The sequence below is a fragment of the Myxine glutinosa genome, chromosome 13, assembly GCF_964187855.1.
Source record: "Myxine glutinosa chromosome 13, kmMyxGlut1.1, whole genome shotgun sequence".
Taxonomy (NCBI): domain Eukaryota; kingdom Metazoa; phylum Chordata; class Myxini; order Myxiniformes; family Myxinidae; genus Myxine; species Myxine glutinosa.
In genome coordinates this window covers 30,904,706-30,976,794 of record NC_136273.1, presented here as the reverse complement: position 1 = coordinate 30,976,794, position 72,089 = coordinate 30,904,706, and the positions used below count along the sequence as shown (strand labels likewise).

The window sequence follows — 72,089 nt, the reverse complement described above, 5'->3', positions numbered from 1 at the left end:
GAGCAATGGGTGCGTGGTGCTTGGCAACCGCTGGCGTTCTTCAGCCGGCAGCTTCGCCCGCCCGAACCCCGCTATAGTACCTTCGACCGCGAGTTGCTCGGTCTTCACCTGGCGGTCAGGCGCTTCCGCCATCTGCTCGAGGGCCGTGCGTTCACGGCCTTCGTCGACCACAAGCCACTGGTCTTCGCAATGGGCAAGGTCGCCGAGTCGTGGTCGGCCCGGCAGCAGCGTTACCTCTCGGCCATGTCCGAATATACAACGGACATCCGGCACATCGCGGGGAAGGACAACCCGGTGGCGGATTGCCTTTCCCGGTCCGTCGCCCACGCAGTCCACCTTGGCATCGACTATGCCCAGATGGCGGCGGACCAGGCCGCCGACCCCGGCGTCCAGGCCTTGCGGACCGCCGTCATGGGCCTCCGCGTCACCGAGGTGCCATTCGACGGCGTGGCCCTCTTGTGCGACGTCTCCCTCGGGCGGCCTCGCCCCATCGTGCCCGCGGGCTGGCAGTGCCAGGTTTTTGACGCCATCCACGGCCTGTCCCACCCGGGCACGAAGGCCTCCCAGAGGTTGGTCGCCGACAAGTTTGTCTGGCATGGCCTCAGGAAGGCCGTCCGCGGGGCAGGACGTGCCTCGCGTGCCAGCGCGCGAAGGTGCACCGGCACACCCAGGCCCCATTGGCCCCGTTCACGGTGCCGGAACGAAGGTTCGACCATGTACACGTGGACCTGGTGGGACCTCTGCCCCCCTCGCGGGATTTCACCCATGTCCTGACAATGGTGGACCGCACCACCCGGTGGCCGGAGGCCGTGCCTTTGGCGGCGACGCCGGCGGCGGACGTCGCACAGGCGTTCATCGCCACCTGGGTTGCCCGGTTCGGCGCCCCCTCGGACATCTCGTCCGACCGCGGCCCCCAGTTCACCTCGGAGCTCTGGGGGGCGGTCACACGGGGGCTCGGGGTCCAGCTGCACCGAACCACGGCCTACCACCCCCAGGCCAACGGCCTGTGCGAGCGGTTCCACCGCTCGTTGAAGGCCGCGCTCCGGGCCACCCTCCGCGACGGCGGCTGGGTCGACAGGCTCCCCTGGGTCCTGCTGGGCCTCCGGACGGCGCGCAAGGACGACCTGCGCGCATCTGCGGCGGAGTTGGTCTTCGGACAACCACTGCGGGTGCCGGGCGAGTTCCTCCCCGACCCCATGGCACCATGGTCCGCGGCGCAGGAGCGCTCCACGCTGCAGGAGACAGCCCGGAGGTTCGACCCGGTGCCGATGGCGCACCACGGGCACCCGCCTACGCACGTCGCCCCGGAGCTTCGCACCGCGGAGTACGTCTTCGTCCGGCACGATGCCCACCGGACACCACTGCGGCCCCCGTACGACGGGCCTTTCCGTGTGCTGGAGACCGGGGCGAAGCACTTCACCTTGGACATCGGCGGTACTCCCGACCGCGTCTCGGTGGATCGCCTCAAGCCGGCCCATCTCGAGGTGGACCACCCACCGCCGGTGTCTCGGCCCCCGCGTCGGGGCCGCCCCCCTGCGGGCGGACCCCCGGCACCGCCCAGTACCGCCGGCACGCCGCCCCCCGGTCCTGCACCCATCACGGGTGCAGCCGGAGGCATCCCAGCTGGCATCCCTGCACCCCAGACGCCGCCGGTTGCCAGAGGGCGCTTCGGCCGGATCATCCGTTTGCCCCGCAAACTGGCCCTCCAGGTGCGTGGGAATTCTGGGGGGGCGCGTGTGGCGAACACGAAAGCTCACTGGCGTGAGGGCATCATTCCACGCACCAAGTGGGCGGCGGCCACGCCCAAGGGGTAGGCGTGGCCGCGGGATATACACTGGGCGCGCAGCCTGGAGCCCGCCAGTGCTACAGCGAGCTCTTTTAATAAAGACACTTAAACTTACCTGTGTAGCGGTTACCGCTGGATGCACACAATCGCCTTGCACCGGCCAGAACACGGCCAGACGCGCCTCTCCCGGGCATGCCCGGACTCACTGTTCCCGGGCACGCCCGAACCTCCCGGGCACGCCCGGTCTCGTCTTTCCCGGGCATGCCCGCTCTCGCCTTTCCAGGGCTCGCCCAGAGTGTCCGTGCATGCCAGCTATCACCTTTCCAGGGCTCGCCCAGAGCGTCCGGGCATGCCCGCTATCGCCTTTCCAGGGCTCGCCCAGAGCGTCCGGGCATGCCCGCTATCGCCTTTCCAGGGCTCGCCCAGAGCGTCCGGGCATGCCCGCTCTCGCCTTTCCAGTGCTCTTCCAGAGCGCCCGGGCACGCCCAGCCTCGACTTGCCAGGCCGCAGCCAAACACGCCCGGGCAGGTCCAGACTCGCCTTTCCAAGGCTCGCCCTTGACACCCGGGCATGCCCGGTATAGCTTTTGCCGGGCAAACTTCCCGACATAAATGTGTATATATATATGGCTGCCCGATAAACGGGCTTTTGGTCAGAATACCTGAGCTGTTTTGTTTCAATAAAGCAACTCGGACGAATTCCGTCTTTGGTCGCGTCAATTCTTTCGACTCGCGTTGGAGCGCAGCTCCTTCACTGGTGACCTACCGACATGGATACGGCAGTGACTCTTAAACTGCCTACCTTCTGGGAGGCTCACGCGGCTGTTTGGTTCGCCTAGGCGGACTCCCAGTTCGCCCTGCGAGGCATCACCGCGGACGACACCCGCTTCTACCACGTCGTGGCAGCGCTCGGTTCCGCCACCGCGGCCTGCGCCCTGAGCCTCCTCGAGCACCCACCGGCTGCCGACAAGTATGACGCGCTGAAGACGCTCCTCCTCGACGCTTTCGCCCTCTCACCGGCGGCACGCGCACGGCGCCTGTTCGACCTGCCCGAGCTCGGCGACACGCGCCCGTCCGAGCGTATGGACTATATGCTCTCGTTGCTCGGTGAGCACTCTCCGGATTTTCTGTTCCGCGAGTTGTTCCTTCGCCAGCTGCCTCACCCGGTACGCCTCGCCCTGGCTGGCACGTCGATCACCGATCCCCGCGGCCTCGCCAGGGAAGCCGATAAGATCTCCTCGGCGGGCCAACACATCGGCGCGGCTACCTGGAGCCTGCCGCCGTCCGAGGTGACGCCCACGATGCCCGAGCGCCCTGCGCGGTTGGAGGCCGAACTGCCGGTGAAACTGGCGGCTGCCACGCCGCACCGACCGCTTCCGACACGACGGCCGGGGCCTCCACCTGACCAGGCGTGGTGTTATTACCACGCCAGGTTCGGACACAAGGCTCGGACGTGCCGACCCCCGTGCACTTTCGGCAAGTCGGGAAACGGCCGGGCCGGCGTTCATTCCCAGCCATGAGCGCCGGCCACTCGGGCAACTTGCTTTTTATTCGGGACAAAGCGTCCGGGCGGCGTTTCCTTTGTGACACCGGCGCCCAACTGAGCGTCATACCCGCCTCCGAGCAGGACAGGCGGGACGCCGTTTGCGGCCCCTCTTTGGTCGCTGCTAATGGCTCGGCCATACGCACTTTCGGCCCGCGCAACGTCACCCTCTGCTTCGGCAGCCAGCGCTTTCAGTGGACCTTTGTGACCGCCTGCGTCCCCATGGCTTTGCTGGGCGCCGACTTCCTCTGCGCGCACGGGCTGCTGGTCGACGTCAAACGTCGTCGCCTTGTCAACGCCGAGACCTTCAGCTCCCTGGCGTGCACGATGAGCAGCTCCGCGCCGACCGAACTGGCGTGCGCCCTCCCGACGGCGAACGAGTTCGCTCGCCTGCTCGCGGAATTCCCGGCCCTCACACGGCCGACGTTTTCGGCCGTCGCAGTGCGGCATGGGATCGAGCACCACATACCCACTATGGGCCCGCCGGTCTACGCCAGGGCCCGCCGCCTCGACCCGGCCAAGCTCGCCATGGCAAAGGCCGAGTTCGACGCGTTGGAGCACCTCGGCATCGTGCGGCGCTCCAATAGCGCGTGGGCTTCACCACTGCACATCGTGCCAAAGCCGGGGGGTGGATGGCGCCCGTGTGGCGACTACCGCCGCCTCAACGACGCTACCACCCCCGACAGGTACCCGATCCCGCACATCCAGGACTTTTCCGCCCGTTTGGCGGGACGGGTCATATTTTCCAAAATTGACCTGATACGGGGATACCACCAGGTACCTGTCCGGGCGGCCGACGTCCCGAAGACGGCCGTCATCACGCCGTTCGGCCTGTTCGAATTTTTGAGGATGCCGTTTGGCCTCAAGAACGCGGCCCAGGCGTTCCAGCGCTTAATGGACGGCGTGCTGCGCGACCTGCCATTTCTTTTCGTCTATCTGGATGACATCCTCGTCGCCAGCACGTCCCGCGCCGAGCACCTCCTCCACCTCCGAACACTGTTCGGTCGCCTCAGCGAGCACGGCTTAATTGTCAACCCGGCCAAATGCCACTTCGGCACGACGACCGTTGACTTTTTGGGCCACCGCATCACCAAGACCGGGGCCGTGCCGCTGCCGACCAAGGTCGAGGCCATCACCACGTTCCCGCGTCCCCGTTCCATCAAGGCCCTACAAGAGTTCCTCGGCATGGTGAATTTTTATCACCGATTCGTGCCCCGCGCTGCTCAGCTCATGCGGCCCCTTTACGAGGCCCTCCGGGGCAAGCCGGCCAAGCATGACATCGTTTGGTCCGCGGCCATGGAAGCAGCCTTCGCGAGCGCAAAACGGGCCCTCGCCGACGCAACGCTGCTGGCTCACCCGGTGCTCAACGCGCCCATCGCCCTCACTACGGACGCCTCCAACTACGCGGTGGGCGCCGTCCATGAACAATGGGTGGACGGGGTTTGGCAGCCACTCGCTTTTTTCAGCCGGCAGCTCCGGCCGAACGAGTTAAAATACAGCACGTTCGACCGCGAGCTGCTCGGTCTATTCCTGGCCGTTCGCCATTTCCGACACCTCCTGGAGGGCCGCCCGTTCACGGCTTTCGTCGACCACAAGCCGTTGGTCTACGCAATGGCCAAAGTCACGGAGCCGTGGTCGGCCCGCCAGCAGCGCCACCTCTCCGCCGTGTCGGAATTCACCACGGACATCCGGCACGTCGCCGGCAAAGACAACGCTGTGGCCGACTGTCTTTCTCGGGCCAGCGCGAACGCGGTCCACCTCGGCGTGGACTTCGCACTCATGGCGGCCGACCAGACCACCGACACCTCGGTGCAGGCCCTCCGGGCGGCGGACACGGGCCTCCGCCTGGCCGACATCCCCTTCGCGGGCACCGTCCTGCTCTGCGACGTCTCCCAGGGCCAGCCTCGCCCCATCGTGCCCGTTTCCTGGCAGCGCCGCATCTTCGCCTCCATCCACGGCCTTTCTCACCCGGGCCGGAAAGCTTCTCAGAAGCTGGTGTCGGCGCGTTTCGTCTGGCACGGCCTTCGACGGAACGTCCGCGACTGGGCAACGCCTGCACGGCCTGCCAGCGGGCCAAGGTCCACCGCTACACCCAGGCCCCGCTGGCACCTTTCACCGTGCCTGCACGGCGTTTCGACCACGTCCACGTGGACCTGGTGGGTCCCCTGCCCCCATCGCGGGGGTTCACCCACCTGCTCACCATGGTGGACAGGACCACCAGGTGGCCGGAGGCCGTGCCCCTCACCTCCACCACCACCGCCGACGTGGCGCAGGCGTTCATCGCCACCTGGGTCGCGCGCTTCGGCGCACCGGCGGACATCTCGTCCGACCGCGGCCCACAGTTCACGTCCGAACTTTGGGGCGCGGTCGCCCGCTCGTTGGGGGTCACGCTGCACCGCACCACGGCCTACCACCCCCAAGCCAACAGGTTGTGCGAGCGGTTTCACCGCTCCATGAAGGCCGCACTCATGGCCGGCCTTCAGGACGACAGTTGGACCGACCGGCTGCCGTGGGTCCTTTTGGGCCTCCGCACGGCCCCCAAGGAGGACCTCCGGGCGTCCGCCGCCGAGCTCGTCTACGGCCAGCCGCTCCGCGTCCCGGGCGAGTTCGTGCCCGACGCTACCAGTCCCTGGTCCACCGCACACCAGCGCTCGGACCTCCAGGAGGCCGCCCACCGATTTGGCCCCGTGCCAACGTCCTGCCACGGTGGCCCCCAGTCCTACGTCCCCCCGGCGCTTCGCACTGCGGAGTACGTCTTTGTGCGTCATGACGCGCACCGGGGGCCACTCCGGCCGCCGTACGACGGGCCCTTCCGGGTCCTGCGACGGGGCGACAAGTCCTTTGTCGTTGACGTTGGCGGCCGGTCGGACCGGATCTCTGTGGACCGCCTCAAACCGGCGCACATGGACGTCGACCGACCACCACGGTTGGCCCTTCTTCCGCGGCGAGGCCGCCCCCCGTCCACAGTTCCCCCCGCTCGACCACCCACCACCACGTCGGACCCCTCCCCACGACCCTCCAGGGGTCGCTTCGGCCGGGTCATCCGGACCCCCCTTAAATTGACCCTGCCGGTGCAGGTCGATTCTGGAGGGGCGTGTGTAGCGGTTACCGCTGGATGCACACAATCGCCTTGCACCGGCCAGAACACGGCCAGACGCGCCTCTCCCGGGCATGCCCGGACTCACTGTTCCCGGGCACGCCCGAACCTCCCGGGCATGCCCGCTATCGCCTTTCCAGGGCTCGCCCAGAGCGTCCGGGCATGGCCGCTATCGCCTTTCCAGGGCTCGCCCAGAGCGTCCGGGCATGCCCGCTCTCGCCTTTCCAGTGCTCGTCCAGAGCGCCCGCCGCCCGGGCACGCCCAGCCTCGACTTGCCAGGCCGCAGCCAAACACGCCCGGGCAGGTCCAGACTCGCCTTTCCAAGGCTCGCCCTTGACACCCGGGCATGCCCGGTATAGCTTTTGCCGGGCAAACTTCCCGACATAAATGTGTATATATATGGCTGCCCGATAAACGGGCTTTTGGTCAGAATACCTGAGCTGTTTTGTTTCAATAAAGCAACTCGGCCGAATTCCGTCTTTGGTCGCGTCAATTCTTTCGACTCGCGTTGGAGCGCAGCTCCTTCACCGCGTTGTCCGCTTCCTTCTAGTTGGTCAAGTAAGCACCGCGGTAGCACCGCACTTCATTTTGACTATTAATGCCCTTAGATTAGTTGGGATGGACATTGGAATGCTACCTATGAAATGACTTGCTGTCCAAAAATAAGACCGACAAGTCAGGAGACGACGATGGTTCACGAGCGAGCGGTATTCAATGACAAAGGACGGACTATAACCGAAACAGGCCCGGAAATGTCAAAACGAAGGTTACTGAACCTTGAAATGAGATAGAAAATAATGTATAATCAGTTATGAGGTTAGTTAGCTACACAATACCGAAAATTAGGTGAAAAATGAAATGGGAAATTTTTTTTTTGAAAAAAAAAAAAAAAAACGAGCTCCGTGGGGCTAGACACATGACATTGGCCTAACCAAATATCGAAACCCCTGTCAGATTCCACCAAACCCCTCGGAGAAGATGTAGCTTGAAATCGATTACCCCCTAAAAAGACATCTTTTTCGGGCGTGGCTCCGCCCACAATTGGCGCAATATGCCCACTCTAGACAGGACACAACTAGATCATGATATCAACCTCCCACCCAAGTTTCATCAAGATCGGATGATATCATCGGGTAGTTATGCTGCAGACAGACAGACGCACACACATGACGAATATAGTGGTCACTTGATAGCTCGTGAACCAATAGTTTTAACAATGGGCCTGGATCTGCTGAGTGGATGATTTGCTGTCCCCCGGTCATGTGACCGGATACTCAGTTCTGATTGGTGGACGTCTATGAGGGACATACATACATATACACATACACACAAGATGGCGGCGAAGAAGCCGGCACGTAATCTCCTCGTCACACCATCTCACTTGGACTCGCAGCCATGAACCTGGCGACAGTTGAGAGTAGATGAGCTGGTGGTGTGAATCGGACGGAGAGACTCATTTGGGAGTGGAGACGAGGCCCAAGACCCTCCCCGACATGAGGGAGACACCGGTGACATGGCGGGGAGGGAAAAGGTCTCTCCGACGGATGTAACGGGCTTGGAGACCTGCAACCCTGAACGACCCCTCGCGGCTGATCACGTGTCGGACGTGCTGCGAGCAGCCTCAAACATTTGTAATTCCCGACGGGAAGAATCTCGCCTGATGAACAGGGTTGCCAACTAAAATATCCCTAAGGCCAAAAGACGCCCACTGTTTTTAATTGTTCAGAATCGCCTGAGGGCGCTTTTCATAAAAAAACCAGATAATTTTGGGGTTTGGCAAATATAGAACAAGGTTCTCATACGTTAAGGTATGCTCTTCAACATTGATCGATTGTTTCGCGCATTATTGTTTATACACCACCCAAAGTGTGTTTCGCTCATTCTTGTTTATACACCACCCAAAGTGTGTTTTGCTCATTCTTGTTTATACACCACCCAAAGTGTGTTTCGCTCATTCTTGTTTATACACCACCCAAAGTGTTTCGCTCATTCTTGTTTATACACCACCCAAAGTGTGTTTCGCTCATTCTTGCTTATACACCACCCAAAGTGTGTTTCGCTCATTCTTGTTTATACACCACCCAAAGTGTGTTTTGCTCATTCTTGTTTATACACCACCCAAAGTGTGTTTCGCTCGTTCTTGTTTATACACCACCCAAAGTGTGTTTCGCTCGTTCGTTTTTATACACCACCCAAAGTGTGTTTCGCTCGTTCTTTTTTATACACCACCCAAAGTGTGTTTTGCTCGTTCTTGTTTATACACTACCCAAAGTGTGTTTCGCTCGTTCTTGTTTATACACCACCCAAAGTGTGTTTCGCTCGTTCTTTTTTATACACCACCCAAAGTGTTTCGCTCGTTCTTTTTTATACACCACCCAAAGTGTTTCGCTCGTTCTTGTTTACACACCACCCAAAGTGTGTTTCACTCGTTCTTGCTTATACACCACCCAAAGTGTGTTTCGCTCATTCTTGTTTATACACCACCCAAAGTGTGTTTTGCTCGTTCTTGTTTATACACCACCCAAAGTGTGTTTCGCTCGTTCTTTTTTATACACCACCCAAAGTGTGTTTCACTCGTTCTTGTTTGTACACCACCCAAAGTGTGTTTCGCTTGTTCTTGTTTATACACCACCCAAAGTGTGTTTCGCTCGTTCTTGTTTATACACCACCCAAAGTGTGTTTCGCTCGTTCTTTTTTATACACCACCCAAAGTGTGTTTCGCTCGTTCTTTTTTATACACCACCCAAAGTGTGTTTTGCTCGTTCTTGTTTATACACCACCCAAAGTGTGTTTCGCTCGTTCTTGTTTATACACCACCCAAAGTGTGTTTCGCTCGTTACTGTTTATACACCGCCCAAAGTGTTTCGCTCGTTCTTGTTTATACACCACTCAAAATGTGTTTCGCTCGTTCTTGTTTATACACCACCCACAGTATGTTTCGCTCGTTCTTGTTTATACACCACCCAAAGTGTGTTTCGCTCATTCTTGTTTATACACCACCCTAAGTGTGTTTCACTCATTCTTGTTTATACACCACCCAAAGTGTGTTTCGCTCGTTCTTGTTTATACACCACCCAACGTGTTTCGCTCGTTCTTGTTTATACACCACCCAAATTGTTTCGCTCGTTCTTGTTTATACACCACCCAAAGTGTTTCGCTCGTTCTTGTTTATACACCACCCAAAGTGTTTCGCTCGTTCTTGTTTATACACCACCCAAAGTGTTTCGCTCGTTCTTGTTTATACACCACCCAAAGTGTTTCGCTCATTAATGTTTATACACCACCCAAAGTGTGTTTCGCTCGTTCGCTCTCCTGAGCTGCGAAAAGCATTGATCATTTCGTCATTTTGATCATTTCTCTGAGTTACCAATCATTTTGATCGTTTGTCAGACATAGCCCTGTTCTTCAGACACCTCTTTACCTCTTCAGCCAATTCATCCCCCATTGTCTAACCAATCCCCCCCATTCCTCTACCTGTTGCCGCATTGTGGCATCCACACAGGCCCGTAAGCCTTCCAGAGTTCCAGGTCCTCATTGACTTTATCGATTCTCTTATTTGTTGCACCAATTTTATCGTCCAAATTCTCCCCCATTCGGACAGCCTGGGTTTTACCCTCCTCTATTTTTAACACCATTTCCTCCTGTTTAAGCTCAAATTCTATCCCCATTGCTTTCTCCATTTCCCCGAATTTAGTCTCAAATTCCCCCAGTCTGTCCTTGATTTGACTATCCATTCTCCCCTCTATTTCATCAATTCGTTCTCCCAATTCTTGTGTTATTTCCCCGATTTTTCCTTCTAATTGTTCATTAATCTCCCTTATTTCATTCCCTTGTTCCCTCATTCATGCGTTCATTCCCTCTATCTTTTCCTCCAATCCAGCAATTTTGTCTTCCAGTCGTTCATTTATTCCCTCAATTTTTCCCTCCAATTGATCACTCATTCCCCTCATATATACCCTCCATCCCATCAATTTTGTCACTCTGGGCATTAATTTTGTTTTCCAATCGTTCACCAATTCCGTTCATTTGTTCTTTTATTCCCCTTATTTCACCCATAAAATTTATTATCATGGCCTGGAAGTCCCCCGGCCCGCTGCCGTGTCCCTCAGAGCCCTCCATCTGCTCGGCCATGTCGTTCACGCCCGACCTATGTGCTGGCCGGTAGTTCCCGCGTGCGCGTAATTTACCTCAGAAAAAAAAAAAGTAAATTTAGCGACGCGCTGCCTTGCGCTCTTATCGACACCAATCGACTACAAAATTTGGACACCCTGGTCACTACGATCACGTCCCCCTCAATGAGAGAAAGACAACCGTTAAAATTTTTGAGTCCAAATGCTGAGTGCAATCTGCTCTCAGCGGGTGTCGAACTCGCAATCCTCGGACACCGAGTGTCCGCCGGGTTTGAATCACACTACCTGACACCAGTTTTTTGTTATTTTGGAGGGTTCGAATCCCACTCCTCGACAACAGTTGTCGTGTCCACCCTGTAGTGAAGACCTCTGGGTGACAGATGGCCGACCGTCGACCGAGCTTTAACTCCGAGGCATATACCCAACTATGGCCGTATCTTTTACACGCGCGGGGGATGGAGGGTAGCAAGGACTTACCTGCACGGCCGGACTCGACTGGGGTTATCCGATCCCCACAGACAAATAAACACATAAGACAAGGAATTGAAAATGTAACAAATAATGGGTTTAATGAAAATAAATGCAATATGGTACAATAAAAAGGTAGAACTAAATTCCTAAATGAGGGACCCTCCACTCAGACTCGATTCCACGACACAGGGAGAAATAAACGAATGTAAAAATAAATGTGTAGTGTGGTGCGTTGGCTGATACTCCGCCTGGTGTCCTTGACCGGACTTGGAACCACCGCGCGGGAACCGCACAAGATGGCGCGCAGTCGCGCCCAGAGCAGCCACCGACACGCTGAGCGACGGTCAAACTCCCTCCTCCTCCGATTGTCCCACGCGCCCAAAGCTCCAATGTTCCTCTGAAGCGCACATGGCACGAAGCGCAGCCGTCACGAAGCCAACACCAAAGAGAGGAAAAATAGGCGGCCGCTTCCACCAGCCAGGAACAGTGAGAGGGAAATGTGTCTGCTCGCGACGAAGCCAAGAGAGAGAATGCAAATGCGTCCGCCTGCAACCAAAGCCAGGACCAATAGAGAGAGAAAATGGCGCAACTTTTCGTTTTTACTCCTCGGTCTCGAACGTTCTCTCTGACATCACACTTGCTCCAATCACCGAGCGCCACCCACTCACCTCATCGTTCTTTAACCAATCAGTCTTCGGAGCGTGACCTCACAGCCACTCTTGGCGCCCATCGCGATGATTTGGCTAGGTGGTGTAATCGCGTCTGGGTATCGTTGGTGCTTGTGTTATTTGCAATTACGTGCCGATCGCATGGCTGGCCGAGTGCGCTTTATAATAACGAAGGGAAAAATCACAAGGGCAATTTACACACTGGGAATTTTATCCATATGCCCTAACTAATTAGCATAGCTCCACCTCCCGCATGGAGACACATAACGCTTACCCGGACATCCGATCCCGACTTAGATACATGAAGTTGGCTCCACGGCATACGGTGCACGCTAATCTATACAATCCTATCGAGACTAAGGTATCTCATTGCCTACCCCCATACACTTAACAATACATACATACATATACATACATACATACAGTCGTGGCCAAAAATATTGGCACCGTTGCACTTTTTTCAAATAATGCGCCATTTCTTCCAGAAAATTGTTGAAATTAAAAAGATATTTTGGTATCCACATATGTATTTCTTTGGTTTGCAGTGGAACAAAACAAAAAAAGCTGAAAAAATAACTAAATCTTATCTTATTCCACACAGAAATCCTAAAATGGCCCAGACAATATTATTGGCACCTTTTAGAAGTTGTTAGAAATAATTAGATTTCAAGCAGGTGATTCTCCTTTACTTTGGAATTGAACTCACATGTGGTGAGTTGCAGGTGCCTGAAATATAAAAATCACTCATTCAACCAGTTTGAATCAAGAAAAGAAGTCAGTCTGCTGTTTTGTGTCACTGTGTGTATCACAATGAGCATACAGAAAAGAAAGAAAACCAGAGAATTGTCTGAGGATGTCAGACACAAGATTATAGGCAAGCGTGGACAATCTCCATCTCCAGAGACCTTGATGTTCCTGTGTCCAACAACACAACAACAACATGCATTTTAAGGCCATTTTCCCTGCTAGAGCGGGGGTTAGCCTTGCGGTCCCCGATGTTCCTGTGTCCACCGTACATAATGTTATCAGGAAGTTTAAGGCCCATGGCACTGTAGCCAACCTCCCTGGACATGGCCGCAAGAGAAAACTTGATCGAAGACTGCAGCGAAGGCTTGTTCGAATGGTGTAGAAAGCACCTCGATCAACTGCCAAACAGATTCAAGCTGACCTTCAGACACAAGGTACGACAGTCTCAACTCACACCATCCGACACCAACTCAATGAAAGGGGGTTCTATAGTAGGAGACCCAGGAGGACCGCACTGCTGAGAGACATAAGAAAGCCCGACTGGAGTTTGCCAAAACACACCTGAACAAGCCAAAATCCTTCTGAGAGAATGTCCTGTGGATAGATGAGACCAAATTAGAGCTTTGCAGTAAAACACATCATCTCTATGTTTACAGAACACAAAATGAACCCTACAAAGAAAAGAACACCTTCTCTACAATCAAACATGGAGGAGGTTTGGTGATGTTTTGGGGTTGTTGTGGTGCCTCTGGCACTGGGTGCCTTGAATGTGTGCATGGCATCATGAAATCAGGAGATCTCCAAGGCATTTTGGAGCGCAATGTTCAACCCAGTGTCAGAAACCTGGGTCTTCATCGAAGGTCATTGGTCTTGCAGCAGGACAATGACCACAAACACGCTTCAAAAAGCACCCAGAAATGGTTCAAGAAAAAACGCTGGACTGTTCTGAAGTGGCCAGCAATGAGTCCAGATCTAAATCCCATTGAACACCTGTGGGGAGATCTGAAAGCAGCAGTTGGGAGAAGGCACCCTTCAAATCTGGGGGAACTGGAGTAGTTTGCATAAGAAGAGTGGGCCAAACTGCAGGTAGAGAGGTGAAGGAAGCTCATTCAAGGCCATAGGAAGGTCTTGACTGCAGTTATTTTGTCCAAAGGACGTGCTGCCAAATATTACGTCCAGGGTGTAGCGGCTACCGCTGGGTTTTCACAATCGCCTTGCACCTATCAAGGACGCGGAGCGATCACCATGCCGGGCTCGTCCAGGACGCCCGGGCAGGCCCGCGCTCAACTTGCCAGGCCTCGGTCGGGACGCTGGGCCACGCCCCCTCTCGCCTTTCCTGGGCAAACGCTCCGGGATAATATGTATATATATTGCTGCCCGATAAACGGGCTTTTCAGAGTGCCTGAGTGTTTGGTTTGATTAAAGCAACTCGGATGAATTCCAGCTTTTTGTCGCGTCCATTCTTCCGATCGACGTGGGAGCCCCAGCTCCTTCATTGGTGACCTACCGACATGGACACGGCAGTCGCCCTTAAACTGCCTACCTTCTGGGAGGCTCACGCGGCGGTTTGGTTCGCACAGGCGGATTCCCTGTTCGCCCTGCGAGGCATCACGGCCGACGACACCCGCTTCCACCATGTGGTAACAGCGCTCGGTTCGGCCACCGCGGCCCGCGCCCTGAGCCTCCTCGAGAGCCCGCCAGCCGCTGACAAATATGGCGCGATTAAGAAGCTTCTCCTCGACGCTTTCGCCCTCCCATCGGCGGAACGCGCACGGCGCCTGCTCGACCTGCCCGAGCTCGGCGACACGCGCCCTTCCGAGCGAATGGACTACATGCTTTCACTGCTCGGCGAGCACTCTCCGGCATTCCTGTTCCGGGAGCTGTTCCTCCGTCAGCTGCCTAACCCGGTACGCCTCGCCCTGGCAAGCACGACGATCACAGATCCCCGGGCCCTTGCCAGAGAAGCCGGCAAGATCTCCGCCGCAGGACAGCGCATCGCAGCGGCGACATGGGACCCACCGCCGTCCGACGCAACACCCATGGCGCCCGAGCACCCGGCACGGTCGACGACCGAACTGCCGACGCAATTGGCGGCCGCTACACCGAGCCGACCACCTCCAGCACGACGACCGGGGCCTCCACCTGACCAAGCGTGGTGTTACTATCATGCCAGGTTCGGACAGAAGGCCCGGACATGCCGACCCCTGTGCACCTTCGGCAGGCTGGGAAACGGCCGGGCCGGCGTTCATTACCAGCCATGAGCGCCGGCCACACGGGCAACTTACTGTTCATCACGGATAAAGTGTCCGGACGGCGCTTCCTGTGCGACACCGGCGCCCAACTGAGCGTCATACCCGCCTCTGACCAGGACAGGCAATCCGCGGTTTGCGGCCCCTCCTTGGTTGCGGCCAACGGATCGACCATCCGCACCTTCGGCCCGCGCAACGTCACCCTCTGCTTCGGCGGCCAACGCTTTGCTTGGACGTTTGTAACCGCAAACGTGCCCATGGCTCTGCTAGGCGCCGACTTCCTCTGCGCACACGGACTGCTGGTGGACGTCCAACGGCGTCGCTTAATCAACGCCGAAACCTTCAGCTCCCTGGTATGCACATTGAGCAGCTCCGCGCCGACCGAGCTGGCATGCGCCGTCCCGGCGGCGAACGAGTTTGCTCGCCTGCTCACGGAGTTCCCGGCCCTCACGCGGCCGACGTTTTCGGCCGTCGCAGTACGGCATGGGATCGAGCACCACATACCAACCACGGGCCCGCCGGTCTATGCCAGGGCCCGCCGCCTCGACCCAGCCAAGCTCGCCGTGGCGAAGGCCGAATTCGACGCGTTGGAGCACCTCGGCATCGTGCGGCGCTCCGATAGCGCGTGGGCCTCGCCACTGCACATCGTGCCAAAGCCGGGGGGTCGATGGCGCCCGTGTGGCGACTACCGCCGTCTCAATGACGCTACCACCCCCGACAGGTACCCGATCCCGCATATCCAAGATTTCTCCGCCCGTCTGTCGGGACGGGTCATTTTTTCGAAAATTGATCTCATACGGGGATATCACCAGGTACCTGTCAGGGCGGCCGACGACCCTAAAATGGCAGTCATCACGCCGTTCGGCTTATTCGAATTCTTGCGGATGCCGTTTGGTCTCAAGAACGCGGCTCAGGCGTTCCAGCGCTTGATGGACGGCGTGCTGCGTGACCTGCCGTTCCTTTTCGTTTACCTGGACGACATCCTCGTCGCCAGCACGTCCCGGGCTGAGCACCTCCTCCACCTCCGAACACTGTTCGGGCGCCTCAGCGAGCACGGCCTCATCGTCAACCCGGCCAAATGCCACTTCGGCACGACGGCCGTTGATTTTTTGGGCCACCACATCACCAAGAACGGGGCCGTGCCGCTGCCAACCAAGGTCGAGGCCATCACCACGTTCCCGCGTCCCCGCACCATAAAGGCCCTGCAGGAATTCCTGGGAATGGTGAATTTTTATCACCGCTTCGTGCTCCGCGCTGCTCAACTCATGCGGCCCCTCTACGAAGCCCTCCGGGGCAAGCCGGCCAAGCACGACATCGCCTGGTCCGCAGCAATGGATGCGGCCTTCCAAAGCTCAAAGCGGGCCCTCGCCGACGCAACACTGCTCGCTCACCCGGTGCTCAACGCTCCCATCGCCCTCACCACGGATGCCTCCGACTACGCGGTGGGCGCCGTACATGAGCAATGGGTGAACGGGGTTTGGCAGCCACTCGCTTTTTTCAGCCGGCAGCTCTGGCCGAACGAGCTCAAATACAGCACGTTTGACCGGGAGCTCCTCGGTCTACACCTGGCCATCCGCCATTTCCGCCACCTCCTGGAGAGCCGACCTTTCACGGCGTTCGTCGACCACAAGCCGTTGGTTTACGCCATGGCCAAGGTCACGGAGCCGTGGTCGGCCCGCCAACAGCGCCACCTCTCCGCCGTGTCGGAGTTTACCACGGACATCCGGCACGTCGCCGGCAAAAACAACGCCGTGGCCGACTGTCTTTCCCGGGCCAGCGCGAACGCGGTCCACCTGGGCATGGACTTTGCGCTTATGGCGGCGGCCCAAACCACCGACACCACGGTGCAAGCCCTCCGGGTGGCGGACACGGGCCTCCGCCTGGCCGACATCCCCTTCGCGGACACTGTCCTGCTCTGCGACGTCTCCCAAGGCCAGCCTCGCCCCATCGTGCCCGTCACCTGGCAACGCCGCATCTTCGCCTCCCTCCACGGCCTTTCCCACCCGGGCCGGAAAGTTTCCCAGAAGCTGGTGTCGGCGCGATTCGTCTGGCACGGCCTTCGTCGGGACGTCCGCGATTGGACCAGCACCTGCACGGCCTGCCAACGGGCCAAGGTCCACCGACACACCCAGGCCCCGCTGGCACCTTTCACCGTGCCCGAACGACGTTTCGACCATGTCAACGTGGATCTGGTGGGCCCCCTCCCCCCGTCACGGGGGTTCACACACCTGCTCACCATGGTGGACAGGACCACCAGGTGGCCGGAGGCCGTTCCCCTCGTCTCCACCACCACCGCCGACGTGGCGCAGGCTTTCATCGCCACCTGGGTCGCCCGCTTCGGCGCACCGGCGGACATCTCGTCAGACCGCGGACCACAGTTCACCTCCGAGCTGTGGGGCGCGGTCGCCCGCAACCTGGGGGTCAAGCTCCACCGTACTACGGCCTACCACCCCCAAGCAAACGGGTTGTGCGAGCGATTCCACCGCTCCATGAAGGCCGCGCTCATGGCCGGCCTTCAAGACGGCGGTTGGGCCGACCGGCTGCCGTGGGTCCTTTTGGGCCTCCGCACGGCCCCCAAGGAGGACCTCCAGGCATCCACCGCCGAGCTTGTCTATGGCCAGGCGCTACACGTCCCGGGCGAATTCGTGCCCGACGCTACCAGTCCCTGGTCCGCAGCTCACCAGCGCTCGGACCTCCAGGAGGCCGCCCGACGGTTTGCCCCTGTGCCAACATCCCACCACGGTGACCCCCAGACCTACGTCCCCCCAGCACTTCGCACAGCGGAGTATGTTTTTGTGCGTCACAACGCACATCGGGGGCCACTCCGGCCGCCGTACGACGGGCCCTTCCGGGTGCTGCGACGGGACGACAAGTCGTTCGTCATCGACATCGGCGGCAGGTCGGACCGGATTGCGGTGGACCGCCTCAAGCCGGCGCACGTGGACGTCGACCACCCACCACGGGTGGCCCTTCCGCCGCGGCGAGGCCGCCCCCCGTCCACGGTGCCCCCCACTCGACCGCCCACCACCACACCGGACCCCCTCCCACGACCCGCCAGGGGTCGCTTCGGCCGGGTCATCAGGACCCCCCTCAAATTGACCCTGCCGGTGCAAGTCGATTCTGGGGGGACGTGTGTAGCGGCTACCGCTGGGTTTTCACAATCGCCTTGCACCTATCAAGGACGCGGAGCGATCACCATGCCGGGCTCGTCCAGGACGCCCGGGCAGGCCCGCGCTCAACTTGCCAGGCCGCAGCCAGGACGCTGGGCCACGCCCCCTCTCGCCTTTCCTGGGCAAACGCTCCGGGATAATATGTATATATATTGCTGCCCGATAAACGGGCTTTTCAGAGTGCCTGAGTGTTTGGTTTGATTAAAGCAACTCGGTTGAATTCCAGCTTTTTGTCGCGTCCATTCTTCCGATCGACGTGGGAGCCCCAGCTCCTTCAAGGGTATCAATAATTTTGTCAATGCCATTTCTTTTTATTTTCTGATTGAAAAGGATAATTATATTATAAGTTCTGAATCAAAAACAAATGTTCTGTAATATTAACAGTGAAAGAAAGAATTGTGGAGACCAAATACTTTTTGTCAATTTCAACTTATTTTTAGAGAAAATTGTGAGTTATTTGAAAAAAGTACAAGGGTGCCAATATTTTTGGCCACGATTATATGTACATACATACATATATACATACATATACACATACATACACCGGACGGGCAGCCAAACGCTGTTGTGGACGGCATTTCCCTACGGGCTGCGCCGTAAAAACCATTAATCAATATTTGGTAGTAAGTTGAGAACGCAGTGATCGAACAATCTCAGTTGCATTCATTCTGTCATGGAGTCTTGTTGAAGACGAGGAATCCAAAACGGTCTGACCCTGTGATGAGAGGCACCGTGACGTTGCTTCAGCCAGAACTTCGTCAAAGAGTACAGACATCATAATTATGACGGGGTCTTCAGCCTGGTGTTTCACGGGCGGGGTGATTCAGATCGACGTGTGTGTGATGTTCCTCTGATGGACGTTAAGCCGGCCGTCCCGTGTGCCAGCATTCGTTGGTGGACGTTAAAGACCCCCACGGTGTCCTTCGCGAAGAGTAGGCGAGTTATCTCCAGCAGCCTCGACAAATTACAAAAGCACGAGTTCCCTCACGATGATCTTCCACACATTCGATGTAGCGGGAATGCCCTTGTTTCATTGGCCACTCCGGGGCAGTTGCAGCGGTTATAGACCAGGGGATGATGATTCGAACGTGGGTCGCGAAGCACACAGGGAACTTGGAATTTGTACAAACAATTTACATTTATTTTATATCAAAAAGATACCAATGTACTTATGACGGACACATTAATGAGTTATTTTTGAATTCCGTCATACAATTGTGAGGTAAGATGGCGGCTTTGGTGTAATATGTTGTATTACGAAGATGGCAACTTCCCGCGCAGTGATGCATTCATTGAACATATTTCATGGGCTCTTCCATTGACTATGATTGATGTATACCAACTACCATACGCTGTTACGGAGCGCCGGTGATCCCGAAGCTGTTTCTAGCAGAGGACTACGCTGGGTGGTTTGCAATTTCCTTCTCAGCAGGAGTTGGTGTAGGAATTTGCAATTTGTTCAGGATGCCGGCGATAGCTCGCCCACTCTTCGCCATAAAGGACACCGTGAGATGTTTAACGTCGACCAACTAATGCCGATAGCGGGGCGCCCAGTTTGACAGCACACGCACTGATGAATCTCCCTACCTGTTGAACAGTTTATAGCTGGATAGGGCGGGATTCGAACCCTGGCTAGATAGCTTAGAGTCGAGTGTGCGTACGTATAAACCATCCTCATTCTGTCAGCCCTTTGTGAAACACACACACGCATACACACATACATACATATATACATACAGACACACACACACACACACACACACACACACACACACACACACACACACACACACACACACACACGCATACATACATATATACATACACACACACACACACACACACACACACACACACACACACACACACACACACGCATACATACATGTATACATACACACACACACACGCACACACACACACACACACACACACACACACACACACACACGCACACATACACACACACACACACACACACACACACACACACACACACACACACACACACACACACACATATACACACATACATACACACACACACACACACACATACATACACACACACACACACACACACACACACACACACACACACACAAAAGTTTATTAATCGTGGTGCAGGCATTAATTCCATCGTACTATAGTCCGGGTAATAAGAATCTACAAAGAGAAACTCCTGCCACAGCATTGCAACGATACGTACAAGCATTTTGGACATGTACATATAAACTTTTCCACGTGTAGTACGTATGCACGTACACATATTGCTCATTTTAAGCGTACACTTAAATCAGGGACTCTGAATCACGTGCCACCCAACGGCGCCATACGATTGGTGGAGAGGAGCAAAGCAAACTCGGTTAGACGCGACAAGAGAGAGACGTGGGGGTGCTCGCATTGCTGCAATAGGCTGAGGCCCTCTAGGCCCCTATTGTTGCCGGTTGTTGAGAGATAGAGAGAGAGAGGGAGAGTGAGGGAGAGAGGGATTGAGAGGAATAGGATTTCGGCCGCCGGGGGCGCTTTGTTCGGCAGCACCGCGGGTCAATCCGGCTCCTGTCGGCGCCGGCTCCGTGCTCCCGGCCCCCTCGGCGAGCCCGGGCCGCCTGAGGGCGGGATGGCCCGGGCTATGGGGAGCCGGGTTGGCTCGGGGAGCTAAGAAGCTCCCAGGGCGGGATACGATCTTAGGCCTTGGCCTAGGGACACTTACAGGCCTCTCTGTCTCTGCTTCTCTCCCTCCCTTTCCCCCCATTTCTCTCACTAGATATATCTGCTCAGCTCCCTCTCTCTTTGGGAGATCTTTCTTTATTATTCTCTCTCGTATCCACCTGTCTGTTTCCCTCGCGCTGTCCGTACCGCTTGCTTTCCTCTTTCTCCTCATCCGTCTCATTCTCTCTCAGCTATCTGCATCACCATGGCTAAGGTCGTCCGATCGGGAGATCCCCGCCAGAACCGGGCCTTCTTGCAGGAACTCCGGCAGTTTCACCAGAGCCGCGGGTGAGACCCACATTACGGGCAACGCTTCCGATCGGTACCCGGGACCTCATGGAGTGTGTGTACGCGCCGCGGGGTCTCCCTCCACTCGTGCTTTACAGATACTTGGCATTATCAACGTGGTCTTGTACCGTGAACGTGTGTGTGTGTGTGTGTGTGTGTGTGTGTGTGTGTGTGTGTGTGTGTGTGTGTGTGTGTGTGTGTGTGTGTGTGTGTGTGTGTGTGTGTGAGAGAGTGTTCTGCAGTTGCTTGGTAGTTGATGTTTAGGGTATACGTTTACGATACCAAACTATGATGGGAATTTCGATTTTGTTTCGGGGAAACGAAAGTTTGCCCACCCCATACCCCTTACCCTCTACCCCTTACCCTCTACCCCTTACCGTATACCCCTTACCGTATACCCCTTACCGTATACCCCTTACCGTATACCCCTTACCGTATACCCCTTACCGTATACCCCTTACCGTATACCCCTTACCGTATACCCCTTACCATATACCCCTTACCGTATACCCCTTACCCCTTACCCCTTACCATATACCCCTTACCATATACCCCTTTCCCCTTTCCCCTTACCCCTTACCCCTTACCATATACCCCTTACCATATGCCCCTTTCCCCTTTCCCCTTACCCTTTACCCCTTACCCTATACCCCAAAACCACTTCTATCCCCACCTCTTCTCTTTTTTCCACGCTGCCTCTTTTAGAAGTTCTCATGGTCCTGTATTTTAACACAAGATTAGTAGTAGTAGCAGCAGTACTAGTAGTTGTAGTAGTAGCAGCGGTAATGGCAATAGTATCAGCTGTAGTCATAGCAGTAGTAGTAGTAGCAGCAGCTGTAGTAGTAGCAGCGGTAATGGTAATAGTAGCAGCTGTAGTAGTAGTAGCAGCAACTGTAGTAGTAGCAGCGGTAATGGTAATAGTAGCAGTAGTAGTAGTAGCAGCAGCTGTAGTAGTAGCAGCGGTAATGGTAATAGTAGCAGCTGTAGTAGTAGTAGTAGCAGCGGTAATGGTAATAGTAGCAGCTGTAGTAGTAGTAGTAGCAGCGGTAATGGTAATAGTAGCAGCTGTAGTAGTAGTAGTAGCAGCGGTAATGGTAATAGTAGCAGCTGTAGTAGTAGTAGTAGCAGCGGTAATGATAATAGTAGCAGCTGTAGTAGTAGTAGTAGCAGCGGTAATGGTAATAGTAGCAGCTGTAGTAGTAGTAGTAGCAGCGGTAATGGTAATAGTAACAGCTGTAGTCATAGCAGTAGTAGTAGCAGCAGCTGTAGTAGTAGCAGCGGTAATGGTAATAGTAGCAGCTGTAGTCATAGCAGTAGTAGTAGTAGTAGCAGCAGCTGTAGTAGTAGCAGCGGTAATGGTAATAGTAGCAGCTGTAGTAGTAGTAGTAGCAGCGGTAATGGCAATAGTAGCAGCTGTAGTCGTTGCAGTAGTAGTAGTAGTAGCAGCAGCTGTAGTAGTAGCAGTGGTAATGGCAATAGTAGCAGCTGTAGTCGTTGCAGTAGTAGTAGTAGTAGCAGCAGCTGTAGTAGTAGCAGCGGTAATGGCAATAGTAGCAGCTGTAGTAGTAGTAGTAGTAGTAGTAGTAGCAGCGGTAATGGCAATAGTATCACTATCAGCTGTAGTCATAGCAGTAGTAGTAGTTGTAGTAGTAGCAGCAGCTTTAGTAGTAGCAGCGGTAATGGTAATAGTAGCAGCTGTAGTAGTAGTAGTAGCAGCGGTAATGGCAATAGTAGCAGCTGTAGTCGTTGCAGTAGTAGTAGTAGTAACAGCAACAGTAGTTGTAGCAGTGGTAATGGTAATAGTAGCAGCTGTAGTCGTAGCAGTAGTAGTAGCAGCAGCAGTAGTTGCAGTAGTAGTAACAGCAACAGTAGTCGTAGCAGTGGTAATGGTAATAGTAGCAGCTGTAGTCGTTGCAGTAGTAGTAGCAGCAGCAGTAGTTGTAGTAGTAGTAACAGCAACAGTAGTCGTAGCAGCGGTAATGGTAATAGTAGCAGCTGTAGTCGTAACAGCAGCAATAGTAGCAGCTGTAGTAGTATTAGTAGTAGTAGTAATAGCAGTACTACTCGTAGTAGAAATAGTGGCAGCAGCAGCAGCAGCAGCAGCAGCAGCTGTAATAGTAGCAGCAGCAGTAGAAGCAGCAGTATTAGTAGCAGCTGTAGTAGTAATAGTAGCAGCTGTAGTAGTAATAGTAGCAGCAGCAATAGTATCAGCTGTAGTAGTAGTAGCAGCAGCGGTAATAGTAATAGTAGCAATAGTAGTAGTAGTAGTAGCAGTTGTAGTGTGTGATACAAAGACCTGTGTTGTCTTTGCAGAGCAATTAAAGGGGTGATGTTTGAGGTTTGTTTTGAATGCAGTTTTTTCTTTCTTCTTCCTTCTTGTTTTGCTCCCTCCCTATATACAACAAACAACAGGCATTTTAAGGCCATTTTCCCTGCAAGAGTGGGGGTTAGCCCTATATGTCCCTATATGTTGGTCTGTAAATGTGTTCTGTATCCACAGAACTCCATTTGTGAAGGTACCCATGCTCGTTGGACGGGAGGTGAATGTGCTTGCCCTTTACAGCCGGGTCACCTCCATGGGAGGCTATTCCAAGGTGTGATTTTTGGAAAGGTTCAGGTGATGCAAGGGGAATAAACTATGGAATCGGTACCTAGAAGAATGGTGAATATGAGCCGGGCGGTATCGGTAAGGTGATTGGTGTTTTTGGAAGACCAAGTTCTGCATTTTAAGCTTTACAGTATCTCCGTGGTCTTCCACTTATCTTGTTTGGGGTTGACCGTAGCCCTTTGCCTTCTTGGGTTGATGCATCGGTTGTCTGCTCCGATGGCTTTCATTGCATCGAGTCGGAGAGGTTATTTAATTATTTTATGTATTTTCGGCTGAGTGTCAGTTTGGTGTTAACCCAGGGCTCCTTGAGGGTCAATGAGCTTGGCGTTTGGTTTTTCTCTCCAGGTAACAGAGAAGGGTCTGTGGGAGGACATAACGGATGGATTTAACTTCCCCCATGGCTGTTCCAATGCGGCCTATGCTCTCAAGCAATTCTACCGCAGGTACGCAGTTACCTCTCCAGCTTAATTCTCTTTCTTTGTGAGTCTAACACGGTTGAAACATGGTTGCAGTTCCAGCAAATTATTTTGATGCAAACACGATAACTGTTTTAATTGTGCTCGATCTAAGAATTCTTGATATAATAGAAGTCTAGCCAAATTCACTTTTAACGTTACTTAGCGAGAACTGTTGCCCTGATCCTCAGTCATCGCTCCTTTGTAGCCTGGAGGTGCAAAGGAACAGGAAATAAGGAGATTTAAGCAACGGTTGTTTGGAGTGGAGTCATAAAGCAGATGTTTGATATTTATTTCTATAATATACCGAGTTGTTTTGTAAAAAGGTATGCAAAGTTCACCAGTTGGTGATGCTATTGATAGAGCAATAATGGGGGTTCCTTCCGACAAAAAGACCCCAGAAAACCGAAAAAACCGAAAAGAAAAGACCCTAAAGACGAAAGACCCCAATTTTGACATCCCGCGCATCATTGAAATCTCCAGCTTTGTTTTGAGACCAAAATTTCTTGAAAATCTTTTCTTCAAAGAAATTCCTCTACCAAAAATGATTCGGTTATGCAGTCATCTTAAGGAAGGTGTTTTCATTTGCTGCCTGCAGATAAGCTTACGCCCAGTATTTGTTTACAAGGTTCATTGTATACACCTGTCCATTTTTTTTTCCTCTTGGAAATAAGTGTGAGACTACTGGAAGTGGACTTTTCACCACAGGTACTTGGAGACCTACGAGAAGGTTCATCACTTCGGGGAGGAGGATGATGAATTCCAAGGGGGATCCCGGCCCCAGACTCCCGTCGGCGGAGTTTCTTACAGTTACAACTACCAACAGCATGTTGTGCCAGGTGGGAGTTGTGTCCAGCCAAAGGACAGATTGCCAAAAAAGAGGTTGCTGCTAAGGTGTGGAAGGAGAAAGCGCCATTGGCTAGAAGGACAACTGCTGTGATATCTCGGCTAGGTCTAGAGAGCGTTTCGGTAAAAAAATTGTCAGGCCATCATGTTGATCAATCGGGCATCTGATATTTTCTCTACCTTAGAGCACATGCGGCAAGGCAATGGGCTCACCACCGAACGAGCTCCTCCTCGTGACTATGAGAAGGTTTCGCTTTCACTGCTCTCCGGCCTGCCAAATGAGGTTGACTTTGCCCTCAATGTATGCCTGCTGCTGTCGGCCGAGCCGCGCCGTCTGCTACGGCTCGACAGGGACCCTCGCCTCCTCCCGCTGCTGCTTGCGCATGCAGGGATTTTTGATGAAGGTGATGGAGGGGGAAGTCAGGTGTTTCTTAGGTTTTGTGAGAAGTTATTGCAGCAGGAATTAGTGGTTTTTTGCTGCTATATTTCGCTGCTTCATGCTTTCCATTCCTGTGCCCTCCACTCTCTCTGTCTCTCTCTTTCTCTCTTTGCCAGCTTGTGGTCATCGTTTTTCTTTAACCCTTTCAGGACCTGGCAGCTTGCAGAGTGTCTATGAGACGGAATGGAGAACGAGGAATGGACGGGATTTCATCAAGGCACGTGCATCTGTTTTTCTGACCGTGTCTGGAAGATAGCAGTGCTAACCCTGGAGTATTGAATCCACAGACTAGTTAACATCCACAATCGATGTCCCTCCCTACTTGTATATTATGCTGAATGATGATTTAATTGCTCTGTGTAGTTGGTCACGTGATTCATCGTTGGGACAGAAAGGGACGGTTGTGTAGTAACCGCTATGCATGCATGTCTGCAGTTCTGGCACCAGTTGATTGAGGATGGTGAGATACAGGAGCTGATCACTGACTATGCAGCATCACCATTAGGTGATTTTGCCAACCTTTCCGTGATCTTTTCCATCTGGTCTGTTACCTCTTCTGACTTGAGCTGCTTATCAGTATAAATCCTCGTGATGCATGTTTTCCTGGCACAGACCATTTCCATCATGCTTCTCCCACATAATTTGTCCTCACTATTGGAATCCATTAGTCTCCTAAACTTGTTTTCCCCCTTCTCCCCACTACTAAAATTTTTTCACTTTGTTAACTTTCTTCATTCTTTATATTGTTCTCCCTTTTCTTCTTTTTGCATCCACCTTTTTATGCTGAACTATCTTCTTGATTTGGTGTCTCAATTCTTCTTCTCTCCCCAGTTTCTTTTCCCGGTTCCTCAAGGGGAAGCAGTTACTCTGTGAAGAGCTGTTTATTCCGTCAGGCACGTGGTCTTGGTCTGGAGGACCGGGAAGCACAACGAGTTGAGCAGATCTCAGGGATTCTGCGCAACTTGTCCTTTCAGGTTGATTTTCTACTCTATTGCCTCCTTCCCTTCTCTAACACCCTTTCTTCCTTTACCGAACGCATCACAACCTTTGTTTTTCATGTAATATACCATATAAAACACAGTCAGTTTGTGTGTTTGTCCAGATGTCTGTCCCCCTTCAAAAGGGTAGGTTTTAAAGACCGATGTTTTAACACGAATGTGTGTTCACTACGGTCTATTTTTGAGGTTAAAACAAACTTGAAAAACATTTTCTATAAAAGAGTAATTATGTGTTTTCGATTGGAATTGTAGACGGTGGCTTGCAAACCGAGCCTCAAGGGCGGTATACGAAGCATTTTTAAAAATAACAATAAATACAAGGCACAGGGAGGTGAGATTTGCTGCACGTGATGTGCAACGTGCGTAGAGTAAAACGAGTGTTCATTTCCGTCCGTAGGATGTCTAATAAATAAAGAAGATATACGCACACCTGACACAAGGCCGAGGCTTCATACTTTGGCACGCTCACGAGGCTGCACCGTCGAATAAACAGTTCCGGCCCGTCATATTTGACGGACTTTTTACTAGTCGAACGTAAAGCTCATGACTGATTTGCACACAATTGCTGAGGGATGTACAGCTACCTGCTTGTTGTGCAGGCGGGAAATGCCAGATTGCTGGCTTCTCATCGTGGCTGCCTGCGCTTCCTGCTGCTCTCTGCACACTGCGTGCACTCAGGCCTACAACAGATGGGTCTGGACACCCTAGGGAATATCTCTCCGGAGGTGAGAAAACTGAAAGAAAAGTCAAATATTCCTGTCACTGAATCTTTGGAACTATTGATGTGATTGTTGCAGGAAGTACTGTCTTGCTGTAATTGTGCAGAAAGCATTTGCTTGTTGTTTTTACTCAAAACCCCTTCTTTGATTATTTTTTTTCTATGTGATTTTATACTGATATATACTGTATATATAATTATACAAATATATCCCTCGTTTTGTTATTCAAATTCCCAGCTTCAACTAGACCCAATCGACTTCAGGAGCACGCAGCTCATATGCCAGATGATCATGCGCTGTCTCACCTCCGACGATCGCTTTCATCGCCTGCGTGGTAGGGCTCACAATCTTCGGCTCTGATTTTATTCTCATCTCTGTTGTTATTGTTTTCTGAAGAGTTCATTCCGTGTACTATTCTATATTTTAGCTTGCTTGGTGATGAGACAGAAAAGAAATAAAAACAAGCATATGGTTCTTCACTGAAATTGTGAGAACCAGAGTGTGGAAAATGTGAACTCTTCAAGCCAAAAGGCCCAAACATGAGAATGGTTGCCAGGGCCTCGTGGTGTAATGTAGGCAGCCCTATGTTGCTCCACATCCCCACCCCTGGTGTCTGAATGCACATGGCCTACGTTCGTGGCTGAAAATGAAGGCCACTCCATGCCTGAAAAGTTGGACTTTCTGAGACTGTCTTTGTTGACAAAACCTCAACTTGGTTGTGCTCTTCCCTCTGTTCTGCGATTCCTGCAATTTCTGGTGCATATAGATTGTCCCTGCTACAAATTGTTCTCATAACTATCATATTCATTAATTCCACCACATTCTGACGTACCATACTCTGCTACAGAGCGTCGAGCTGCCGGAGCAGTTTCTTGACAAGGGTTGTACTGGGTGGTTTGCCATTGCTTTCCCAGCAGTAGTTAGGGCAGGAATTTGAAATTTATTCTCCTACTTTTCAGCGTTAGCTTGCCGACTCTTCACAAAAGACACCGTGGGATCTTTAACGTCCACCAACTAATGCTGGCAGATGGGATGCCCAGTTTAACATCCATCCGAGGGATGGCACACACATTGATGAATGTGAAAACATTGCCTGGGAAAACATTGTCACTGCCTGGGAAACACGAAACACTGGGAAGGCAGTCTATAGTCTATAGCTCGGTTGGGATTCAAACCCAGACTAGACATCTTAGAGGTGAGTGTTTGGACCTCCTCTAAACCATTGTGTGTGTGTGTGTGTGTGTGTGTGTGTGTGTGTGTGTGTGTGTGTGTGTGTGTGTGTGTGTGTGTGTGTGTGTGTGTGTGTGTGTGTGTGTGTGTGTGTGTGTGTGTTATATATACACCACCAGTCAAAAGTTTTAGAACACCTCAATTTTTCCAGTTTTTATTGAAATTTAAGCAATTCAAGTCCAGTGAATAACCTGAAATGGTACAAATGTAAGCAGTAAACTGCTCGAGTTTAAAAAAAAGTGTAGGCTAGCAAAAACAGGAAAATAATGTAAATTGCACGGTTATATTGTTTAAAAAAAAAAGGCCTTCAGGGAACAAGTAATGGGTTAACAACTTACAGCTGTCCTGCAGCAATTTAAGTAAAGTAAGCCTTGAAAGTTGATGCAAACAATTCCTACAGGTGTCCCAACCTCTGCTGATTACTTGATTACAAACCCCCTGTCTGTATAAAAGCAGTATTGGAACAGACTGTTATTACACCCTCTGAAGCATTATTTGGACAATATTGCACTGCAGGAAGTAGTATATTGCTATCATAATGGTGAGAAAAAGGCAATTAACAAAGGAAGACAGACAGACCATTATAACCCTTAAAAGTGTAGGTCTTTCCTTTAGATAAATTTTTTTTTTTTTTTTTTTTTTTTTTTTTTTGTATACAAGATCGAGGCTCGTGAAAGAGCGAACATTAATCACACAGAAAGACAAACAGACACATAAAACAAATAACATCGGGAGCGGTAGACAAGATGGGGAGAGAGGGGGAAGGACACAAACACAACATTTGAGAGCAGGGACCGAGAGACATGGAGACATCGAGAGATCTGTGGGAGGGAGAGGGCTTTGGGGGGGAGGCATGTGAAGGGGGGGAGGCATGTGAAGGGGGGGAGGCATGTGAAGGGGGGGGGGGGGGGTGAAATTGCAAAGAAAGCCAAGGTATCTGTGAGTACAGTTTCCTACACCATCAAAAGGCACTTGGAAGGAAACTGGAGGAAACTCTGACAGGAAGAGGTCTGGCAGACCCAAAGCCACAACAGAATCGGAAGACAAGTTTCTGAGAAGTCAACAGCTTGCGTGGTAGGCGGCTCACAGGACAACAACTTCAAGCACAGCTTAACACTGGTCGAAGTAAGCAAATCTCAGTTTCAACTGTGAAGGGAAGACTTTGAGCTGCAGGTTTGACAGGTCGAGTGGCAGTAAGAAAGCCATTGCCAAGATGGCAAAATAATAAAAAGAGGCTTGCCTGGGCCATGAAGCACCGCCAGTGGACTACTGAAGACTGGAAGAAGGTCTTATGGACCGATTAATCAAAATTTGAAATCTTTGGTTCATCACGCAGGGTTTTTGTTCGCCGTCGAGTCGGCGAAAGGATGGTTCCTCAGTGTGTGACACCAACTGTCAAACATGGAGGAGGAAGCGTGATTGTCTGGGGCTCTTTTTCTGGATCCCGAGTCGGCGACTTGCACAGAGTGACTGGCACCCTGAACCAAAATGGCTACCACAGCATTTTGCAGCACCATGTAATACCCTCTGGTATATGCCTAGTTGGTCAGGGGTTCATCCTACAGCAAGATAATGACCCTAAACACATCTCCAGGCTATGTCAAAACTACCTACGAGGAAAAGAACAAGACGGTAGGCTTCAAATCATGGAATGGCCAGCACAGTCTCCAGACTTAAACCCCATCGAGCTGGTTTGGGATGAACTGGGCAGAAGGGTGAAAGCAAAGCAACCTACAAGTGCAACACGTTTGTGGGAACTTCTGCAACAGTGTTGGGAATAACTTCCCGAACAATATTTGATTTCCATTGTAGAAAGAATGCCATGAGTGTGTTCGGCGGTTATATCTGCAAATGGTGGCAACTTTGCTGATTCAAAAATTTGAATTAAATTTTGTTAAACAAAATGATTCTATGATTTCTTTTTTATCTCCAATTGTTTATTTGTTCTTTGCTTAATTTCAGAGTACATTGAGACATTAAACTGCGTAAATTTCAATAAAAACTGGAAAAATTGAGGTGTTCTAAAACTTTTGACCCGGAGTGTATATATATATATATATATATATATATATATATATATATATATATATATATATATATATATATATATATATATATATATAATATGTTGCAAAAGATCATTTTTTGAGATATCTGCAGAAAAAATCTTCTAAAGCGACAACAAATGTATAGCTTCGAGATGATAACGTGCACAGAGTTGTGGGCAAATGTGTTGGGAGTTATAAAAAACGTGCACATGAGAAATTGAGCTTTAAGGACAAGACCCTAGTTGTGACTCTCCTTGGCAAAAGTCATTTTTAATGCAGATATCTCTGAAACCTTGCCCACTTATAGATGGTACTTTGTCCTAAGTCTCTGCCTAATTTCATTGGAAGAACCTAAAGCCAATTATGCTAATTAGGTTAATTAATTTCGACAATGCAATTGGACTTGGGTGTGGGTTTTTTTTTGTCTGTTTTTAGCAATTTATAAAAACTCATTTTTACTGAATATTATTCATTATAATATAAATATATAAATTTTATATTTTAATTACTGCAGGTGATATATATCACTGGCTCTGGTTTGTGTGACCTGTAATCGGGAAGCAATTTTCATCTGAGTGCAGATTGTGGATTTGGCTGTCACAGAATTTGTCCTTATGTCTGCTCAATAGCGTCATGCATATTGCAATTTACTTGGACACCCTTGCAGGGAACTTTGTGAACGAACCCTCGTAGGTGCAAGCAATGAATGCCTTGACAATGTTCTGCACTATGTGACCACTGATGGCGATTCGGCAGTCATTATTATCCCCAAGCTTTTAGAAAAAAAACAAAAACATGGCGATATTGTAATCGGCTGTGTCTGCCCTGGCTGCTTGTCTGTTTCTGACTGTGTCCGTCTGTCCATCCGTCACGGTATCTGCTCCTAAATGGTTGTGAGGAAATTCACAAAACTTGGTAGTTATAATCACCACATGGCAAGAAGGTGCAAGGACAGTATAACTTTGGTCCCACCCCTTGGGGCCCTGGGACATGGTCAAAAGGTCAAATACAACCCCCCCAAAAAAATGCAATTATGGAGATATTTTACAACATTTTTTAAGTGAAATTTTGTATACTAGTGAGGTACCCGTGCTACGCACGGGTGGGAGGCTAGAGGCAAACAGACAATGCAGAAATGGCAAATACTAAAGCATGGAACCAATAAATTTCACATTCCTGTAGCACCTTCAGTCACACGTCAGGCATGGACAGCAAGTTTGTGAAGGACTTCCATGAAAAACGTACCCGTTCGCAAACAAACTTGTACGTTCACGTATAGAAACATCGATCGTGGGTCCGTGGCGAATTTGCATATGGCGATCCGCGAATTTCATGTTTAGAAAGTAGAAACCATCACTGCATTTCGTCATTCACTTGAACTCGATATCTCTTTTTTCATTCCAAACAGCATAACTCCAATCATAAATTAAATAGCATTAATATAAAAAATAAACTTTTAACAACATTCGTGACATAAACAAATATTTAAATCCTGATGTAAAGTTCCCTACGGTTGGGTGAACACAATTACGAATTCAAAATAGGAATTGTATTCATTCAATTCCAATCATCAATTGATACTTTAACAAAACGATTAACATGATTAACATTTAACGATTTAACATTACGATTGAATGACAGTTGTATTGGGATATTATCAAACCCACGCATTGCCGCCATCTGTCCACTTCCGCATTCATGGCAGGTTCATAATTCTCATCAAAATCGAAACAGTACTTGTAGAATTTCAATAAAAGCCGCATCACTGTTCATATCAGTAAATATTATTCCATCATGTTTGAAAAAACTGGAAAATTGGAAAAATTGGAAAAACAATATCGCCTATTTTACTCCCAGGGGTCCCAGGAATACCCACCCAAAATATCGTTGCGATGGGTTGAGCCGTTTTTGCGGTACCTTCGAACGGACGGACGGACATTTGGTGAATATCTCACGATCTCACTATCTCACTATCTCACTCTCTCACTATCTCACTCTCTCACTATCTCACTCTCTCACTATCTGCCATGATCTTTCCTGGGAAAACCACATTTCAAATCTGGCCTCCAAAGCCAGTCGCCGACTGGGCATCCTCCGTCGTGCGAAGTCCTTCCTTGGCACACCTGAGCTCCTCACCACATACAAGGCTTTCATCCGCAGCTCAATGGAATACTGCTCCCCCCTCTGGGCTGGTGCTCCTGCCTCACACCTAGCTCGTCTTCACGCTGTTGAAACCAAAGCGTTCAGAATCATTGGAATCTCCCGCGATGAAGCTAACTCCAAAGGCCTTTCACTCACTCACCGCAGGCAGGTTGGTGGTCTTTCCGTCTTCTACCGACTCCTCCCTGGCCTTGCCCCCCCCAGCTCTCTCTGGGCTCTGCCCCCCAAATATTCCTACAGGCCGCACAAGATCTGCCTGCAACCCTCTCATGGTTAAACTGTCAAAATCAAGACTCTCTGCTCACCTTCACTCCTTCATTCCTCGTTTCTCCCGCCTCTGGAACAAACTCCCTCACTCTCTTCAATCCCGCTCCACCCTCCAGGTCTTTAAAACAGCTGTTCACCACCATCTCCTATTTTCCCCCATCCAAAACCTTGATCTTTTCTACCCCTGCTAATTTCACCCCAAATCCACTTTTTTGAAATACCAACTTCTGTCCTGGAAGTCCTTGGTGTCCTTGTGTTTTATACTTATCCCACCCCCCCCCCCTTCCCACGCCCCCTCGCCCCAAGCCCTCTCCATCCCACACATCTCCCTGCTCTCAAATGTTATGTTTGTGTGCTTCCCCTTCTCTCCCCATCTTGTCTTCCGCTCCCTCTTTTGATATATTTTGTTTGGTTGATTTGTTTGTGAAATAAATGTTAGCTCTTTTACGAGCCTCGATTCAGTATCCCAAAAAAAAAAAAAAAAAAATTGGAGCAAGATGCAATCAATATTGGTGGACGCATGAAATATGTAACGATTTTTGGGATTTCGAACCCCGGTTCATGCCCCAGAAGGTAGGGATTTGGGGTCACATGCCTCAAAGAGAAGATTTTTTTTTTTTTCTGGTGGAACTTTTTGCCATCTTTCAACTTTGCTTTAGATGGGAAGCATTGGGATTTGTGTTGGCATGCCATCAAATTCGCTCTAGTTTAGTTAGAAATGTTGACATCTAGCCCTGGTGTTGGCTTAGCGGTTAGCATGCCGGCTTGGGATCCTAGGATCCTGGGTTCGAATCCCGGTCGATCGCTGAATTAACGCCAGGGGGGTTGACTCAGCCTGTCATCCTTCCGAGGTCGGCAAATTGAGTACCAGCTTGCTGGGATGAATGATCACGGTGTGTACACCGTATCCCTGCGGTAAGAGCGTGGGCAAGGGTTGGCGTCAGGAAGGGCATTCGGCCATAAAAACATTGCCTCAAACAGGGAACCATGATTGTCATGGGGCCCGCAAGGCTAACCCCTGCTCCAGCAGGGAAAATGGCCTTAAAACGATCATTCATTCATTCATTCTTAGAAATGTTGACATCTCAAGCAAGAAGTTCAATTTGCTTATGGTATTCCTTACTGTTGTTGGGTTAAACACTGATTATTATTATCCATCAAACTGCCTTAACAGTAAAACCTGCAAAGACAAAGTACCCAGTAACTATCCAAAAATTATCACATCACCTATTTACCTGCCCTGAAAAAACACTGAATGAGACTTCTAACTCATTTTATGATTTGCTGGTCTCATATTGGTCACAATAGAATAACTAACTGACCATTTGGGGGGAAACCTCAAAACGTAGTCTGTGTCCTTTTGCTTTGGCAGGAGGATGCTCTCGATTGATATTGTGCTTGCGTCTAAGCTATCTGCTTATTTTTGTGTGTGCTCGATCCCTGCCAGATGTGATGCAGACCTGGAATGTTGCCATGTCATTGCCAGCAGTGGGCGATCTGTTGAACACGTCCTTTGGATGGGATGTTGAAGCGGTTGTCCCATCAGCAATAATGTAGACAAAAAAAATCCCATGATATGTTTCAAGATTAAAGTTTAGGGTTTTCAGCTAGTACCATTGGAGATTAAGTTCGAAAGTAACGTGGAATGTATTGAGCTTCTTTATTCGCAACAACCCGAAATAATTTCCACCTAAATTTGGAATTTCACTTTGCTTTGCAACATTTGAAATTTTCCTTTGGAAATGTTATTGATGAGTATTTGAGATCCCTGGCTAAAGTGTTAATTTAGTCGCTGATTCCCCATTATTCCCTCTAGGCCTGGAAGTACTCGGTGGGTTGTGTACTGTAGAAGAGAATGGAGAAATGGTGCGGGAGTGTGTTGAGCCAGAGGCTTACGATGAGCTTGCACGTCTCCTTGTATTGCAAGATCCACTGCTCCTCCAGGCCTTACTTGACACGCTTTACCAACTCTCTGAGCTTGGAGAGCCTCCATGCACTCGTATTGCCCATTCTCCTCACTCTATTGGTGAGACTTTTGGGCGAGATGTTGCGAAGCAGCAAGTCACCCTGCAATGTGTCACCCATTTTCATAGAATATTTCCCCTCACGATTATGTCATCCTCTCTTTTCACTCAGACTGCTTAGTCCACCTTGCTACGCTGGACGTCCAATCATTTGGGCCTGAAGCCCTTGCTGGGGTTCGGGTTGTTGAACAAGCAGCTCCTTCTGTTATTGCAGACCATCGAGCCCCTGAAGCTCACACAGCAGCTGTACCAAATCCTCATGTTCCCACACCACCATCCGATGCTGATGGAGAGACGTTTGCTTGCCAATGGTAATGGGGCCGTTGTGGGAGAAAAGTTGAAGTCTGATGGCCATGAGGATGACTTTGGTCTTCAGAGGAAGAGGATGGGTTGGTACAAAAAAATAATATTTATATATATTTATATTCTGCTTTTCTTATTGTTTTTCTCCAATTTCCACTACTTAACAGGTTGGGTACCACATTTGAGGCATCTGTGGAAGGTTCCATGTCTCGTGCAGATGTGTATTCTGAATATTTGTCTGCCTGCAGTAGGCATGCCCGTTCTTCTATTCTCACCGCCACTGCACTTGGACGGTGCCTCAGGTATGGCTTAGCACCTGGTCTCCAGGAATAGGTAGGCATATCTGGAGACATTATTGCCTCAAGTACCTGCGAGTAGCATAAAACCAGCCACTGCAAACATGTGATAGAGTTTTGATGATTAAGAAAACCTTCAGAATTTGTCCCGATGCTCAAAAGTACTTGCTCATCCTGTTCCAATTTTTTGGAAGGACTGTGTTCCTGAGCATGGCCTATCGACGGAATGACGATCCCACAACTCCTGGCTATGGTTCCTTCCTCATTGTTGGGGTTCGGCGCAAGTCCTCAAAGCTCACTTCAACACCCCAACTTCTGCAACCACCTCCAGGCTATCCTCTTGGCTCAAAAGGAGCAGTTGTTGTAAGGCATCCCATACCTATGTCTCCAAGGTCAGATGCTGGACCAGGTAAGACCTTGTTTCCACTGTTTTGTTGTGCAGCATTTGGCTTATTGGTGGTCTGTTTCTTTCTTTTTTTTTGTAATGATTTTGCTTTTATTTGCAGACTAACAAAAAAAAAATTCCCTTTGGGTGTTTAGGTATACTTTCCTCTTCTGCCACTTCAGTTCAGCCTCAGCGCCTGCCAGCTCCTGGAGAGACTCTGTTCCCCCCCACTGCAAACTCTGTCTGCCAACCTAATATGGTGGTTCACATTTCCACCGCAACAGTAGCAAAAGTGACCGGTTCTCGGGCAGTTGTGACCGGAGAGGCAGTTACACGGCCGACTGCTAACTTCACCACAATCGCACCAAAACCGACTGTTCCCTCTCCAGCTGCTTCCCCGTGCCCTGCATTTGTGCTTGTTGGACAACACGGGACGAGCCAGGCTGTGCCATCAAACACTGGTTCTGTAGCCACGACGACAGTCACAGCAGTTCAGCATCCTGGCTTACAGCAGTTGGTACTCGCTACACCAGGAAGTCGGCCAGCAGCACCCCAGCCATCTCCTGGTGTAGCTGCGCTGGGTCATATGCTCTCACTACGTCGGCCAACCTTAAGTGGGACAAGCTCACAACCAGGTGTTATACAGCCTGGACCCCCATCAGTCTCCACAGCAGAAAGCTCAAATCTCGTAAAGCAGCTCCTCCTTCCGCGACGAGCTCCAGTGATTCCAAGCAACAAGGTTTTGCTAACTGTAGGATCAGTAGGACCACAGGCACGGCCCTCCAGCCCTCAGCTTGTCTACCAGGTAGCACAACCTGGTTTGTCATCTATTGTAGTTACACAGGGTGCTGCAGTGTTGGGACAGGGAACATCAGGTCCAGGACTGGTTCTTGGACAACATGGAAGCTCTCCGCAGACAGGGCAGGTGGTAATGGCTCAGTCAGGTTCTCCTAACATTGTCATGGGCCAAGGAGGTGTTGCCCCAACCCAGTCGTTACTGGTAGGACAGGCCGCACGGGGGCAGGGATTTGTGCTGGGCCAAACCCAAGGACAACCCCAGCACTTGTTCTTTGGCCAGCAGGCATCACCTGGCATTATGGTCAGTCAAGGATGCATGACTTCAACAAAGCCCTTGTTAGTCAGCCAGCAGAGACCTGGTCATGGTTTGGTGTTGGGTCAGGCAAGTTCAGGACACGGCCAGCAAATGCTTGTAGGTCAGGCCAGCCAGGGCCTTGTTGTTGGGCAAGGCCTGGTGGTGAGTGGTGTAACATCTGGTGGAGGTTTTGTCTTAGGTCAGCAGGGTACAACACAGGGTTTGGTTGCTTGCCAGGCAGCAAGTGCAACGGCAACCTTAAGCCAGCATCTGGCAGTTGGGCAGACATGCTCAGACACCAGCCAAGGATTGATGCTGGGACAAGCAGGAACAACACAAAGTCTTGTCCTGGGACATAACACGACACCCAGCAGCCAACATATGGTGTTGGGTCAGGCAGGACCTGGTCAGAGCCTGGTTTTAGGTCAGCCTGGGGTTGGGACAACACAGGGCTTAGTGTTAGGTCATACTGGAGCTGGAGCTGGTCAGGGTTTGTTGTTAGGTCAAAATACAACATCTGGAAGTCAACACCAAACAGTTGGGCAGGTTGTCACAACACAGGGTGTTATGATGGCGGGGCAAGTTGGGGCTGGGTCTCAAGTGCTGGCAAGTTCTGTGGCAAGGGCAGGTCCTCCTTGCTCGGGAGCGCAGGCTGGTTCTGCTGGGTCCTTTGTATTCGGCCCCATGCATCCTACCGGAGGACAAGCTGGTAGGCCTGGCACTGCTGGCCTTCCAGTGTCTTTGGTGCCTAGATCATTGCTTGGGGGAGGTAGTTCGCAAGGCACTGGAGCGGTCACCATAGCTGTAGCAGGTCTTCCGGTCTCTCATGATCTTCCACAGGTAAAAATAATTAATGGGCATATAATGTTTTGTTGATGCTTTTATTTTATATTCTTTCCTATTATAAGTTGTTTATATTTGCTTATCTTCTGTCTTTCTTGATCTACCTTGCCATCTACTCATTTTATGTCATAATTTAATTTGATGCTGATTTGCCACCAGAGCTCCCAACCAGCTACAGCAAATGGAGAGAGGATTCCCAACGGGATGACTACGCCAACGGTCATCCAACTTCCCATGAATAACCAGAGTTGTGAGACTGGCAGACCGTTGGTCCTCAATGGTGACTGTGATATAAACACTCGTGATGGACCACATTCAGTCAAAGTTGGTGTTATTACAGTAGGCCGCTCTGGGAAACACTTTGGAAATGGAGAACTGGTGGACACAATGGAAATGTCACCACGGTCAATTTCTCGACCACTTTCACCACAACCTCCAACACCCCATAAGCCAACCCAAGGGTCAGAATTGGTGAATGGTCCAATGTCTGCAACTCAGAATGGAACTGTTGGCTACCAAACTATGGGAATTGGAGCAAGACCACTCAAGAGGCCGCACGATGGTACTCCTCCAACCCCAGAGCCTTCTTATGCCGCAGTGGTGCCAAACAAAGTTGGGGCCTTGCTGGTACCGATGCCTGCACCGCCTGCACCACCTCCTGCAGTTTCTTCACCGGCCCTGCCAAGCCAACACCAGGCAACGGTCTCCGTTTCTTCTTCTCAGTTTCCCTCTTTTTATCTGGGTGCCACCTCACCTGCAATGTCAACCCAACACCAAGTCTCAGTTGCTGCCTGTCCATCTCCCTCCATCTCAATAGCGTCAGGTGCCACCTCACCCAAATTACCCGTCCAGTGTCAGGTGTCGGTCTCTGTTTCTCTGTCACAAAATATCACCACAACCACTTTACCAATCCCACACCATTCCACAACCTCTACTTATCAATCATCTTCTACCGATTCGTCTTTGAGTGTAACTTCGCCCATATTACCCATCCATCGGCAGATCTCGGTTTCTGCTTCTCAGTCTCCAGTCGTGACCACTACTGCCTTGCCTACTGTACACCAGACCTCGGTCTCCGTCTGTTCATCTCCTCTCTCTATGGCTCCGGGTTCCACCTCAACTGCATTGCCCGTCCAGCAACAAGCTTCTTCGGTTTCTGCTTCACTTCCTCCGGTTGCCATCTCCCCTGCATCGTCCAACCAACGCAAGGACTCGGTTTCTGCCCCCGGAGATGCAGTCGGCTCCTTGTCATTGTTGCCCAGCCAGCAGCAGGCCCCCGTATCTGCGTCCCCATGCCCATCTCCTGCCAACTCACCTGCCACACACGACCCCAGCCACAGCTTAATGTGCTTATGGAAGGGATGCAGAAGGTTAGTTCGGTTCACCTTTTTTTCTTCATGCAATTTCCACTCTATGTTTTAACGATTGTTATGGAAGTTGGAAATGAGGACAAGCTTTTGAAACATTGATGAATAACACGTTTGGTTAACAAATCATTCAACAATGCGATTTTGGTAATGTCTCTTCCATCCATATGACCATCTCCTCCATGAACCTAAAACGCTGTAACTAATTGCACAAACTGCAGATCGTACAACAGACGTACCGTCCATTTGATGTAATTTAATTGACGCACAAAATGCATGATTACGCGACGACAAATTTGGTTTGTAATTTGTTCATTGTTTCTGGAAACTGTAGTCGCCTACACGCAAGCCTTACCTTTAATCACCTGCTGACATTTTCACCACCTAGAGACGATCTGTCCAGGATTTCGGAAAACGTGCAAAGTTGTACACGGTCACTCGATGACTGCATCTCGAAGTGAGCTTTTCGCTTCAAAATCGATTACAGAGGAAATTGTTTTGTGGCAAAATAGATTACCGTTGAGGAGCACCATGTATTGCATCAATGAGCATGATTTTTGGATACACAAGGACACAAGAGGAATTTAGACGTTTTGGAGAAGGCCATTTGGCCATCAAGCCTGTGCTACATCCATACCACATGAATTCACCTGAAAACCGACGTGCCATACTCTGTGTTACAGTGCATCGGTTCTGCCGAAGCGGCTTATTGGCCTGGGGTCATGCTCGGTGGTCTTGGCTAGTTAAGGCACGAATTTGGAATTTGCTCATGGTACCGGTGATAGCTCGGCTACTCTTCACGGACACTGTGGGATCTTTAACCTTCACCAACTAACGCCAGCAGCTGGGATGGCCAGTTTAGCATCCATCCTAGGGACCGGTACCCACCTTGATGAATCGACCTGCCTGCAGAACACCACGATGGCAGTTTGTAGCTGGGTCAGGATTTGAACCCAGGCAGGCAGCTTGGAGGCGAGTAGAGATACCTCGAGGCCATTCTGTCAGCCCATACATTAAATTTAATGTAACAGTTAATCAACTAGAAATCATTAGGGAGGAGAGAGGGATAAGCAGGCGGAGGGCCGAGATGAGAACAGTGGGGCAGGAACAGACATCACAATCTCAACACCGGTATCCATTCATCAATCTGTACCTCAGCTACCCTCCGGTTGCCACCTTTCCTGGCAATATCCCTGTGCCTTTCTAATGTGTAATATCCCTGTGTATGAGAATTGAACCCGTTGATTCGCTGATGCCAGTGGAGCGACATAACTTGTACTGTATATGTATTTGCTACTTGTCACTTTATTGTTTACTTATCAGTTTATTTTGTTACTTGTCAGTTATTACTTGGTATGTTGATCACTCTGGTGTGTGTGTGTGTCCGTCTGTCTGTCTGTCCCCGCTCACTTATACTTGTCTACAGGTCACAATTTTAAACCAATTTTCACGAAACTTCACCAAATGGTAGAGTTGGTGGTCTGACAAAATCATATTTATTTTTTATGTCAAAAGGTCAACATAGGCCAAAGGTCAACCACCTTTTTCAAATTTCTAAAATGCTTAATTTTCATTCAATTTACTTGAAATTTGAATAAGATTTACATATCGGCAAACTGAATTCAAACACCAACTATTTTTAGACCGCAATGCAATGAGCAGAAAGAGCTCTATTTCTTGACTTTTGCAACCACCATCTGGCAACTACTTGAAATTTTGTAGAAAGATGAGGAAAAATACATTGAATAAACACACAAAGTCGTCAAGGATAAAACTTGCACATTATTTAGTAATAGTAATTTAAAATTTCAGAACTTCTGTTTGTCGCCCTCTTGAGTCCTGTTGGGGGATTGTATAATAATACATGATACATTGTATAATAATATACATTGTATAATAATACAATAATACATGTGTCCCAGCAAACTAGACTCAGCAGACTGGTTCTAATGATTACTTATAAGTTGTCACGTACTATGTTTGACCTTATGGATTGTTTCTCTTTTCTGGCAGATGCAGAAGCTTTGAAGTACTATTTACTGCCCTAAAACAAATGATCAATCTCTATTAACATCGTTACCAGAAAAAGAAATGTGTTCTGTCTCACAAGCATTTCAGTGATTGGTACAGTATGTAAATGCAAGCAGTGTTATTATTAACAATGTTCTTCCAAGGAGCTTAAGAGTGAGCGATGAAATCAATTGCCTATTCATCTTCTGCATTATCAGAGTCTTCTTCAATGTCATCCATGTCATTTTCAGTAGGGACTGAATTCTTGCAGTCTATACACTTGCATAGATCTGTACAAGGTATATTGTGGTGTCTACAAGAGCAGCGGCCCTTTCCTCCTTCTTTGGGGTCCTCACAGTTTGTCTTCTTGCAACTACAGTGTGTGAGCTCCAACAGAGTGCTTGGTGCAGGAGGAAGATCACCCCACACAATCTCCAGTTCGGTGTCGTTGGTCACTTTCCATCCATGATTATGTGGGCTCGGGGTGGTGGGAAATTGTTCCAAACATTTAGTGTGCACAGCAGCTTGGTAGTTAGCTCTCAAAATATGTTTTTGCAAGGAGTCCCTGGTAGGGGGCATGTTCATCTCAGCTTTGACACCCATCAAAAAGTTATTGTATCGAGCTGTGTTCACGTCAGTGCAATCTTGATCATACAACTTGCACACAAACCTCTCCATCATGTCACTCAGACTGGCATCTAAGGTAAATGCATTTCCCAGCTTTTTGAAGGCTTCTTGGAAGTCTGTAGATTCACGCAATAGTTTCATTGCCTTCTTCTTTGACCGCCCATAAAAGGAGCTCACAGAGTCACATCCAGTGAAGCAGTGAAGGCCAATGAGAGCATCTGTTATATTTTGCCCAAGATAATCTTGTATGACACTCAGATTCAATGTGCGTTTCCCATTTCCTCTGCCAGTATGAAAGAGAAGCTGTGCACTAGTCTTGTGAGCTTTAGCCACACCAATAACAAATACATCAGTATCTGGGCTCTTGATGATGACAGAGGGGCATCTGTTTGAAGAAGATGGGAGAGAAGCAGCAGCATACTGGCAGTGTAGGAAGAGTCTTGTGTCAGCTTCCTCGTGGTTGCATTCAAGTTCTCTCACAGCAGTTACTTCCAATGCACCAGCAACATTACTGACAGAATGACACTCTCCATCATGTGCCATCACAACGGTTACATTTTGAAGGACATGTCCAGAGCTTTCACTCCACAGCTTGAAAAGAAAACGTACCAGGGCTCCCTTATTTTCATTGCATGACAGAAATTTCTTCCATTGCTGTGGGACTTTTTGATCTGCTGCATAGATCTTTGTGATCTGACTTCCAGTAGCTGCACGTCTTCCTCTCTCTGTCCCTTTGATGCTGAGCTGTCGCTAAGTATCCACTACAAAGTGAATAGCATCACTGTGGGCACTCCTTGCCAGGTCAATAAGCTGCTTGAGTATGTGACTGGCAAGTTGGCCAAATGTGGCTGGAAGAGCTCTTTGTGGTAACTCGTGCAGCATTGCCATACCATCTATAATCCACACACTTCCAAGTGGGATGCCTTCCACCACAGGAGGTGGCTGAACACTTGCTTCGATGTAATGTAGCAAGCTGGACTTGGTAGTCTTGGTCAATGTTCCATCTACACAAGAAAGGGAAAGCGGCAGAGGACCCAAATTGTAGGACATCATGTTCTTAATGTCTAGCTTTCTCACACTGGCAATGATGAGAAGCCTTTGGAACAAGTTTCGATCAGCTCGTATTGTAACCTCCTTCCCCATCACTTTTGACTTTGCAGACTTGCTCATCGATGCAAAGGTTTTCTTTTTTTGCTTCTTCAGAACTTTGAAGATATCTCCATCACCCTGTAGTCGTTCTTCACAGAAAGTTCTAAAAGCTGCATCGCCACTTTCATAAGCTGTTATATAATCATGTGTTACATCAGTTGATGCTGTGGCTCCGGATGCAATGTGAACTAGCCCTTCATTACTTTCTTGGAAAGGGTTGATCATGGCTTCAACAGTTTCAACTACTGAACGGATATTCCTCTCATCTTTCATCATACGTGCAGTACTGAGATCTTTCTTCACTCTACTTCTGTCATCCTTTCCTGCCATCTCTTCACAGAGCTTGCTGATGGCACTCCGTTCATGCTGGGACAGTATCCAGCGGGAAACCGCACCCTTGTTTCTTGTGAAACCAACCATGCCTCCTTTCGTCTTGGAATCCCTGTTGCAGGTTTGCTCAATGGTCTGGTCACATGCTGTTCCACAGAACCCATGGTCAGTATGACGCTGTACCGCAAACTTCCCTTCCATGAAGGCCTCGTGAACTGCTGGATGACTATCGGGTAGCTGACACATTTCCAGCCAATACACTGGCAGGTATCTTGCATAATTTGTATGATCATATGCAAAAATCCAGGGTATGAAGCTGCGAATGGCTGACAGATGGAGTCTCCAATCGCCTTGCCTTGTTGCACGCACAAACAGAAGTACGAATTCCATCATCTCAATGTATGATGACCACAGAGCAAATGTTGGCTCCTTTGCCGACTGATGCGACACAAAATTGTCATAAGAGGTAGCCACAACCTGGAACTCCTCCGATCTTAGGTACTCTTCAAATGATGGACCAGGAAAAGACGAGTTAAGCTTGAAGAGGACATCACATGTCACTGCGTGTTCTACCTCTGAAAGGGAGCTCATGTACGCTTGCCAACGTAAACGCTGCATGGCCTCCATAACATACTTATTAACTCTTATGCTGCGATTGTAATGGTGTCCGCTAACAACTCCATTAATTGAGCCTTGAGCTACAATGTTTGACTCGATCATCACATTCTCCACCCCGGCATCTCTGAATCGTTTTCCAATGCATGCCAACATAGAGAGTACAGTATGGAATGCCCCAAGATGAACAATGATTCGATTGCAGTACGTCTCATTTACCCATCGAATCTGTTGTGCCTTTGAATAAATTGCCTGATCAAAGACAACAACAACTTCTTTCTGCTCAAGTGCATCAGCTATGGAAAGACTCTTGGCTAAAATGGTATTGACTGTGTCATACTCTGTTGGGCTTAGATCGATGATGGGCAGGTAACCAATAGCAGACTGTTGTGGAACTGTTTTGCTTAGCATGATATTAAATCCAGTCCATCCTGGGAGAAGTTTGTCACCTACATCAACTGTCTTCATCACCATATATGATAAATCCAGATTGCGTGGATGATTCTGGGCTATCATGTGTTGTTCTCGTCCAAGGCTGATCTTCTCACCAAATGGCTTGGGTCCAGTCTTCTTGCTGCCAAAGAACGTCTTGATGTCAGTGGGGGGAGCTTCGAATGATCGCTTACGGGACTTGGGTATGGTCACCTTTGGCGTTACAATCCCTTCATGCGGCTTGGTGGAATGTTGGATGATGATCCCATTCGTATTATGTGTTGAACCCTTTCCAGAAATGGTTTCTTCACCAAAGTCATTGTTGTCAAAAACAAGAGTAGTGAAGATTGACTGAACTCCAGCTGGAAGAAGGTCATTTCCTAGCGCAAGTTGTCGTTTGGCAAGGGCAGTGTCATGATCTAACACCATTGTGTTTGATACACAGTGACCCAGTCCATTCAGGATTCCTATCAGCTTTGCTGAACCAGTGAAGTGTCTCACTGCCATGGCCAAGGAGGTATGCTTTGGCAGCAACACTCTACCCTTTGTCTTTAAGTACACAATGTCCTGTGCAATAGAGAGCAACCTTCTTTCTTCGTCACTTGTAACTGTGACCCTCTCTGCACCTACAGGATCTTGGCTAAGACCTGAAGACCATGCAAGGAAGTTGAAAAGCTGATATGGAATGATGTGATTGGTGGTCTGAATATGTAGGTCTTCTGCAGTTGGAGGCCATGTCGAACTTGTTTCAATGCTGTCCAGAGAACACTTCAAGATTTGTGCAGCAGAATACAAAGTTCTCAAACCATCAAGATCTACACATTGACTCGGTGTCATTTTTTGTCAAGATCTACACACACACTCGGTGTCACACACTACACAAATCGTTTTTTCTCATTTTATCTCTTTTGTGCAAGTTATATTCTTGACGAGTTTCACAAACTTACTGAAATATATTTATATACATCATGTTAGGATATTATGTAGTTGCAGCACGGTGGTCACAAAAGTGAAAGATTTTCGGGGTCAGCATGCAGTCTATTTGGAGATCAGCATAGGCCAAAGGTCAACAACCTTTTCAAATTTCCAAAATCCTCAATTTTCATCTGATTGACTTGAAATTTGAAAAGGATTTTCATATCAGCGAACTGAATTCAACCACCAATTATATTTGAGGTCAACATAGGCCAAATTTCTAAAATTGTCAATTTTCATCCAATTGGCTTAGCCTGGTGTTGGCCTGGTGTTGGCTTAGTGGTTAGGGTGCCGGCTTGGGATCCTAGGATCCTGGGTTCGAATCCCGGTCGATCGCTAAATTAACGCCAGGGGGGTTGACTCAACCTGTCATCCTTCCGAGGTCGGCAAATTGATTACCAGCTTGCTGGGATGAATGATCCGGTGTGTACCCCGGTTTAGAATAGGTACACCGTATCTCTGCGCATCCTAAGAGCGTGACCAAGGGTTGGCGTCAGGAAGGGCATCCGGCCATAAAAACATTGCCTCAAACAGGGAACCATGATTGTCATGGGGCCCGCAATGCTAACCTCCGCTCTAGCGGGGAAAATGGCCTTAAAACGATCATTCATATTCATATTATTGACTTAAATTTGAAGACTATTTGCATATCAGGTCACAGAATTCAACCACCAATTATTTGTGACGTCAAAAGGATGCTCTACTGAGTGCCATTCTATTTTGTTATCTTTTGGCAAGTGTCACTCTATGAGTGATTTATGATTATTTGGTGATTTAAAAAACCGCTGTTGTGGTTGTAGTTTGTAACAGTCCTAACAAGGTAAGGTGTCAACCATATCCTCCATCACATGATGATTTCTCTATGAGTGATATGGTCCAAGTGATTTATTTGGCAGTTTATTGATAGTCAATATTTGCAATTAAAAAAAAAATACCAGACACATTTTTTTTACTGCTAACAACCCAGCGAAATGACATAATCACGTCCCAGCGAAAATGACGTGTAATGCCAACGACAGACATACAGATGGACGGAGAAATAAGAGTACTTTAATACAGTATTGTAGATAAAGTCCTGTCTCCTTCAACCACTCCTAATACCCTAGTCTAGCTAGGCCTGGAATTTATCTCCTTGCTCTATCTACACTGATACATGAATCCACATTACTGATGCCGTTTGTTTACTGGTGATTTGATTTTACACAGAGTTATATTTTGCAATCATGTGCTTTTATGCCAGTTTCAACTGTATGTGTAGCATGTTGATGGCCATCTACATGTGACGTGCATGGGTGGAGAAGAAAGGAAAGGGTTGTGGGGAGGAGGGGGTAGAGGGGTTAAGATGTAGTCATATTTGATGACCTAATATGTGCATGGCTCCAATCGATGAAATGAGATATGCAGGATTTTTTTTTTTTTTTGTACACAAGATCAAGGCTCGTGTCAGAGCAAACATTAATCGCAAAAAAAAAAATGGACACATAAAACATATAACAAAGGGAGCGGGAAACAGGATGGGGAGAGAGAGAGAAGCACACAAGTACAACAGTAGAGAACAGGGACATCGGGAGATCTGTGGGAGGGCTTGGGGGAGGGGCAGGGGATGGGAGAGGTGGGAGAGGTAAAAACAAACGGACATTGCTAGGACTTCAAGGAAAGAAGTTGGTATTTCAAAAAAGTGAATCTGAGGTGAATTAACGGGGTTAGAAAAGATCAAGGTTTTGGATGGGGGAAGATAAGAGATGGTGGTGAACAGCTGCTTTAAAGACCTGGAGGGAGGAGAGGGGAGGGCTGGCATATCTTGTGCGACCTGTAGGAGTATTTGGGGGACAGATCACAGACGGAATAGATTCCGGCAAGTATGTTGGTTGGATGGTTTGTCTCTGTTTGTCTGTCTGTCTGTTTGTGCGCAGTACTACGTCTGCATCGTTGCACATAGCATCGCCATACTTTACACACATATTTGTCTTGCCCTGGAATAGACTGTGCCCCATTTTTACCTCTCGAGGCCCAGGGTTAAGCTCAAGGTCACCCAAAACGTGAAAATCGTGACCACAGCGTAAAGCGGGGTCGAGGCAGAGTGATACAGCGGAAGGATTCGACGATTTAAATGAAGCCGCGATGAGGCGGATTTTCATTGGGACCTTCATCCTGATTTTGTTACCTCCGCCACCAAAGGTGGATGGAGGTTATGTTTTCACCCCTGTCTGTTTGTCCGTTTATTACTATGTTGGTTGGTTGGTTGGTTTGTTACTTGCCGGGATAGATTCGCCGGAATAGATTTTGGGTGGTGAGGGGGCTTGAAGCCAGATTTTAATCTTACAGCCGCCATGTTGGTGCTCGCCGTCACTGCAATGCGAAGCGAAAGACGCCTCAGAGCTGTCACATTCACAATCGCTCGAAGCGAAAGACGCCTCAGAGCTGTCACATTCACAATCGCTATGTCGTATGTACTCCCGATACGTGTTTCCTTCATTGTAAAATCTACCAAGTCAACAGTTAAAAGGATTTTGAGCCGATAGGTGTTACGGCCTTGGCAAGATCGATGGAGACAGCGATCTGTTAGCTTATACACCGCCCAAATAGCTATGTGGAATTCTCTCATGTAGAGATTAAACCCACGTCGTTTGAACTTTGGCAGAGGTCATGATTTACTTTTAATGATGTTTATATACGAATCAAAAAGAAGATAATTGGTTTTGAGTCGTCCTTTCCGCATATCTCATGGGATTGTGAGTTGGAGAGACGACTGTGATGGCTGGGAGTGGGTTGACATTCTCTCAAGCAGGGATTCAACCCATGTCCTTATGTATTATTATTTGGATCCAAAATGGCCGATTAAAAAAAGTACATTCCGGCAAGTCCTCGGTCTCTGACCGATTTTTCATTTGTTTGTCTGTCTGTCTGTCTGTGAACAGGATATCTCAAAAAGTTGTGGACGGATTTGGACGAAATTTGGCACAGAGGTAGTGTATGTGACACGGACGAAATGATTAGATTTTGGTGAAAACCCGGATCCGGCTTGTAGAATATTTTAAGTGTTTCTTCACCATTGGGAGATAGGGCCAAAACCGATATATAGCAGGATATCTCAAAAAGTTATGGACAGATTTGGACGAAACCTGGTGGAGAGGTAGGTTGTGTGTGTGACAAGGATGAATCAATTTGATTTTGGTGAAGATCTGAATATGGATTCAGGGATGAGAATTATTTAATTTATAATAATTCTTAATTTTAAGTTTATTTCATTATATGTTATATTTAATTATTTATATAATTAATAAATAACATATTTAATTATAAGTGATTCTTCACCATTGAGAGAATGGGTGAAAAGCGATATATAACATGATATTAAAAAATGTTATGGATGACTTTTGACTAAACTAGATGTATGAGTTGGTTTGGTGACAAGAACAAGCCGATTAGATTTTGGTTCAGGCCCGAATCCAGATCCGGTCTATCAGTGGGATACAAAACAAAACAGATATGTTCAGCCTGGTGGAGGTATGCACTCTACCGGGTGCCCTTCTAGTTTATCTAGAGTTTGAAAATATATATTTCGTTGTGGGGGTTTAAATAGATCTATTTGTTTTTGGGGTTAAGTGCTTGGTAAATGGCCAACCTGCATTCTTCATTCAAAACTGTCCTGTGATATATTGAACTGATCCTTGAATCGTATGAAAATGAAGAGCTCTGCTTTGTTGCTGACTACGTGTTGCGAGCACGGTCTCTCAATGAACGCTCTGCCCACTGGATGGCTCCCTGTTGATTACCATCATGGCGTTGTGATGTAATGTACAGCTTGTTGCTTCTGGTATATTAATGTAGTTGGTGGTTTCTGGTACCTGTATTAGGTGTGTGTATTTCTTTGTTGGTTTTAGGGGTGTGGGATGGGGGGCACTTACATATTGTATTTGCAAAGAGTGCAGGTCAGGTGGCAGATATAAATTGAAGAAAACTAACTTGGGATGTATGGGGTACAAAAGAATGGAAGAGGAGTTCAGAAAAGGGAAGAAAAGCTACGAAGGGAGGAAACGAGAATCTCTGAGATGTTGGGATTGGCAGCGATGCGGAAAGCTTTGCTCTTTTTGTTTCGCATATGTAATATATAAGTAACCCCTTTTTCAAAGTAAAATTTTACGAGACTTTGATGACGTTTTTGATGAGAAGTTGTAAGCTCTGCATGTCGTTTAGGCCTTGGTACGATGAGGCTCAGAACGAGTTCCCAAACAGCACTTTATTCTGCTACACAGGAGGGGGTGCTGCCTAACCAAACATTCCATTTCAAAGTCGGGATAAGTTTGCTGTCCTGGTAATCTGTTTGCACTTAACCATGCTCACATTCTTCATTATCCTTCAGAAGGTTCGACGTTGCGCTCTCAGTTAGCTGGTACTTGCGCCGCTGTTGTTATCCTTTAGTGGTAAATAAAATTAAAGTAAATCCATTTTACAAATGCTCGTGCTGCGTTTTACTCTACCATGTCTGTGACATCTGGAGTTTCTCTTTTGCTGGGTTTCAATTTGAACTTGAGCTGTTTGAATTGTAATTGAATAACACCTGCGTTCTACAGTACAGCAGAATTGGCATTCGACTCTCAGTTCTCAAACAGTTGATGGAATCACTTTGAAGGGCCATATAATAGTTGTCAAAACTGTGGGTAGAGCTTTGATAATAATGCACAGGCCGAGTTTTTGAGAATAAAAATGCTTCTATCCTTTGTTCAAGCAGGAGGTTTGCCTTGGCTGGGCAAGTGTTCAGGCATGCAGCGTGGGAGCATGGACGGGCGGGCAGTTATCCCGGCCTCTGCCTGTGGGAGGGCTGTGAGCCTTTGGAAAGGAAGCGGCTGTCTTTCCTCACACACCTACAGGTAACTTGAGATGTGCACAATGTCATGTTCCCTTTTAGTAACGCTGCTTTTGGTAGGGAGATTGCAGAATTTGGTTATGGTATCCTCCCACAAAAGAATTGCTAGTCTTTGCATCCTTCGTTCTTCGTTGAAGCTGAAGGGAAAGGTGTATGCTGCATGTGTGAGAAGTGTTATGATTTATGGGAGCGAGACATGGGTCATGAACGTAGAGCAGCAACGAAGGCTGGAAAGGGTGGAAATGCGAATGGTTCGGTGGATGTGCGGAGTATCGTTGAGAGAGAGGAAGACAAATGATGAATTGCGAAAGATGATGGGAATAGAGCCTGTGATTGATGCTGTGAAGAGGAACAGGTTGAGATGGTTTGGTCATGTGTTGAGGAAGGATGAAAGTGACTGGTTGAGAAGAGTGATGGAAATGAATGTAGAAGGAAGTAGAGGGCACGGAAGACCGAGAAAGACTTGGCTAAAGATGGTCGAAGAAGAAATGCGGGGAAGGGGGTTAACAAGGGGAGATGCAGAAAATAGGGCAAAATGGAGAAGATTGTCATGGGGACCGCAAGGCTAACCCCCGCTCTAGCAGGGAAAATGGCCTTAAAATGCATGTTGTTGTTGTTGTTTGTATCTTCCCACAAAAGTCATTGTCAAATGAGCTATGCTACATTTTTGTTATTATCACGTCAAAAGGGTGTACAGTACCTTCTTTTTTTAGCTTGCAAAATTCCAGACAACACACATAATGAAGGAATGACTTTCCACCTGGATGGAATCTGAACAACTTTCATTTCATCCGGTCTTTGACCCCCCGTGAATGCCGATAATAGTGTTAAAGTTACTGCATTTAATCACTATTACTAAACCCTAAGGATCACCCAAATGAAAACCGAAACCGACGGTGGGTCGCGCACGAAGGCAAAAGGGGGGGGAGATGTTTCCTAGAAACAAAGACTTTATTTCCTCCACCACCAAAGGTGGGCAGAGGTTGTTTTCACCCCTGTCTGTCTATTTGTTACCTGGCGAAAGTATTTTGCCAAGTATGTTGATTTACAGTGTCTGTTTGTCTGTCACACGATTTTTGTCCACAGTTTTGAAGCAATCGGTTTTTTGTGTATGTAGGTGACCGGCTAAGGACAGCAACGCACATTTTTGGTTCGAATCCGGATCTAGATACTCGATATATAGCATGATCTAGATACTCGGGCCAAAATCGATATATAGCGTGACATTTCAAAACATTGTGGACGACTTATGGCAAAACTTGGTGGATGAGTTGTTTCGGTGACGAGACCAAGCCGATTAGATTTTGGTTCAGGTCCGAATCCAGATCTGGACTAATGGGGAGATCCAACATGTAAACTGTTCAGCATGGTGGATGTGTGCATTCTAACGAGTACCATTCTAGTTTACAATGTATTGTTACAGACACGACTTTGATGTTAAGGTGGGCCGAGCGGAATGGCCGTCGTGTCCGCACAAATTACCCGATTGTACTCGAACGTCGACGAAGCCGCGCTACGCTGGCTCAATAGGAAAGAGAAGACACCCGGCTGGGTTATAATGACACAATACGACACCAGGGGTTCAGTTCTCAAGACCTCCGGAGGAGGTTATATTAAGGCGGAAGGTTAGATTACAACTACAAGAGGTACATCATAGGAAGACAGGCACTTAGACACAACCTTATATTATTCCCGACAGACCACAGAGAAACAGGACAAAAACTGACTCACACGGGGATTGATGGCAAGGAAAGCGGGTATTCGATGGCCAGCACAAGGTGCACCTTGTGCTCAGGGACAGGATGGCGCGGCCCAAAAGATGCAGGAGGTCTCTCAGCGCTCGAGGTGGCGTCTTGTCGTCTCAAGCTGGGGGCGCATCTTTCGTCACGTCCGGCAAGCGGCTGCGTATATCCGGCGGGGAGTGACACGCCCTCGGCTCGTTAGCTCCGCCCAGATGGAATCGGTCCGCCCTTCTTATTGGGTGCGGGGGGGGTTTACCAGGCTCCGCCCTTGACGAGGAGCTGACAGCCAGCCCCTTCGTGGTAACCCCGTGGGGCGCATGGATAATGGCGGCTAACCGAGCCGGAGGGAGGACGCACACTCCCCGCGCGCGCCGTTGTTGTAGTTGTTGTTGTTGTTGTAGCTGTAGTTGTTGTTGTTGTTGTTGTAGCTGTAGTTGTTGTTGTTGTTGTTGTTTGGGGAAGAAGATGGGAGGAGGTATGGGAAGGTCCTAAACTCACTACTGGTGCCATATAATCACATTCTGGTGCAACGAAGAGTCATAATTAATGGAAACGAGGCCTTAACTGACATAGATTAAGAATAACTAGGAAGATGTCCGAAAGTTGTCTACGTGTGGTGCGGTGGACCTGGGCACGACATTTAATGGGGGAATAAGGGGAAGGTCGGCTCTACTGATTGTTATTTACATGCAATGGGACTAGGGAATGGGGGATCGGGGAAAGTTGGGGAGTATTGGAGAAAATAGGGGAATATTTACAAGCGGATATGGAGGCCAAATTCCATATTCGCAACATTGCACCCTTCTCTACCCTCGGGGCGTCCCGACCCGATAAATTTTTACCTACTTTAGTGTGGCACGCAATGTAGTTCCCTCTACTATTAACTCTACCCTGAGTGCGACAGTTTTACAGATATTCACAAATGAGTAAATATGTCCCCCTGCGACGTTGCACCCTTCTCCTCACAGAAACACACCCACAGGATAACCGAATCCGGAAAGAATTCTCAAACTAAACATACAGCCGGTAGGGAGCATTATTTACAAGACTACGCTGCTATTTACACTACGATCCAGGACCTGTTTTTGGAGGAACACATGCAGATGTTATGCATAGAGAGAGCGCGCTTGCCAACATCGATACACCAACCCACGAGTGCTCTGTGGCCGACGGCCTTTACTAACGTGCAGAGCACCCTTTCCGAGCATCAACAGCACCACCCCACCACCAATCGGTGCAGTCACCATTGTTCAATGATTAAAAATAAATGCGACAACCCCTAACCCTGCAGGTGTCTCTTGCTCTTCTTGTGGTGCACTTGGTGGTGTTAACTATTAGTGGTTCACCTGTATGGCATAGGTGCCACGTTGACCCATAGGTCCATCCCCGGGTGGTGCTTGGCCGCAAACGAACTGCGGTCCATTGTGGGTGGCCACAAACATTGCGGTCCATATGGTGTATCGATCCAGGCAGCCAACAGCGAAAGTGCAGGCCCACAACTGCGTAGCCAGCACCTCTCTCTCCTCTCTCTCTACCCCAAAGCCAGATCCTCGGAGGTGGGAGACAAAAGAAGAAACAAGTGAGTAAGGTGGTAAGGGCGCAAAAGTGCACGCAATATAAGGTAATGCACACTGGGGGCACATGGGAACCAGGTGAGACAGGTACGTTCCTATCGTACGCCCCCCCCCCCACCAGGTAACCTACATGGCCCCTCCCTTACCCCTTACTGTATCCACAAAACACAACACTACCCATAAACATCTACTTTACAAATCAACAAACATCCCTACTGTCTTCCCCGTTCCTCCCATAAACCAAATTCGTCTTCTCTCCCTCCTAACCAATCAAATTTGCCATTTTCAACTCTCATCAAAATTTGCCATCTCCAACTCAACATCATAATTTGCCATTACCAATTCATCATCAGTCCCTCCTAGGGAGGGAGAGATGGAATCACCCCAATGTCTCATCCACGTCGTGATGCGTCTCACAAATCCACACAGCGATTCATCTCCTGCAACAAAACAAAGAAAACACAGGTGTGGAGTCATCATCATCACCACAGGTAAGTGGCTGCGTATGGTGCGACAGGTTCATCAATCCTAACTATCTCCTAAATGACTTTAACAACTTTACACTACCCGGGGTCTCTCTCCGGCCAAACCATTGGCCCTCTTACACTATGGGTTCTAAAAACCAATTCCCATTGGCCAAACTGTGGTGCTCTTCAATTTGGGGTCTCACTCCCCCGATTCATCTCCCGGTGCCCTCGCACAATTTCTGGGCTGCGGCGTGTACCTCTCCCAGTGGGTCTACCCACCTGCACACCTCCACCACTGCAGTTGCCTCCGAGCTTACCTGCTCCTTGCCCTAACCTAACTACCTGGGGAAGGCCCTCTGGCACTCTCCCCACTCGGTGCCCTCTCTGGCACTGGGCTACCCGGGTCCATCCTCCGGATCCTCGGGCCCCATCCACAACTCTACCGGCTCCCAGAGCCCACCTGCGGCCTCACCTGGCCGACATCCTCACAGTGGTGGAGTGCCCAACCAACTACACACACTAACAGGCTACACGCCCAGCCATTTCCACAACACTAATGCACCCATTCACAACACCATTCTGCAACCGCACCACAAATGCCAATATTCAACCACAATTTACCTGCACCCTCTACCTAACACTTACACTACCCGCCCCGGGTGCTCGTGAAAGGGGTCCACTCTTCCCCCATCCACACCTTCGCACCATGCACACCACTCCGTACCACTCACTCCAACTCTCTCCACACACCTGTACCTGCACACCTGTGCTCTCACACCTGGTGCCACCTGCACCCTTCTCTCCCCAAGCGCATTCGCGCTGATCCACACACTCACTACTCATACACTGCTCCACACACCTGTCCAGTTGCACACCTGTGCAATCACACCTGTTCAATTCTCACACACACGGCATTATCTCAGCTAACTACTCCCTTCTGAAACTTGCGCTTCCCAGTCGTCCCTTTAACTATTGCGCTCCCTCGTCATTATAATCCACACTAATCTACCTGCGTCCCCACTACAGGTATCAGTCACTACCTAACCTTATCGTCACCTAATGTCAATCCTCGCTAGATCCCTACACACCATATCCTAACCCACCCGGGCTAGTTTTCACTGCCATACACCCCCATAAGCTATAGCGCATTTGCCCCACCTGTGAGGGATGGTGGATTTGCCATCCCACCACATCGGGGGTCTCTCACTACCAATTTTGCACATCAAATTTCAACAAATTAAAAATTTGCCAATCACTGCCCATCATCTGCCAATCACTACTGCCAATCCCTTGCCAATCATCAAATTTTGTTTTTCTCTAATTTTGGGTCCAAAACACTAACCTCATCACCCAGTCGACTCACTAATACCTCTCGGTGCGCCACTCCCTGTCCAAAGCCCGGCTTCGTGAAGCCAAGCAATGGATGCTGGTTGTTTTGTGCCAGCGGCTGGATGCGTCCAGCACTCGGTGCAGGGAAGGAGGTTTACCCGGGCCGAGATCCCACGCACCATCTCGGCACGGAACCATCCAATGTCCCGATCTCGACCTGCCGGCACGTCTCAACAAAACGTGGTCGCCATAACGACCCTTTCTATCGGGCTGCCAGCTCCGCCTAGTGGAGCCTGGACGCGGCCGTTCAAAGCGAGGCCCAGCACGCACCGAGGGCCCGACTCGGCTATAAGTCGCTCTAACCTCTAACCCGTGTAACGTCGATGCTTCACCTGGACGCTTACACCCCGCAGCCCGTTCCTTGCTCACACATCCAGCCGTTTCCATGCTCCTCGTACCGTTCCTTACACACCCAGGCGCACCCATTCCACTCACAGCCTTGGTCACACACCTGACCACCGAACATTTTGGCACACATTCGTTGGTCGCACACCTCACCAATACACCTCTTCGCACCCCCTCCTCTGTCACCTCCTCTGTGACAATCACAGGTGTGCTCTCATTCGCACACCCAACCACGTGCCTCACTACCAACTCCAGCGTGCATTCCCACTCACGCTCTACCATTCCAGGTGTGCATCCTTCCATCCCAGGTGTACATCCTCGCTCACCTGTCACAACTAACTCACGCTCCATGTCACTCTCACTACTTTCACCTCCATTCCTGACAGCGCACTCACCCTTACTCTTGACAGCACACTCTTTCCCCATGCACCTGTCCGGCACACACCTTTCTCGCGCACACTCTCCCGTTACACCCTCTGTAACACTCACCACAGGTGGACACTCTTCCTTACTTCTGACAGCGCACTCTTTCCTCATGCACCTGTCCGTCACACACCTTTCTCGCGCACACTCTCCCGTTACACCCTCTGTAACACTCACCACAGGTGGACACTCTTCCTTACTTCTGACAGCGCACTCTTTCCTCATGCACCTGTCCGTCACACACCTTTCTCGCGCACACTCTCCCGTTACACCCTCTGTAACACTCACCACACCGCGCTTCCACGTGCTCCCTCGCACACACGCTACGACCGACTCACTCTCGCCAGCACACTCACTCCTTGGCACGCACTTTTTTCTCACACACCCCAGAGTCGGACTTTCTCGCACACCTCCTCTTTCGCACACCAGACCTGTCGCACACTTCACCAACGGCCTTTCACGAACACCCGGATCCAAACCAATCCCCAAGCTTCTTAAATCCCCTGGCGCATCATACGCACGACCATATTGGTCACCACTTACACCGGGTCCTCTTCCTCTTCGCTTCTCCTCCATCACCTGCGAATCCCTCATCCGGTTAATGAGCACATCATCACGATCCAAACACAGACTTTGGACCAATTCTTTTATCTCCTCTTTTATCTCTTTGTTATCCCCTCTCCGTCGCTTCTTAATTTCGCTCACCCCTTCTTCCACTTCTTCTAATTTGTGCCTCACCTCTTTTATTCCCCGGTACGTCTCCTCAAGCTCGTCCTCCAAGGCTACCTTGACCGTTTCCATGTGCGTCCTCACCTGCCGGTCCTTCGTCTCCATTACCTCTATCACCTCGTCCAACCTCGTTGTCAGTCCCTCACGTACCATCTGACATTCCCTCTTCGTCGCTACCAAGTCATCTTTTAGTTCTTTCTGTGTCGCCTTTAAACCTCCTAATACCGCAGTGTTCCTTTGAACCTGCTCCACTAACTCCGTCTGTCCCACCGTCAGCTGCTCCACCTCCTGCGTCAGGTCCTCTATGCCCCCTTGTAACTTTACAGTCCCCTTTCTCACCTCCTTCTCCATGTGCTCCTTACAGTGCCTCACCTCCTCGCGCACTCCTCCGACCTCCTCACTCACTCCTCTTCTGATCTCCGCTCCCATCACTTGCATCTCCTGCCCAGATGCCACCCTCATCTGCTCCATTTCCTCCCTGTGAGCATCCAGTTTGGTTTCTACCCCCATTCTGACCCCCTCTATCTGCTGCCCCATTTGGTTAACTTCCCTTTCCGCTTGGTCCCTCATGTCCCTCAATTTGCCTTCCATCCTGTTTTCTAACCCCTCTAACCCATTTTTCACTCCCTCTATCTGATTCTCCTGGGCAGCCATTCTGTTTTCTACCCCCTCTAACCCCTTTTGCATCCCTTCCATTTGATTCTCTTGAGCGGCCATTCTGTTTTCTACCCCCATTAACCCATTTCTCACCTCTTTTATCCCATTGTCTAACCCCTCAAAATTTTTGTCTACCTTCTCACCAGTACCCCTCGCTTCGTCCCTCATTACCCCCATTTGGTTTCCCAACCGCTCACTATCAGCCCTCATTCCCACCATTTGTTCCATAAGGGCCCTCATTTGCAGGAGGAAAAGGTTCGAATCCACCAGGGGCGCTGCCGCGGGCGTGGACGCCGTGGCCACCTCGTGCGTGACAACGCTATTTTGCGACCCTGCCGCCCTCACTGCTTCGCTCTCCTCCTGTCCCTCATGTCCCTCAATTTGGTCCTGGACCGACCCTGCTTCACTCTCCCCTACCGGACCCCAGCCGTCTTGATCCGCCATAGCGCGACTTGCAAAATTCGAGTTTCGTAAAACAAATCCAATTTTTTTTTTTCGTTATAATTTCGTCGAGCGCAGTACGCGCTCCGAATCGATTTTCCCTCCCAAAATTTGGGCCTAACTAATTTAGTCCCGGGTCCGAATCCAACTCCTCGACACCAATTGTTACAGACACGACTTTGATGTTAAGGTGGGCCGAGCGGAATGGCCGTCGTGTCCGCACAAATTACCCGATTGTACTCGAACGTCGACGAAGCCGCGCTACGCTGGCTCAATAGGAAAGAGAAGACACCCGGCTGGGTTATAATGACACAATACGACACCAGGGGTTCAGTTCTCAAGACCTCCGGAGGAGGTTATATTAAGGCGGAAGGTTAGATTACAACTACAAGAGGTACATCATAGGAAGACAGGCACTTAGACACAACCTTATATTATTCCCGACAGACCACAGAGAAACAGGACAAAAACTGACTCACACGGGGATTGATGGCAAGGAAAGCGGGTATTCGATGGCCAGCACAAGGTGCACCTTGTGCTCAGGGACAGGATGGCGCGGCCCAAAAGATGCAGGAGGTCTCTCAGCGCTCGAGGTGGCGTCTTGTCGTCTCAAGCTGGGGGCGCATCTTTCGTCACATCCGGCAAGCGGCTGCGTATATCCGGCGGGGAGTGACACGCCCTCGGCTCGTTAGCTCCGCCCAGATGGAATCGGTCCGCCCTTCTTATTGGGTGCGGGGGGGGTTTACCAGGCTCCGCCCTTGACGAGGAGCTGACAGCCAGCCCCTTCGTGGTAACCCCGTGGGGCGCATGGATAATGGCGGCTAACCGAGCCGGAGGGAGGACGCACACTCCCCGCGCGCGCCGTTGTTGTAGTTGTTGTTGTTGTTGTTGTAGCTGTAGTTGTTGTTGTTGTTGTTGTAGCTGTAGTTGTTGTTGTTGTTGTTGTTTGGGGAAGAAGATGGGAGGAGGTATGGGAAGGTCCTAAACTCACTACTGGTGCCATATAATCACATTCTGGTGCAACGAAGAGTCATAATTAATGGAAACGAGGCCTTAACTGACATAGATTAAGAATAACTAGGAAGATGTCCGAAAGTTGTCTACGTGTGGTGCGGTGGACCTGGGCACGACATTTAATGGGGGAATAAGGGGAAGGTCGGCTCTACTGATTGTTATTTACATGCAATGGGACTAGGGAATGGGGGATCGGGGAAAGTTGGGGAGTATTGGAGAAAATAGGGGAATATTTACAAGCGGATATGGAGGCCAAATTCCATATTCGCAACAGTATTTATGGAAAAGGTTTAACAGAATACGAAAAATAAATAATCAACGAACCAAGCGACGAACAGACACAAATAGGGATGAGGAAAAGAAACACAATCCTGTATACAATGAGAACTAAGCGCCAAAACACAGGACTCGACCAACGAAGGGGAACAGAACAGGCGAGGACTTGTTCAGGCACGAGTTGATTGTGGCTGCAGGATGATGTGAAACAAGGCGAATGGCGATGAGAAAGCAGAGAGAGGGATGTCTTTTCCTCGAAGTTCAAGGTCAAACCAATTCCAACTATCGTGTGGACATTCCAACTATCGTGTGGACATTCCAACTATCGTGTGGACATTCCAACTATCGTGTGGACATTCCAACTATCGTGTGGACATTCCAACTATCGTGTGGACATTCCAACTATCGTGTGGACATTCCAACTATCGTGTGGACATTCCAACTATCGTGTGGACATTCCAACTATCGTGTGGACATTCCAACTATCGTGTGGACACGACCTTTATGCCCCACAGGGACCACTTTTCCATCACGTGGCTGGAGTGGGCAGCGTCTTTGTCTAGGCCATCACACCCTGTGGGGCAAATCCTCAAAAGTGTCTACACAGTCGACTTTACCACCATGGCGTGCAATCTGCTGGCCAAATCTGCTGGCTTTCTTTAAAGTGCCGTGGGCCACAAGTCCTTCACCTGGCCTCACCTGTTACAGAAAGTTTTACACAGCAATCTTACCCGAATCTGCTTTAATGTTTACACTCACCACCTTCTTGGTGCACATTTAACCATATGACTTAGCACTACAGATATCTAACTTACTCCATCACATGCTCCATACTATTCTTAACACATTCTAGCTATGGACCTCCCCGCCCCTTCACTGTAACGCACATTTACCAGTGGTGAAACTATGAGGGTGGTTCAATATTATCCTTTAATTTTCTGGATGATCATGAAAAAATTGACATTTCGTTGAGAATTTTTGTTGTGCAAATACCTGGCGACTCCTGTTTGAAGAGACATCACAACTGTGCAAAGCATTCTGGGTATTTCCAAGATGGTGGTAAGCTGTGTCTGGGTGGGGCCGCAGCACCATTAAATTTCTGGTAAACGTAGGCATTTTCAGATGTGCTTTACTGTTTAGCGGTTATGCACCTCACGTAAATGCATTTGATCAGCAACTAGAGTCCAAGTCATGTATATATCCACATAATAGCCAAAAACACCACTTAATTAGTGTTGTACCACCGAACAGACTATGTGGACATTCCATGCCCATGATAAACTATCATCATTTTCAAAGGCGTCATTGCTGGCCTCTTCATCATACTCCAACTTTCACACCTGTATAGTAGAATTCGTATTCTCTGGTGTTCGCCAGAGGAGAGGGTATTACATTTGTGTCTGTTTGTCCGCACAGAATAAATATGATTTTCTCTGCAACCGTTGGTCGGATTGACAGGAAGTTTTCACCATAGGTGCACCTCCACCTGCATAATTTTTAAATGATAATTATGATGTCATAGGTCACGTGGTACGGCACCATCTTGTAAAAACCGAAAACATTTGCACCTCTATATCTCCGAAAGTGCTGCATAGAAAGAATTGAGACATGGCTCATTGTAAAGAACTCTCCATGGGGAATAACATATGTTAATGATGATGTCATAGGTGCCTCCATTATGACGTCATAATTCGACAAGTACAAAACTTCATCCGATCAAGGTGAAATTTCTTGAGCATCATCTAGGGATAAATTGGTGGAGGAAAAAAGAAAGAAAAGATGACGTCATCGATCACGTGCTTCGGCCGCCATCTTCATCTTGGAAAAACTGTAAAACTTTGCACCTCTATATCTCTGAAAGGGCTACACAGTGATCTCTACGGTAAACCCTCTTAGACCATATCCTGTATGTGGACATTCCATGTCCATGATAAACTATCATCATTTTCAAAGGCGTCATTGCTCATTTTTTTTTTAATTCAGTATACAAAAAAAAATACTCCAACTTTGGACCACAACCTTCAGGACAACACGTGATCTCTACGAGATGAACGAAGAGGAGGAAGAGAGAAAAGAGAAACAAAAGCGTGGACGTTATTTGTGAGCCTGGTTGTTGCAAGTTTTACTGGAAGATCTGTGCGACTTGGGGCGACAGAGGGATGAAAGAGCAAAGGGAAGCAAGACCAGAGGAGAGGATACCAACCTGTCTGCGATGTGAGGGAGAGGGGGGGGGGGGGTGCAGAGTGGAGGATGAGAGGGAGAGAAAGGGAGGGAGAGGGAGAGAAACAGGCCCTGTGCTCTGCTTTGTGGGAGACGTCAATTTGAAATTTTGGTTGCCACATCATTGATGACAGTTCCATCATGTGTGACTACTTCTTCTTTTTTTTTTAAACAGGATTTTTGCTTCACTGATTTATGCACTAGCCAGAAGTAGGAGAAGATAATCAATCATTTTAATTATCAATTTGATTTCATCAGTCGTAATGGAGTTGTGATTTCTTTTTTTCTGTGCCTTCACAATACAGGATAAGCACTGCTCAAAGCAGCAACTGTTAGCAGGTTTGAAACAACTGGAGCAGCGAACCACGTCACCTCAGAACAACAAGTAAGTAAAAGGGTAATTGTTACATCAATGCATCAGCAACAACATGCATCAGTTACAACCTCCTTTCTCAATCCAAATATGTGTTTTATTTTTTTTATTTGTTACTTGCGAAATCGAAGAGTTGCAATTGTATTGGTTGGCATGGTCTGTTATTAGTCCCCTGCCGGTGTACACCGGAGGGGACTATAGGTTTGCACGCCGTCCCTCCGTCCGTCAGTCTGTCCGTCAGTCTGTGCGTCAGTCTGTCCGTCTGTCAGTCCGTCAGTCTGTCACGCAAAGAACAGTTTTCCGGACTTTTTTTCTAAACACTTAATGCTAATGATTTCAAACTTGGCAGATGGTTTCCTCATGATAAGTTACAGATCGGGTTCGAACTTCACGACGTTTCGATCATTTTTGACAAAGTTATGGCACTTTGAACTTTGGGAATTCTGATAATTCTGATGATCCTTAACTCAGTGCCATTTTAAGTTTTAATTTCTTTTAAAAACCAATTTGTCTGCAATAATAGGACCGATTGAGATCAAATTTTCACCATAGGAGGGACTCGGTCTGTAGAATATTTTAATGGTAATTATGACGTCACAGGTCACGTGGTTCGGCCGCCATATTGTTTTTCATGAAAACACGAAAACCCCTTTTTCTCTGCAATGGCTGAACAGATCGAGGCCAAATTTTGCAAGCAGAATCGCAAACCCATGACGAACAAAAAAGTCAGCGAGCATGATGTCCTGCGTCACATGGTTTCAGAGTTATGACGTTTTTAAGCTTGAACCTTTAAAACCTAGCTCCTCCCTCATTTGTGATCCAATCGAGGGGAAACTTCACAGAGCATGTCAGTCTCACTAAAATGTCCTTTTGGAATATGCGATAGGGCACGTGGTTTGGCAGATATCGTTAATTAAACGAAAATATTTTTCAAAATGGATATCTCTTGTTTATTCTAGAGTTCTCCTCAAGCCGCACTGCGCGCCCTTAGCCTCATCTGCGAACGTCAAAAGCGTGACACAGCGCGCGCTTTCGGGAGGGGCGGAGCCAAGCCGAGCAACATATATATACACATCGATCATTGATCGTGAACCGGAAAATATAATAAATTACTGATATTTAGCGACTCGAAAGGTTCTTTATCAACAACTTATTTTGTCGTGCTTCTGCTGACCTGTCTGCATGGTGTATAAATCGAAGTCCCGAGTGCGAATCACAGGTGAGCCCGTCCTGAGGTAATTAGCGATTGGGAACGATTCAGAACCTGTGGGTAAATAACCCTTGGTAATTTCCCAACAGTTTTCCGGACGACAGACTGCCGGTAGGGGACATGTATTGCAGCGCAATACTCAGAATGCTTGTTCTGTCTGTTTGTATGTCAATCACCTACTGGTCTCAATTTTACTCCCATCTTCTCGAAACTTAACCACCTGGTCGAGGTAGTCACAAGCTAGAAGCCTATTGTTTTTGAGGTCAATAGGTCAAAAGGTCAGGGCTACATAAATCGTCAATTTTCATCCGAGTGACTTGATATCTACAGGGTGGACCAAAAGTCACTTTACCCCTCCTCAGTAAACATTCGTTTTTCGTGACTCCACAAATGCTACACACGATGTCTTAGACTTAGAGGACTTGGTGCCAAATTCAGTGGTGCAAGGAGAATGAGGGAGCACATACAGATACAATGACTGATTAATTATTGTGAGTACTGTGCTACACAATATAACCTGTATATTAAGAGTTTAAGAATGAATGCTTTACTGGGGAGGGGTAAAGTGACTTTCAGGCCACCTGAATACATATAAAAATGAAAAACACTGGTGGACAGTGAAGCCTCAGTCAACCCACGTGAGTATGTCTATTAATTACATAATTAATGTTTGACCATGTGTTAGACTGCGACTAGGTCTGTTAATTATGTCTTTTACATTACGTACTATTGAAACATACCTTTAGACCCTTTGTTTTGTATACATAGTCGTGGCTCGTGGAAGAACTAGAATACTGAAGCGATCAGGATGTAACAAGACAGTAGAGAGAACGTGGAGGGGTTGGGGGGGGGGGACACCAATGGCAGGGTGACAGGCTAACATAGAGGGAGACTTCGACAAACAATGGGTGTGGGGAGGAATGAGGGGAAGGGGAGGGTGTTTTAAAAAACAAAAATGTTGTGTCAAAAAACAAAGGCAATTGCTGGTGCCATGGGGTGAACAAGATGGATAGGGAAGGAAACTCTCAGAAGGGGGAAACTGGAGATTTGGAAGGAGAAGGGCTTGGGGTGTAGCAGGGTGGGTGACTGGAGGGAGGAGTGGGGTTAACGAGGGTAGCACAAAAGATCATTGTTTTGGATTGGGGATGATCTGAGATTGTGGTGAATAGCTGTCTTGAAGACCTGGAGGAAAGAATGAGATTGAAGACAATATGGAAGTTGGCTCCACAGGTGGGAAAAAAGAGGAACGAATTAGTGGAGGTGAGCATTGGTCCTCGATATAGGTAGTTTCACTAGAGGGTGTTGATGGTTGATCATGTGTGCCCAGCAAAAACCTGGAGGGAGGGGGAGGGGGGAGTATAAAGCAAGGAAAGAGCAGATGGTGTAAGACTATAAAGGAGGCAGTGTAAGAAAGAGAGACCACCTATCTGTCTGTGATTGTGAAGTGATAGGCCCATAGACTCAGCTTCATCCTGGAAGATTCCAAAAATCTTGAAGGCCTTGGTTTCCACGGTGTCAACCTGAGCAAGATGCCGGACAGGGGAGCCAGCCAAGAGGGAAGAGCAGTACTCTTATCAAGCTGCAGATGAAGGCCTTGTAGGTGGATTGGAGTTCAGGTCTGCGAAGGAAGGACTTTGTACGACGGAGAATGCTGAGTCGGCAGCTGGCTTTGGAGGCCAACTTTAAACCCCCTTAGACCTGTTAGACCCTTTTTAGACGCTTTAAATCCCTTAGAATCTTTAGACCCCTGAGGTCATTAAAAACCAAACTACTATTGGAACATACCATTTAAACTATTAGATCCCTTGGAGTCCAAAGACTTTTACACCCATTATACCCCCTAGACCCCTGAGACACCTTTGACCAATCAACATGCCCCTATCGATTCACAGCAAACCACCTCCTACTAAACAAGGCCATACTCAAATTGCAATACAAGAAGAACAAGATTATCCACAACATGGAGAGACTACAAAAAAGCTTTTGATAGTGTCCCACAATCATGGATGATGCAATGCATGCAATTGTACAAGATCAGCTCCCAAGTAATCAAATTGATAGAGAAAGCAATGGAGCTTTGGAATACCAAATTGATATTACAGCACTCGGAAGGAAAGATCGAAATACCAGGAGTGAAGATACGTGGAGGAATCTTCCAGGGAGACAACCTTTCACCCCGCCTTATTTGCCTGGCTCCGAACCCACTGAGAAACCTCATTATTGGCAAGGTCATGGATACACCCTGACATCAAATAAGAGAATGCCCAATGAGACAAAAAGGTGACACATCTACTTTACATGGATGATTTAAAATTCTTTGCACCAAACAATGAAAAATTGGCAGAACAACTCATTCATAAAACAGTACTCCGACGACATTCACATGGAATTTGGCCTGGATAAGTGTGCCATGCGCACATTCATACAAGGTAAACCAACAAAAACAGACAACATAAAAATTGACACAAATACAACAATGCAGGAGCTAGACAACGAAGCATCATACAAGTATCTCGGAGTAGAAGAGGGCCACCAAATATGTCACAAACAAATGCGCAAAACAATTACCAAAGAATACCTACATAGAATGAGGCTGATCCTAAAAACATACCTCTCCGCAAGAAACTAAATCAAAGCCATAAACCAGCTCGCAGAACCAGTGTTCCAATATGGCTGCGGAATAATAAACTGGGCCCAATCAGAAATCAACAAGTTAGACATCAAAACAAGAACACTCCTTACCATCCACAAAATAATTCCCTTTTTAAGGCCATTTTCCCTGCTAGAGCTGGGGTTAGCCTTGCGGGCCCCATGACAATCATTATGGTTCCTTTTTTGAGGCAGTTTTTTTTTTTTTTTGTTGTAGCCAGATGCCCTTCCTGACGCCAACCCTTAGTCGCCTCTTACGACATGCAGGGATACAGTGTACCTATTCTAAACTGGGACACACACCGGCACATTCATCCCAGTATGCTGGTACTCCATTTGCCGACCTCGGAAGGATGACAGGCTGAGTAAACCCACCTGGCGTTAATTTAACGATCGACCGGGATTCAAACTCAGGATCCTAGGATCCCAAGCCACCACTCTAACGGCTAAGTCAACACCAGGCTACCATCCACAAAATGTTTTACAAAAACCAGTGCATCCCCGAGAATGTACCTGCCAAGACGAGAGGGAGGGAGTGGCCTGATGGAATTCAACCAGGTGCACAGAGCGAAGAGTGTATGACCAGCTGAGTATGTGAAATGCTCAACAGACTATCAGATGCAATTTGTAAACAAACATGAACACAACAAACCTGAAATAGTATCCCTAACTCACCTTGCAAATTATATCCAAAAACAGGTGTGAATAGAAGATACCTCACAGGAAAATGAAACGGCAACAAATACAGCCCCAACAAAAAGCAAAAAAGGCAAAATAAATACGTATATAAAAAAGAAATACCAATAAATATTTACACCCACAACTGGGAGAATGACAAAAGAGCAGGAAAATACAAAAAAAGAATTGGACAGAGTGGAGATAGACAAAGAAGGCTCGTTGGAATGGCTAAGAAGAGGTCAGATCAACTGGGACGGTGAACGAATCATAATAAATGCCCAAGATCAAGGACACTACACCAATGGATTTAAAAGATGGCGGGACTGAGCCAGATGGACAAGTGTAGATTCTGCAAGACAGAAACAGAAAGTACTAGTCACCTGCTCTCGGGATGCAAAAAACTATTATCAGAACAACTTTACACTCAACGGCACAACAAAGTATGCAAAGCGATTCATTGGCATATCTGCAAAAATTTCAGCATCCCAGTTCCAGAAAACTCATGGAAACACGAACCAAGGGCAATCAATGAAAATGTGGACATCATGCTCACGTACGACCTGATGATTCCATCGAGCGTGAACATAGAAAACAAAGCATTGTGTCCGGACATTGAACTCAGAAATAGAAAGGAAAAGACAGCATTGATGATTGAGATATCAGTACCCAGTGATTTTGGCCTAAACAACACACAAATCAGGAAAATGACCAATACCAGGACCTCAAAAATGAGGTTAAGAGATCTTGGAAGCTGAAGATCATCAAATTATACCAGTGATAATTAATTGGAGTAACAGCAATGATAAAGAAGAACCTCACAGAGATTAAAAAAACCATCCCCAGGAATATTACCCCAAATGAAGTACAACTGGAGGCAATCCGGGGTTCGGTGACGATCCTGAAAGGAGCCCTTGGAACAAAACAGGTTGGTCCATGAACCCTGATCCTTTACCGAAGAGGAGGTGGATACTTTAGGCCCTGGGAGGACTCCATTCCACCGCCTGAAACCCGCTAATGGAGATAACAACCAACTACACACACGCAGACACACACACACACACGCTTCCATTGTAGTATGATAATTATAATGATTTATGTTGGTCTGATAGCACCAAAATAGCTAAGGCTACAAACACCAAATTTGCATTCATTCATCTGGGTATACAGTTTTGACCTTGATCTTTAAGGCAGACACCCTTAGTGGACCCTTTTATGCCTCCACAGCCGAACGCCAGAGGCTTTATGTGTTTGGGTACTCCATCCGTGCCTGCCTCCATCCTTACATTTGTTATCGGTGTTTTGCTTCCACGGTAACTTGTGAACCACTGAAGGAAAGCCCTTTGAACCTAGTTGACATGTAATGCAGGCGGAGGCATATCTATTGACGCATTCACAGCAAACTCTATTTTCTAATTATTGGAAACACTTTTCAGGGAAAACCTTACATTGAATGGATGTGGAATGTTTTAAGTGGGTCAAAAACTGTTCCCCAAAGAAGCTTATTTGAAATTAGGGTACTGTGACCGAATTTCTTAATTTTGCAAAAGTTTATGTTCACATAGGTGATTAATTACTTTGGGGAGTCCTTAAAGCCTTTTTGTAAACTAGGCCACATTGACCTATGAATGGCCTGATCTGACCTTTGACCTATTCTCATCTGTTTTAACATACTGATGCACCTTGGTTATCCTATAAACGTTTGGCTAAACTAGGGCATGCTGACCTATTTACAACCTTACTTTTGACTTATTTTATTCCTTATCTCACCTTTTAACATGCTAATCTATATTGGGTGTTCTCAAAGCCTTTTGGTAAACTTGGGCACACTGACCTTTTTTTGACCACATGTGACATTCCATCTATTTTGCTGATGAGGTCACTAACCGAATGCCATTTGATCTATTTTGCTCTTTTTTTTGGCCTTTTTGATATTCTGGGACACAATAATTACCGTGTGGATTGTCAGATTTACAGTTTAAAATGGAAGCCCTCTTATTGTTCATAATAATATGCTGGTTAGCCTTGATTTTTTTTTTCCTGTAGTGCTTGCTCTTATTTTGCTGTCATAAGTCACCTCAGTAAGAAGTTGAAGATGAAGAATGTCGAGAATTTCTTGACATAGAATGACTTCTTTTTCAGCCATACTCCAGCTAACGCTTCAACCACGACGATCCCAACAAAACCTTTCTCGAACCACCCAGGTGCTGCCCTTTTGGCCCTACGTAGGGGATCGAGGAATTTGAACTTCCGAGATCATACGGTGAGTTCAATGGGATATATCACACTTATTGAATAAAAACTACAAAAGTGACTTGTTTGTACAGTAGATGTTGACTGATATTATTTGCACAGCCTTGAGGTTTGATAATTTTCCTGCACACTCTTCACTTTGTCTTGAACTGAACTTTTTCCATCGATGCCCTTCCTACCCACTTGTAGGATGAAAAGGAGACCGCAGTGACGAAGAGCGTTCGAATCACAGCAGCACTTATTTTGCGTAATGTGGCAAGACACTCCGATGATGGTCGGAGGTAAGACCCTTGGTAAATCGAATGAGGAGGGGGAGGGAGAATATTATTTCACCATTACTCTTTATCAAGTGCTTGTCTTAAACATTATATTTAACTTGGTTTGTCTTTCACCTCTGCTACCACCCCGACCTGTCAGGATGGTGCGAAGGTACGAGAGTCATCTAGCCCACCTGGCATTCAGTAGCCTGGAGGCCTCGTCCACTCTTGCAAAGTGTCTGCACGAGTTGAATCGGCAGCCGGCCCCACTGTCTCGCTCACCGACCACAACACTCCATCACGGCACCCTCTAGCTGGACCCTACCAGCACGATGGAGTATAATCTTCTGAGCTGATCTCTTAACTTGGTGGCTCTTTTTGGTTCCATTCTGCCAGTCGAGACTTCTATTGCCCATTTTCAACTGGGTCTAGCCAGTCAGTCGACCTTTCGTGAGGTTTCATGCTGGTTTCGCCATCTTCATCCAGCCAAGCCCCTATCCTTCATTTCCCCAATCTGTTGTACTTTCCAAGCTGCAGTGCTGCCTCAAACCTGAGAAGAGGCTGTAACATCGGATGTTTTTATTTTTTATTTTTTTACTTTCAGCTTCATTTCAAACAGACCCCTTGTAAAGCCTGAACTCCTCCTATTCAACGCTGTGGCTTTGAGGTCTCTTTAAAGGGAATGGGAAGGAGGAGAAGAGTAATATAGCTGTCAAGCAGATTTACAGGTGGGAAACCTGGGCGAAGACCTTATTGATTCAATTGACTGGGATGGGCAGGACCAAGGGATTAAAAAAAATCCTCGATCATCTTTTGACCACCAGCATCGTGACCTGCACAGATTTATGGGGTGGTTGTGTCTACCCCACACTGACAGGTCTTTATGTTTTTAAACAACAGAAAATGATAAAAAAAAATAATCTACATACCAACTCATTAACAATCAGCTAAGCTCCCACAGACTGTTGGGCTGCGGACTTGGCACTTTCAATTTCACTTTTTTCTTTATTTCTTTCTCCCTACTTGTCCATTATTTTTTTAATTTTATTCACAGCCACGTAACTGCGTGAGTTCTCTTTTTAACTTATGTCCTGCACTGTTCCTATCCACTTTGGACTACGCTGTATATATGTGTGAATTTGACAATGCATCGTGCAGTATAGTTTATGCATCAATTATTTTGTTGGATTTATTTTGGGTTATCTATCACCTTATCACTCTCTATTTTACTCGTTTGTCTCTCTACTGTTGTCAGTACTCTCAAAAAAAAATTTGGGTCTTTCCTCACCATGACAAGTAGAATTTTTCTTTCCATTCTCAACTTCTCATACTGACACCTCTGCTGAGGGTTTTATCGTTGTGTTGTGGTTGGGGCGAGGATGGAGGAGGTGTGGGAGGCAGTAAGTTATGTTTCTTCTTCTTCTTCTTCTTCTTTTTTTTTTTTAGGGCTTTTCAAACGTTTTGTGGGACAAGTTAGCACCAGGTGCTGTGGTCTTTTTCGAAGACTTATTAAAAAAAATAGCATTATTTCCAAAACCTGATATTTCGTCCCAAAACTACAGTTTGATTTATTTTCCATGTTCTTAATTTATTTATCCAGTGCGTGTTTTGAACATGGTACATTGTATTATTATGTCCTTTGTCACTTCATTTTCCCCATTTAATGTCTGTAATGTGCTTTTGGGATGAGTTCCAGAAAAGGCATGGTAAGAATTTTCCATTATTATTATTGTTATTATTATTGTTATTATTATTATTATTGTTGTTACTTCAAGCAGATATAGGGCATCTGCAGTCATATATACAGGGCATCTTGAAGATTGTATTAAACCGGCTCCCTCGACCTTGTGTAATATATGATGGAGAGCAAAAGTGTTGTGCAGACAGTAATTTATCTTTTATTTCGTTGCTCTCACGAAGGGGATGGGGGAGGGGCTGGACACAGGCGTGGTGGGATGGTCTTGGATGTAAGGAAATAAAATTAAACGGAGCGTCTTTGGGCCCCAAACCAACGGCGAAAATATTTCTATGTTTTGCTCCAAGGGCAGTTCCTCCGAGGCAAGACAGTGCTTCTTACCTGTATAGCAGATTAATTTTTTTATGTATAAATTGGTGAAATACGTAAATTTTATACGGCTTACTGGCTCCTTTGTATTATATTTGTACTCTTTCAGTCTTGTCTATCTCAATCCCTCTTACCATTCCTTGTGCAGCCAGCATTCCCATGCCTCCAAAACTCATTCGCCAGCATCTGAGGTCTTTGGTCTAGTTTTGCTGTCGTACTTGTAAGGCTTATTGTGACTTCCACGAAACCAGAAAGATGTTTCGTGATCAAACGGCTGGTGAAGGAGTTACCTTGGTACACGCGCATGGGAATGTGGTACTCTAACTGATCTAACCCTGCTAAAGCTACTGAACTCGCTTCTACAAGTTTTCCATGCTCTTTCTATTATTTTTCTTTTTCTTGTAAACCCTTTGTTGCTTTATCTATCAGTCGCTCACGTCAACTCCCCCAAAACCGTTGCTTGATCCCTTAATTGTGCTTGCCCCCCTGCCCTCCCCTCACCTATTGATGGTGCTACTCTGTACTTCCCAGCCTCTAAGAAGTTGCAGGGAAGCTGGCTGTACTGCTTGCTAAGGGCTTCTTGGTGCCCTGTTTTTTCTTTCTGTTCTAACCACAAGCACAGCAGCTGGAGTATCAGATTTTAGCTGCTCGCCAAAACTTTGGCTTTTCGGAAATGAAAAGTGGCTCACAAAAACGGGCAAGCTGATGGAAGGTCGTCTCGAAGTAGCAATTCATACCAGGGTACCCCCACTGACCTCAGCTTCCTTAAAAATGACATTTCGTGTTCTGATCCTGTTTCACAAATTGTTGTGGTTGACACACACCAGCCGAGCAACAGCTTTCATTGTTTACTGAAGTTTTGGCATTCTCTTAGGGATTTAATTTCTTCATTTTCTTTATTTTTTTTCTTCTTCCCATATTTCACCAGATGTTCGTAGTTTTCATGAAACAGAAAAAAGTTATGAAATAAAAGGTTTTGAATGTTTCCAGTAAACTGGCTTTTGACTTCATTTGTTTGGATGTTTGTGACGTTTTGCAAAATACTTTTGTTTAACCCTCCATTCAAATAGACTTGCTTATAATGTATCAGATGTTGTTGGTTGAAGTGCAACATGTTTACAGCCTTCTGGTGAATAGAAGGTAAGCCTAGCATTATTGTATTGGTATAAATTTACCTGGTTATACACCTTGTGCTTCATTTCACAAATTGAGCATTTTGTTAGGTTGTCTAGCTGTAGCAACCTTGAATCCTGTCCTTTGAATGACATTTTGTGTGTCTTTAATCTCACTTGGTTTTTTGGTATTTGTCTAAACCTCAGCTAGCACTCACTGTAAGGTTGCATGCACATGAGTGCAGCACTACATTCCTCCATGCTTTCAACCA

At 48.4% G+C, this 72,089-nt stretch overlaps 2 protein-coding genes across 4 annotated transcripts; both read left to right on the top strand.

Moving 5' to 3' along the window:
- The first annotated feature begins 20,255 nt into the window (after positions 1-20,255).
- On the top strand, positions 20,256-71,699 carry ARID2 (AT-rich interaction domain 2). 3 transcript variants are annotated; one of them, XM_068134130.2, is made up of 21 exons: positions 20,256-20,860; positions 23,361-23,454; positions 23,814-23,911; positions 24,632-24,762; positions 24,955-25,173; positions 25,358-25,425; positions 25,644-25,713; positions 26,040-26,182; positions 26,806-26,931; positions 27,163-27,259; positions 34,447-34,656; positions 34,767-34,965; positions 35,125-35,259; positions 35,448-35,662; positions 35,794-37,571; positions 37,734-38,944; positions 49,812-49,950; positions 61,529-61,608; positions 68,273-68,393; positions 68,573-68,664; positions 68,801-71,699. In XM_068134130.2, exons 1-21 carry the CDS (start codon positions 20,778-20,780, stop codon positions 68,952-68,954), a joined length of 5,463 nt encoding a protein of 1,820 aa, XP_067990231.2. In that variant the 5' UTR covers positions 20,256-20,777; the 3' UTR covers positions 68,955-71,699. The 3 variants fall into 3 exon arrangements, with proteins under 3 accessions (XP_067990231.2, XP_067990229.2, XP_067990230.2); XM_068134128.2 differs by having other exon boundaries at positions 49,809-49,950; XM_068134129.2 differs by having other exon boundaries at positions 49,809-49,950; positions 68,573-68,676.
- Positions 20,909-23,147, top strand: LOC137439174 (uncharacterized). Its single transcript, XM_078767702.1, has 3 exons — positions 20,909-20,995; positions 21,597-22,836; positions 23,047-23,147. Exons 1-3 carry the CDS (start codon positions 20,909-20,911, stop codon positions 23,145-23,147), a joined length of 1,428 nt encoding a protein of 475 aa, XP_078623828.1.
- Positions 71,700-72,089: the final 390 nt, after the last annotated feature.

Excerpts from the sequence above, each read along its gene's own strand:
- ARID2 (XM_068134128.2), top strand. The coding sequence starts at position 20,778 with ATGGCTAAGGTCGTCCGATCGGGAGATCCCCGCCAGAACCGGGCCTTC. Across the intron at positions 20,861-23,360 it reads CAGTTTCACCAGAGCCGCGG|AACTCCATTTGTGAAGGTAC; the intron begins GTGAGACCCACA and ends CTGTATCCACAG. Across the intron at positions 61,609-68,272 it reads ACGTCACCTCAGAACAACAA|CCATACTCCAGCTAACGCTT; the intron begins GTAAGTAAAAGG and ends CTTCTTTTTCAG.
- LOC137439174 (XM_078767702.1), top strand. The coding sequence starts at position 20,909 with ATGGAGTGTGTGTACGCGCCGCGGGGTCTCCCTCCACTCGTGCTTTAC. Across the intron at positions 20,996-21,596 it reads CGTGGTCTTGTACCGTGAAC|ATTAGTAGTAGTAGCAGCAG; the intron begins GTGTGTGTGTGT and ends TTTTAACACAAG. Across the intron at positions 22,837-23,046 it reads CAACAGTAGTCGTAGCAGCG|ATAGTAGCAGCAGCAATAGT; the intron begins GTAATGGTAATA and ends GCTGTAGTAGTA.